Genomic DNA, 51,136 nt, shown 5'->3' with positions numbered 1-51,136 from the left:
CTCTGTGACGTCATATTTGAGGAGTGTCTGACTTTTTGTGACGCCATGTGACGAAGGGGGGGGGATCAAAAATCGTCCAAAATCGCGTGACGTCATTTATGGACGGCCCCTTAGAGCTGCTATACGTTTCTACGTGATGATGATGATGATAAGTTCACTTCGTTGGGACATACTTGAATTGAAACAGTGCAGTGTGGAGCTGCTTCCATCGACGCCATTGATCGGATCCGAGAGGCCTACGTCGGGGCCTACGTCGAGGCCCACGTGGGGGCCTACATAGAAGCCTACGTCGAGGCCTACTTCGTGGCCTACGTCGGGGCCTACGTCGAGGCTACTTCGAGGCCTACGTCGGGGCCCACGTGGGTGCCTACGTGGGGGCCTACGTCGGGGCCTACGTCGAGGCCTACATAGAGGCCTACGTCGGGGCCCACGTGGGGGCCTACATAGAGGCCTACGTCGGGGCCTACGTCGAGGCCTACGTGGAGGCCTACATAGAGGCCTACGTCGGGGCCCACGTGGAGGCCTACATAGAGGCCTACGTCGGGGCCCACGTCGAGGCCCACGTGGGGGCCTACATAGAGGCCTACGTCGGGGCCTACGTCGAGGCCCACGTGGAGGCCTACATAGAGGCCTACGTGGAGGCCTACATAGAGGCCTACGTCGGGGCCCACGTCGAGGCCCACGTGGGGGCCTACATAGAAGCCTACGTCGGGGCCTACGTCGAGGCCTACTTCGAGGCCTACGTCGGGGCCTACGTCGAGGCCTACTTCGAGGCCTACGTCGGGGCCCACGTGGGGGCCTACGTGGGGGCCTACGTCGAGGCCTACGTGGAGGGTGCTCGTCAATGGAAGCAGAACAATGAAGCTGATGGGCCAAACATCTCGCCTCTCCACGTCCACATCACGCAACTATTCGGCCTCGGCGCCTCCAGGCCGCACGCCCGCTGCTGCTCTGCTGTAGTACACACAGCTGCGGCTGCTTCGTGTATGACTCCTGCAACTGCAGTTGGGTCGGCTGCAGCTGCTACAGCAGCTACAACAACAACAGCAGCTGCAACAACAACAGCAGCTGCAACAACAATAGCAGCTGCAACAACAACAGCAGCTGCAACAACAACAGCAGCTGCAACAGCAGCTGCAACAACAACATCAGCTGCAACAACAACAGCAGCTGCAACAACAACAGCAGCTGCAACAACAACAGCAGCTGCAACAACAACAGCAGCTACAACAACAACAGCAGCTGCAGCAACAACAACAGCAGCTGCAGCAACAACAACAGCAGCTGCAGCAACAACAACAGCAGCTGCAGCAACAGCAGCTGCAACAACAACAACAGCAGCTGCAACAACAACAACAGCAGCTGCAACAACAACAACAGCAGCTGCAACAACAACAGCAGCTGCAACAACAACAACAGCAGCTGCAACAACAACAACAGCAGCTGCAACAACAACAGCAGCTGCAACAACAACAGCAGCTGCAACAACAACAGCAGCTGCAACAACAACAGCAGCAGCAACAACAGCAGCTGCAACAACAGCAGCTGCAACAACAACAGCAGCTGCAACAACAACAGCAGCTGCAACAACAACAGCAGCTGCAACAACAACAGCAGCTGCAACAACAACAGCAGCTGCAACAACAACAGCAGCTGCAACAACAACAGCAGCTGCAACAACAACAGCAGCTGCAACAACAACAGCAGCTGCAACAACAACAGCAGCTGCAACAACAACAGCAGCTGCAACAACAACAGCAGCAAGATGGCGGCGGCGTGTGCGGCCGTGTGTGCGTTGTGCTGCATGGGTGTGGGCTGTGCGTGAGAGTGGGTGAGGGTGAGCTGCGTGTGAGTGAGCTGTGTGTGTGTTTAAATTTAGTGTTTTAAAGATGTCAATTCACCTGCTGTGTATCTTACTACTGTCCCTCCCGGCCATATCTAGTGCCACACTCAACTCTACAAACGGCTACCCGCGTTACTTCGCGTCAATACTTATTGCTAAATTTGCCACTACACCTGCTAATGAAACAACTTATAGACACTTCTACACTCCATCATTGTATCCTTTTAAACCCTATCTTTGTCCCATTACTTCACCAGCACTCCTTCCAAACTTCATTCTGCTCTTAAAAATAACACCATCTGTGAGCTGCTGCTATTCGTCCAAGGTTCGTCGCTCTTCATCCTTTCACAGAAAATACCTGTGCAAACTATTAATTCTACTTTTCTTATTTCTGGGTGGTATTGAGCTTCATCCTGGCCCAAATGTAAAGAACTCATATAATTCTGTAGATTTTTCTGGCAGAAAAGGTGTTGGTGTTCTACATGTCAACATCAGAGGGCTTTTGATTAAATTAAGTCAACTAAAACTAGAAGTAGCAAATCTTGACCCGGACATATTTTGCCTAACAGAAACATTTCTCACTCCTGCCGTCAATGACTTGCAGATTACGATTGACAACTACAACCTTTTTCGGCTTGACCGAGGATCTAAAGGAGGTGGAATTGCCATCTATGTTCGTAATACTATTGCATGTTCACCAGCTCACTCCTTGTTTAAAAAATGTTGCTTTGAAGGTCTGGCTCTCAGAATAACTCTCCCTAATAATCAACACATATTGGTAGTGTGCTGCTATAGACCGCCTAGTGGTAAGGATGTTGAAGCTGCATCTGCACTGAGAGAGCTTCTTGGGGGCCTCCCTAAAGGTGAAATAGTTTTAGTGGGTGATCTAAATTGGAATTGGCTAAACCCGCCGGCCGTGGCCACAAATTTTGCAGATGAATTTAACCTGTTTCAATTAATAAATGTCCCCACAAGACCCAACCTAAAAAATCCGGGACAGTCATCTCTGCTTGACGTCCTATTGACAAATGCCCCTCACAATTTCGCACTGACTGGTGTTCTAGGTAATAACCTTAGTGATCACTCCTTCATTTTTGGGGTGAGATCATCAGCCAGACACAAAGCCCCCCCTAAATTGGTTGAGAAGCACTCCATGAGACACTTCAGCATACAGGCATTTACTAATGATGTGCTTCACTCGGATATTGACAAGGTCTGTGATATTCCAAACCTGACTACGGCTTGGGAGACCTTCAGGTACACGTTTCTACAAATTCTTAACAAACATGCTCCGTTGGTTAAATTTAAAACTAAAGGCAATCGTCCACCATGGTTTGATCCTTTGATTACAAAACTCATGAAAACTAGAGACAAGGCTTGGGCATGTGCTCAGAAAAGTAATTTGGTTAATGACTGGCTAGAATACAGGATTTTAAGGAATAGATGCGTCAAAAAAATACGGCATGCAAAAAATGACTACTTCTCTTCTACTCTCCTTGAATCTCATGGAAATGCCAGGATTTTCTGGAAAACAATCAAATGTATCGAAAAAGCATCCAAAACAGATCATCTGCCCGTTCAGCTTAACCGAAATGGGGAATATTTTTCAGATCCCCAAAAAATAGTTGACAATTTTAACCTTCATTTTTCTGAAGCTGGTACCCTATTTGATAATCTATTGGGAGTCACCCCTGCTCATGCAAATTCCTACACCCCTATCCAAACATTAAGCGAATTTAGTTTTCAGCCAATCCACGAAAGTAATGTTCTGAAACAACTGTCCTTCCTCAAAGGGTCCTCCTCTACCGGAGCAGATAGTATTCCCGTCTTTGCTCTACTAAGTGTTGGTCACCTAATATACAAACCTATAGCCCATATTTTCAACCTGTCCATCAAAGAAGCATCAGTTCCTCTAGAATGGAAACATTCCTATGTTCGTCCACTTCACAAAGGGGGCCCTAAAGATGATCCAAATAACTACCGACCTATCTCAATTTTGTCCCCGTTGATGAAAATTTTTGAAAAATTATTGAACTACCAAATTATCAGTTTCCTGTCCGCCAACAATCTATTACATCTAAAACAATCTGGGTTCCGAAAAAAATACAGCACCACATCTGCTGCATTAGACTCTATGAATCACATTTACAGTAGCCTTGATAATAAGCAGTACTGCGCCTGTCTTTTTCTTGACTTGTCCAAAGCTTTTGATACAGTAGACCACAACATCCTGCTTAGTAAAATAAGTTGCCTCGGTTTTTCCGAAAACACAGTAAAATGGTTAAAAAATTACCTCTTTTCTCGCACCCAAACTGTATTCACAGATGGTTGGAGGTCAAACAGTGTTAAGATAACAAAAGGGGTTCCACAGGGTTCCATTCTCGGCCCCCTCTTGTTCTCTCTTTATGTAAATGACTTGGGCACTGAACTGGATTATTCCAGGGTAAATCTTTTTGCAGATGACACGGTACTAATTACTGCTGGCCGCTCTCCGGATGACGTGATTGCTAAGCTCCAGAGTGATTTCAACAAACTACAACATCAGCTAGTTGCTCTTAAACTAGTCCTAAATCCTGCCAAAACCAAGGTGCTATGCTTCTCACCAGGACTAAAGCGGGAAGTTATTTTCCCCAAATTACATTCCTTAAATAATGATCAAATAGAGCAAGTTAAGATCTATAAGTATCTTGGGATCATCCTGGATTCAAAACTGAATTTTGAAGATCACATTGATTATATTGGGAAAAAGACAAAAATTAAAATTGGTTTTCTATATCGACACAAGCACTGCTTCCCCCCTATGTTCCGTTTGAAATTGATTAAAGCTACCATACTGCCTCTACTTGATTACTGTGACATTGTTTATAAATCAGCCCCAAGTACTGTACTGAAGAAGCTTGACTCAATGTATCACTCGGCCTTAAGATTTGCATTGAACTGCCCATATAGGACTCACCACTGTGACCTCTACATTGGGTCAAACTTAACATCTCTGAATGTTCGACGGCTTGTGCACCAGATCTTATTTATTCATGATGTACTTGCAAAAGAATCTGCAGATTACCTGCTGGATCTCATCTCTGTTTCAAAGAACAAATTTGACCTAAGGTCTACACTCATTTACCAGCTTAATATTCCCTATTGCCGTACATATACTGGAGGAAGGGCCTTTGCTATTGATGCCCCCAGGGTCTGGAATGCTGTTGCCAATAAATTGAAACTTGAGTCACTACCTATGAGATCTTCACTCAAAACTGCTCTAGAGGAGTTGTACACCCCTAGCTGCCAGTGCTATTCAGTGACCTAAAATAAAATGTTTCGCTCCGGATGATCGCTACAAAGTATGACCTGTGTTTTGATTTAGTGTGCTGATCTTAAAGGTGGAGTGACTCATGCAGCCAGCTATGGCTGCAGGGTTTTGGTAGTACATGTTGTTTATGCCATTTATTGTGAAAATTCTGTCACAGTTCCTATGATTGCTTTTTCATTGCTTTCATGGCTTTATTTTGGTGATTTCGAAAAGTTTATTGATTTAGCCATGTTTGTTTGTTGTAGTACAGAGTTAGACTGATGACCTTAATTTAAGCTGTCTTGTGGTTGTTGTTGTTGTTGTTTGACTTGCATCCCACTGGGATTTTTGCACACAGCGTTGGTGTACGGTGTTTTTTCTGCAATATTTTGCTGTCTTTTCTTGGATTTTCTGTTTGCACTTAGTCACATATTCACTTTAAGATGTTTTTTTGTTCATGTTTTTGTTTTTTGTTTGTTGCGGTTGCACCCGATTCAAGAGCTGAATGGCTCACAGGGCTATACCTAATAAATGAACTTGAACTTGAACTTGATAGCCAGGTCGCTTCTGAGAAAAATCTCCGCAGCTCAATGGTAAGATTAAAAAAAGATTTAAAAAATTAGTTTTATTCTTTCGGTAAAGTCACGTATAAAGATAAAATAATAAATAAAATAATAGCATAATACGACGTTTCGATTGCAACACAAGCAATAATCATCAGGTATAAAATAAATAGCAACAAAAATCTAACCAGAAAACTATAGATAGTTTTAGTTTATAATTTAGTGAGTGACGTAATTGCGTCAGACACGCATCGGGCGATGACGTCATGTCACCCTTACGGAGTGACGTCATCGGTCGCCTTTCGCCCGGCCTCGGAAGAGACGCGAGCGTAGAAATCGGAATCGAAACTTCTAATTAATTGAATCGATTTCCAATCCCATAGCCCGCAGTGCGTTAAAACGAATCGATTATTCCCCGCTCGTACACGACCATCGAGTCCAAGCATCGATTCGATTCCCCAAGCGGCTCAACGCGGCGTGGTGGTGCGTGGAGACGTGAAACGAGCCGAGGTCTTTAACGTGCGAGGGTCACGTGGAGGTGAGTGTGGGTCACGTGGGGGGTGAGTGGGTCACGTGGGGGGTGACTGTTGGTAACAGCACTTGCCTCAAGTCTGTTAGGGCTATATGGGGGATCTTTTTGTGGTTGTGTAGTTGTGGGTGTGTAGTTGTGGGTGTGTGTGATTGTGTAGTTGTGGGTGTGTGTTGGGGTGTGTAGTTGTGGGTGTGTGTGGTTGTGTGTGATTGTGTAGTTGTGGGTGTGTGTTGGGGTGTGTAGTTGTGGGTGTGTGTTGGGGTGTGTAGTTGTGGGTGTGTGTGGTTGTGTGTGATTGTGTAGTTGTGGGTGTGTGTTGGGGTGTGTAGTTGTGGGTGTGTGGGGGAGTGTAGTTGTGCGTGTGTGTGGGGGTGTGTATGCGGGTGTGTGGTTGTGGGTGTGTGTGATTGTGTAGTTGTGGGTGTGTGGGGGTGTGTAGTTGTGGGTAGTTGTGGGTGTGTGTTGGGGTGTGTAGTTGTGGGTGTGTGTGATTGTGTAGTTGTGGGTGTGTGTTGGGGAGTGTAGTTGTGGGTATGTGTGATTGTGTAGTTGTGGGTGTGTGTGGGGGCGTGTATGCGGGTGTGTGGGTGTGTGTGATTGTGTAGTTGTGGGTGTGTGTACCATCAGTAGGCCTGGGCTCTGGGTTGTTCTTCGTGTTTTCGGAGTCCCTGACCCTCTGCTCACGATCATTAAGGACCTTCATGATGGTGAGCAGGCCCGGGTAAAACTACGTGGCCGGGAGTCAGAGCCTTTCCCTGTACACCTTGGGGTGCGACAGGGATGTCCTCTGGCTCCCACATTATTTAACATCTATTTTGGCCACGTAGTTCGTGAAGCCTTCAATAGCTGTACCGGGGGAATTTCCATTTGGTACAGATATAATGGGAGGCTGATCGATGCCCGGGTGCGATCAAGGGATGGCTCCCTATTGGTCAACCACGTTATGTATGCCGATAATCTGGTAATTGCTGCTCATTCAGAGGAGGAGTTGGAGACGCCGCTGCTGAGACTGGAGCGTGCCACTAAGAGGTGGGGCCTTACCATCAGCCCCACCAAAACTAAGCACCTGCCTGGGTATTTTGTACCATCGGACACTCCACCCCCACAACTCCCAATCGGTGATGGGGCAGTAGTGGAGAGAGTGGAGAGTTTACCATACCTGGGCAGTGTGCTCATGACCGGCTCCGGTTTGACAGCAGAGGTCTCACTCCGAATCAGTCGAGCGGCAATATCTTTTCATCGGTTGCGTAACGCTGTGTGGAAGCTACCTGGTCTGTCGCTCCGCACGAAGCTTCAGGTCTTCTCGGCCACGGTCATTCCCTCCCTTCTCTATGCTTGCGAAACGTGGACCCCCCTAATGGAGCATCTTCGCCGGTTGGAAACATTTAGGCTGGCCTGTCTACAATCCATCCTGGGTTTAACCAGGCTGGATTGTGTGAGGAGCTCACAAATCCTTGAAAGATCTGGGAAAAGTCCCATCGGTGAGCTCCTCCGGCAGGCAAGGCTGCGGTGGCTGGGTCATGTAGCCCGCATGCCCAGCCACCGCATGCCTAAACAGCTTCTGTTCGGCCGGATCGAGGGGGCCAAACGGGCGCGGCACGGACTAGAGAAGAGATGGATTGATGTGGTACAGGAGGACGTGGAGCTGAGTGGACTTGCCGATGACTCGTACCAGCGGTGTCAAGATCGGCCTCTGTGGAGGAGGCTCGTGAAGGGACGCTGCCACTGGGCAGTTGGAGGCAGTCGCCCAACAACAACGGAGGGCGAAGGAGCGACGCTCACAACAACGAGCGGAGCGCCGGGTGGCTAAAGCACAGCAAGTAGGGGGCACAGGTGGTGCATCAGCCAGTCATCTCGGTCATCTCAGTCAGTCGACCTGTGGCACCTGGGTCTGCCCCGTGACCTGCCAGCGGGCGTTCGACACTTCACGTGGCCTCAAGGTGCACATGGCCTGGCACAAGCGTCGTGGTGACGTCACCGCCACTTAGTGGCGAATGGCGGTTGTTGTTGTTGTGTAGTTGTGGGTGTGTGTGTAGTTGTGGGGGTGTGTGTGTAGTTGTGTGTGTAGTTGTGTGTGGGGGTGTGTAGTTGTGGGGATGTATAGTTGTGGGTGTGTGCGTGTGTAGTTGTGGGTGTGTGTGGGAGTGTGTGTGTAGTTGTGTGTGGGTGTGTGTAGTTGTGTGGGGGTGTGTGTGTAGTTGTGTGTGTGTAGTTGTGGGGGTGTGTAGTTGTGTGTGTGTAGTTGTGGGTGTGTGTGTCGTTGTAGTGGTTCGCGTTACGCTGCACTACGAACCCGGCGAGCCGAGTTCCATTCTCGCTCACGGTGAACACCAGTGACGATTATCTGTACCGGTCCTGGGTCTCCCCTAGGTCGACTCAGCCTCAAATATGTACCTGGTGCGGTGTGTAAACATCTCCACTGGGGAGACAAAGGCGTCCGGGCGTGGTGCTGGCCACCCACCCCCTCGTGTGCCGTACCGGCCTTAATAGGTGCTCGCTAACAGCACTTTCTCCAAATATATATTATAATTACGGCCTTGATGTGTGGTGTTGGTTGTTGTAGGGTGTGGTGTGTGGTGTTGGTTGTTGTAGGCCTGTAGGGTGTGGTGTGTGGTGTTGGTTGTTGTAGTGTGTGGTGTTGGTTGTTGTAGGGTTTGCTGTGAATTGTGTTGTGGATCGTGGGTTCGGTGCCGCAGCCATGAAGCCCCCAAGCCGGCAGCGTTCGGCCCCTTCGCGATTCATCATCGACAGCGGGGCGCGAGGGCGCAGCGGCGGCGGCGTCTCCCGTCCCCGAGCGTGGCTCCGCCGGGAGAAGCGCGACATCCTGCGGGCTCTACGCCAGCGCCGCGGCGGGGCCCCCGCCAGCCCCGGGAGCCTCGCAGCCGCGATCGGCTGCTCCCTGCCCGGCCGCACCCACGCCCAGCTGGAGGCCTTCCTACTCAAGCGCGGACCGGGGTCGCGGTGGTGGCAGTGGTGTGGAGGGGGCGGTGATGACCACGACGAGGAGGAGGAGGTGGATGAGGAGAGAAGATCGCCACTGGATGTGAGTGAGGGGAGAGCAGATCGACACGGTGGCGAGGTGTGAAGTGGCTCGCCCCGGTATGCTGGAGGTCGTGGGTTCAGGATCAGAGAATCAGAATTCGGTAACACCTTGGATTGCGAGCATAATTCGTTCCGGAAACGTGTTTGTAATCCAAAGCACTCGTATATCAGTTGTGATCACGTGACGCTCGGCAGACAAAGCGTATACTACACGTACTACTCGTATTGCAAGACCTTGCTCGTTTATCAAATTAATATTTGTTTTTCATTTTTGCTCGTCTTGCAAAACACTCGCAGACCAAGTTACTCGCAATCCAAGGTTTTACTGTATTTATTAAAACTGGAGGAGGAATCCGGTCAGCTACGGAGCTCTCTTTTCACAGATGTCCAGTCGGGGGCACGGGGTAAGAATGTCACAACGACAAACACAACACAAAACACGATAGGAGTGCAAAGTTCAAGAAAGGTCAACAAATCGCCCAAACACGATCCCACAAGGCACCCCACTCTAACGTTGAGCGTCCACCCTGCCCAGTCGCATCCATTCGGATAGCCCCCCTTTTAGCCCACAATCGTAGCGAGTTTCCCACCTATGACGCCGTGGTGGCGAGGAGATGTCATCTCCCTCGCCTGGTATACAGGAGGTCGTGGGTTCGATCCCGACTCTGATGCCTGCTGCTGTATATTTGGAGTTTGCGTGTCTCTTTCTCTTCCTGTGGTCGAGTGGATATTTCACCGGGACCTCTGGATTTTCCCTCCACATGTCGAATCAACAACACGCGTTTTGAGTATTTGGCCGATATAAACTTCCACACCATGATAAGCCGTTTAGTTGAGCTATCATTTGTGGCCAGGTCACTTCTGAAAAAAGAACTCGATAGCTTAGTGAGCATTACCTGTAAAAATAAAAATGAAAGAGTTTATCAGTAGCAGCATCATCCTCGTCATCATCATTAACAGCAGCATCAACATAATATTTATACTGGAGGAATCCGATGAGCGATAAAGTTGAAGATGGCACGAATACTGAAATGTATTAAATTATTTCAGTCGTCATTGTCATCGGTCGAGCGTTTAGCTTCCGGTTGCCACAGGGTGCGGTCTCCGTGTCCCGTTGCAGCGGTGGATCGAGGTGGCTGAGCGGGCCTCGGGCACCGTGATGAACACCACTTCGACCGCGTTCACGCAGGTGAGGAACCCTCCACTGTGAGACACGTGGGGGGACGTGTGGGGAGACGCGGGAGGACGTGGTGAGACGCAGGAGGGGGGAGTGGTTTGTGGGGAGATGCCGGGAGACACGGAGGGGACACAGAAGATATGGGGAGACATGGGAGACACGCGGGGAGACACGGGGGGACACGGGGAGACACGCGGGGAGACACGCGGGGAGACACGGGGAGACACGGGGAGACACGGGGGGACACGGGGAGACACGGGGAGACACGGGGAGACACGGGGAGACATGGGGGGACGCGGGTAGACGCGGGTGGTTAGCAAACAGCGCCACGAACCTGACGACCCAAGTTCAATTGCCTCTCACGGCCAACATCGGTGACAGCGAACATCAGAACCCTGGTGCTGGGTCTTCCCCAAGGTCGATTAAGCCTTGAATGAGTACCTGTGAAGAGGCGTCGGAGACTGGTTAAGGGCTTCTTTATTCTTTAAACCACAGCCACACTCGTTCCTAATACCAACCCCTCACAGCCCAATCGAGATTTGAAGTTTCCGTGACTGCAGGGATCCATACTCTTTGGTTCTTTCGGTAAAGTCACGTGGGTATAAAATAAATTAAATCACGTTTCGGGTGCAACACAAGCGTCCGTCATCAGGTGGGACAACCACAGCAGGAAACAACTGCTGAAGTGGGCAAGAAGGCTGCTGTATTTTATACCTACGTGACTTTACCGAAAGAACCAAAGAGTATGTCTCACAGCCATTTGAAACCCTCCATTTCCGCCCTCGTTCCCTACACACATCTCCGTCTCGCACGCCGAGTCCGTGTGACGTCAGCACCCTTTAACCCTTGACCCTCGTCCAGTGTATTCCCGTGCGTGCGATTGGTGTGCGCTACGCCGAGTGCGGAGAGTTCATGTCTGCGTGGTGCGTGATGATGGCTCGCAGATCCCCTACACCTGCATGAATTGTACGTTGAACGTCTTTGGCACCGTACGTAGCCAAGGTGCGGTCACGTGGGTAAATGGGCCAACCGATTTGGTTTCCCGGCAGACCGGGATGTTTCAAAGCAGGCAACATTTTGATGATGATGTACAACGTTTCACTGCATACTACAGGCAGCGTCATCAGGTGTGTCGACAGAAGCTTCAGCTCTCCTTCGTGAGCTGAACTGAGAAATGAATATCGCTGATTTCAAATCCCTGTCAACCCATACGGTTTACCCGTATTCTTGAACAGGGAAATCGAGTTTTTGGGTCCACTCAGCGTACAGCCGTTTCAATACGGGCAACCAAAAATTGTCTATTTGTTTGTGTTTCTCCCTTGCGATGGGACTTTGTAAGATGAACGTTGAGATTTATAAGGAGCACGGGGTGACCAATAAGGTCTGAATTGGTCTGTAATAAGGTAGGGCACTGATTAGAGGTTGACAGGTATGGGTACTCCAAATTACCTGTTCCACCAGTAGCAGCAGTGTTTCAGTAAAATATTTGTGCCCTCAGGGGGAATTAATATCGTGCCACTGTGGCTAGGAGATGTTAACTACCTCGTCTGGTATGCAGGAGGTCGTGGGTTCGATCCCGACCCTGACGCCTGCTGTATATGTGTAGTTTGTGTGTCTCTCTCTCTCACCATCATCATCAAGGTGGCTAGGGAGATATTCTTGGTTCTTTTGGTAAAGTCACGTAGAAGGGAAATTATAAAATAACAAAAATAAAAAAATGATTCTTTAATATTTTTATTGTTTTATATATTTTTTATTTAATTATTTCCCTTCTACGTGACTTTACCAAAAGAACCAAGAATATGAATCCCTGCAGTTGGTGAGTTCTGGAGTTTTTTAAACGACACAACTCCAGATGCATATTGAGGCGCGCCCTTACCAAGGACCTTTCACGTCTCTCTCTCTGTGCGTGTGTTCTCCAGGTTTTCACGATCGGCGATCTTGAAACTCACCAACTGGGGTCTCCCTCCCTCAACCCCCGCTCCCCCGGGGTCTCCCCGACCCCCGCTACGGCCGAGCCGCTGCTGCACCCCCCCGACCGCTCCCCGCGGGGAGCGCAGCAGGAGGAGCAGGAGAGGGGTGAGACCCTGAGCCTGGGCTGTGTCTACAAGTACCTGGCGTCGGCCTTCAAGGCGGGACCACCGCCCCCCATCAACGCCAAAGGTGGGTGCAGAGAGATAAAAACTAAAACTTTAAAAATAAAAATTAAACAATAAAATTCTCACGACGTTTCGATTGCAACACGAGCAATCATCATCAGGTGTGAAAACCACAGCAATAAATTTTTTCTTCTCACCGCCACTTTTTTCAAAACATTTCTTGCTGTGGTTTTCACACCTGATGATGATTATTTGTGTTGCAATCGAAACGTCGTGAGAATTTTATAATTTTATTTTATTATTTCCCTTCTACGTGACTTTACCGAAAGAAGCAAGAATATGAATACCTGCAATCACGAAAGCTTTAAATCGAAAATTAAAACTTTAAACTTTTTATTTTTACCATGTCAGGGCCCACACTGAGCGATATGTACTCCAGCTCCTTTTCAGAAGCGACAGTCCGGCTGTCACAAATGATCGCTCAACCAAGTGCCTTCTCACGTGAAAATGTTTCGTGGCAGCGAAGTCCTCTGAACGCGAGATGCCGATTCTAAATGCGGAGGGAAAACCCGGAGGACCCGGAGAAAAATCCACACGACACGCAAGCTCCAAATATACAGCAGCAGGCATCGTCAGGGTCGGGATCGAACCCACGACCTCCTGTATACCAGGCGAGGTAGTTAACATCTCCTAGCCACCGTGATGATGATGAGAGAGACGCAAACTCCAAATATACAGCAGCAGGCGTCAGGGTCGGGATCGAACCCACGACCTCCTGTACACCAGGCGAGGCAGCGCCGGTTAATTACGTGACCGCTGCTGCCTTCCCCTCTTGTCTGTGGTTTCTCTTCGCACCTAAAATCGTCTACGAGAGCGATGTGCACATTAGTGGCGAATGGCAGCTGTTGTGGTTGTTGCTGTATGTATGTACGTATGTGCTATACGTGCCGGCTACGTGGAATGATGTGGTACGAGTGGATATGGAGCTGAGTGGACTTGCCAATGACTGGTACCAGCGGTGTCAAGATCGGCCTCTGTGGAGGCACATGAACGATGCTGCTGGGGCAGTTAGAGGCAGTCGCCCTCCAGCAACGTAGCGAGTTGGCACAGTGGGGGGTGGGGGGGGCACAGGTGGTGCATTCGCCAGGCATCTCAGTCGGTCAACCCATGGCACCTCTGCGTCTGTACTGTGACCTCCTGCCAGCGAGTGTTCGACACTTCACGTGGCCGTAAAGTGTACAGAGCCTGGCACGAGCGCTGTGGCGGCGACGTCACCGCCACTTATTGGTGGCGAACGGCGGGTCTTGTTGTTGTTGCGGTGGTGCGTGTGTGGCAGAGAGTGCACTGGTGCTTCAGCTGCTGGACGACCTGGAGGAGGAGGTGCGGCGCCTGAGCTCCACGCCGCTGCGCCGGTTCCTCCGGCGTGCTCAGCACCACCTCACGGGGCCTGCGGAGTCGGATGTGGAGACACGAGGAGGAGATGCGGAGAAACGGGGAGGAGATGCGGAGACACGGGGAGGAGATGCGGAGACACGGGGAGGAGATGCGGAGACACGGGGAGATGCGGAAACACGGGGAGATGCGGAAACACGGGGAGGAGATGCAGGGATAGGGGTAGACGCTGGTACGAGAGACACAGAGACACGGGACACCATGAAGATCACGGACAAGAAAACCTCCCTTGGCAGTGGCGTGCCCAGTGTGGGTGGTGTGCCCAGTGTGGGTGGTGTGGCCACTAGGGGCGGCGCGACGGTTCTTGTTGATCCGCGGCTCTCGTCGCCGCCCGCGTTGCCCCTCAACCCGTTCTGTGTCCCTGCTCGGCTTCTCGTGCTGACTGCCAATCCATCGCCCTGACCTCCAATCCACCGCCCTGACCTCCAATCCACCGCCCTGACCTCCAATCCACCGCCGTGACCTCCAATCCACCGTGACCTCCAATCCATCGCCGTGACCTCCAATCCATCGCCGTGACCTCCAATCCACCGCCCTGACCTCCAATCCACCGCCCTGACCTCCAATCCACTGCCCTGACCTCCAATCCACCGCCGTGACCTCCAATCCATCGCCGTGACCTCCAATCCACCGCCGTGACCTCCAATCCACCGCCCTGACCTCCAATCCACCGCCCTCACCCCCAATTCACCGCCGAGTGAGATGCAAAATCGTTGCTGGCCAGAGTTGGGCCACACGAGGACAAATGGACAGAAGCGAGTTCCAAACCCGAACTGTGTGGTGGAGAGCGGGGGGGGAGGGAAGGAGGAGGGAGGAAAGGAGGATGAGGGAGGGAAGGAGGAGGGAGGGAGGGAGGAAAGAGGAAAGGATGAGGGAGGGAATATGAGTAGGAGGATGGAGGTGGAGTAGGGGGAGGGTGATTGTTCTGGGTCTCTGAGTGAGGGCTGTCCAGCGTGGACAAAGAGCAGGAGTCTGAAATCGCCGGGGTAATCATCGCAGCGAAGCGCGGCGACTTTATTTCGCTCACAAGCGTTCACGCGAGCGGACTGTGCATGGCACTTTTTATATTTATCAATAAAAGCCTTTCTCTTTGGTTGTTGTTGACAAAGATGTTGTCTGTTGTGCGGAAGTGAACAAAAGGAAAACGTCACAGCATTCAGATTTGGAGTCTGTCGAAATCGTCCGACACCGCCCGCCCACGATTTACCAACATATTTGCCTCTCCCAACAAAAGTAGATTAATGTTCATCCCATCGACCGCACGAGCCTCACTGGCCGTGCATATTACCAGCAGCATAGCCATGGGTTCGTTCGATACATGCAAAACTATTTACCAACTTTTTTTTTTTTACCGAGTAAAGGCCCACCGAGCTATGTAACACTCTTTTTAAAAAAAAATTATAGCTTAGTTAGGTGGAGGGGGGGAAAAAACCACGCAACCACGGGGAGAGAGCAAGACACCGCAAACTCCAAATATACATCAGGCGCCAGTCGGGATCAAACCCACGACCTGTATACCGAGCGAGGTAGTTAACATCTCCTCGCCACCGTGGCGCCCAAGGCCTCAGTCACTTTGCATAGGTAGTTTACGTACGGCGCGAAAGAAGTTCAACATGCAAGTACGATTGCGTCGCTCCCATCGCAAAACTCCCGGTTCATCCCCGCTGCAGCAGCCTTTGGCTAAGCATCGAACAAAGACGGGTCCTGAGTAGCAACACCTTGCGCCTCGGCTGAGCCGCATCGCGAGTCGTGGCGTTAGAAGCAACTGAGGGGAGCGGCAGTGGCTCAAGCCGGAGCCCGAATGTCGACTTGAGAGTAACAGCCCAAGAAAATCCAAAGGTGCCTTGTCCCCTGGGCTCTACGAATCCCGAGGATTTATGCAAATCCATGGGCATCGTAAAAACTACGACACGCCAGTCAACTAGTCAACTACAAACTTTGTTTTATTTGACCAGTTTAAGGCACACTGAGCGACGTAGCACTGTTTCAGAAGCGACCTGGCCACAAATGACAGCTCGACTAAGTGGCTCACCGTCGCGTGGAAATTCATAGCAGCCACAAATACTCTGAACGCCCGACGTCGATTCTAAATGTGGAGGGAAAAACCGCAGGGCCCGGAGAAAATTCCACGCGACCACGGGGAGAGAGAGAGAGAGACACGCGAATTTCGAATAGGCAGCATGCGTCAGGGTCGGGATCCAACCCACTATCCTCCTGTATACCAGGCGAGGTAATTAACATCTTCTAGCCACCGTGTCGCCACCGTTTGCTCGTGGCGTGTGGACGGCACGTAAGGGTTCGAGAGTTCAAGCGTCGTTCAAGAGTTCAGGCATCGGGGCTCAGGGGCCCTGCCGTGCCGCGCTAGATGGGCTTGCCGCTCGTCTCCCGGACCCCCTCGTCATCCTCTTCGTCCTCGCTGTCGCCGTGGAAGGAGCGGTTGGGGTGCCCGGCTTCGAGCAGCGTGTAGCTCTGAGGACGAAAACACACGGAAACCGCGCCGCCGTGTAGCCTTAAACAGACTGTTGGGGCAGACAAATGCCGTACGCACTGTTGAAGACGTCGGTGAAAAAGAGCTTTCTAGCTCATCGGATTCTGAATAAAGATTCTGATTCAAAGGCAAAGACCTCCCCCCCCACCCCCGTGTAGCCTTAACAGACTGTTGGGGCAAGTGCTGTTCACGATCGGCGCCTATGAAGGCCGGCACGGCACAAGAGGAGGTGGGTGGCCAGCACCACGCCCGGCCGCCTTTGTCTCCCCAGTGCTGAGTTGATCAAGGGGAGACCCAGAACCGGCTCAAATGTTTGCAACTGTTGTTGGCCGTGAGCAGAAATCGAACTCGAGTGACATCAGTGCGCCAACGAGCACCACGCGACGACTAAGCGACGACTCCCCACTCGCTCACCCACTCAACCACTGCAGGTCACCACCTCGCTTCTCTCTCTCTCTCTGCTTCTTCCCTTGCACCACACCAACTACTGGGTTGGGGCTGAGTCGACCTAGGGGAGGCCCAGGACCGGTTCAGATAATCGTCACCGGTGGGAATTTAGAGCAGCCAACCACCGGGTGGAGGAGACACTGCACCCCCCCCACCCCCCCCCCACTCTATAACTTGCACGTGGACGTGGGGCCCGGCAGGTCGTGCAGCGTCTCCATGAGTGGATGCCTCGGCGTATTGTAGTGTATAGTGTAGTGTATAGTGTAGTGTATCTTAGTGTATAGTGTAGTGTATAGTGTAGTGTATCTTAGTGTATAGTGTAGTGTATAGTGTATCGTAGTGTATAGTAGTGTATAGTGTAGTGTATAGTGTAGTGTATAGTAGTGTAGTGTATAGTGTAGTGTATAGTGTAGTGTATCGTAGTGTATAGTAGTGTAGTGTATAGTGTAGTTTAGAGTCTAGTGTTTGGTGTAGTGTATAGTAGTGTATTGTATAGTGTAGTTTAGAGTAGTGTATAGTGACGCGTATATTGTTGTGTATAGTGTATAATGTAGTGTATAGTGTAATGTAGAGTGTAGTGTATAGCGTAGTGTGTAGCATATTGGACAGTGTATTATGTATTGTAGCAGTGATGTGCGGTGAGATCAATGGCTGGGGAGGCACTGGCAAGTGTCAGAGCCAGATTCACACACTGAGAGGGGCGTGGCCTCACTGAGGGGGGCGTGGCCTCACTGAGGGGGGCGTGTTAGACACGTCCCCCTCAGGGAGGCAGGTGTGATAGCTGCCTCCCCTGGTGCTTTTTCATTGCAGTTTCATGACGAGACCAGCGAGCCTACATATCTTTATACACATACGTGAAATAAGTTACCTGGAGTATGGAAGGCGAGGACATGAAATGAAGGGGTCTACAAACATTACATTGGTGACATACTGAGATAGTAACAGGCACGCGCTTATTGCCCGTGCTCCATCCAGTTACTGAGGGGTTGCGCAATCAGAGGGGAGGCTGAGCTCGTTGCTGCCTCACCTCTCGTCTCTTCCTGTATTTGCAGGGGAGCTCCGCAAATTTGGCGATTTTGAATTAAAAAATGATTGGAATCGTACAGAAATGACATTTATAACGCAGATCAGTGGAAAAATCTTAATATTTTGTTTATTTGATAAAACATTTTTTAGTAACAGCTATTTCACTGGTCAACACACTTTTTCTGGCATGAGGTATTCCAACGGTTTTAAGGTAATTTTGGGGTGCTGATTCCAAATTTGGAATTTTTGTCTATCACATCAAGTTTTTGAGATGTCAAATATTGCATTTTCAATAAAAACTGCAGAAGAAAAATATTAAATAAATGTGGATATCTACATAAAATGATATTATAAACGCACTATCCTAAAAATACAGCACCATATTTTAACACTAAAGCAGTCACTGACTCGCAACAACTTGCAATCATAAGTGACAGAGTTAATTTCGGGTAAAATCAATGAAAATGGGGTATACCGATAGCATAAAAATGAGATGTGATAGAGCAAATCTGGTTTGGAATCAGCACCCTGAAATTAGTCTAAAACAGCTGCAAAAGTCCAGGCCAGAAAAAAAAGTTTTTTGTTGACCAGTGTTTTCATTGGAGTATGGCAGGTGGTGGTGGCTAGAGTCCTCTCTGCCTCCCCTGCCTCCCCTGACCGCACGTCCCTGTATTGTAGAGCACCTTGCGTGTGGCCGTGGGGCCCGGCAGGTCGTGCAGCGTCTCCATGAGCGGCTGCCTCAGCGTCTCGGGCAGCAGGAGGCAGAGGCACCCGGCGGAGACCCCGGCCAGACCCAGCACCATGAAGGGAAGAGAGGGCATCACCCAGCTCTGTGCACGCAAAGAATAAGTATAACCCGTAAAAACAAAGTTTTTCACTATAAATCCTTTATATGCGTGGTGGCTAGAGTCCTCTCGTCCTCTGGCTTGAGATGGCTGCCACCTATGGGTCAGATGATTGCATTGCACCATTAAGCAATTGGTAATTAAATATAATATTTTTGTCCTAAAAAGTGTAAAATTTTGGAAAAAAAGTCTGTGTGGAAAATGTCAGCTCGATTGGATCACGGGAAGTGGGTTAAAAAACGACCGAAAGATTTGCACGGTCCTAAGCAAGCAATTGAACTTAATATAAAGGATTTAAAAATATAAAAGGGGGTGCCCCACCGGCCCCCACCGCGTAGCCTTTCACAGACCGCTTTTGTCCCCCCAAGCAGTGACGTTTGAGACATTGTGCCGGGTGCTTAACTTAGGGCCGAGTCGACCTAGGGGTAGGTCCAAAACTGGTTCAGATATTTGCCGCTGTTCATTGGCTGGGTCCATAGCTGCAGTAGGCGCTAATCACCGTGCCACCGCTCCCTACACACGCGTACACACAGAGCCTTACACACACACACGTACATTCACACGCACACGTGCATTCACACACACGCACACGTACATTCACACACACGTGCATTCACACAACAAACGCCATTCGCCACTAAGAGGCGGTGACATCACCATGACGCTTGTGCCAGGCTATGTGCACGTTGAGGCCATGTGAAGTGTCGAACGCCCGCTGGCAGGAGGTCACGGGGCAGACCCAGGTGCCACGGGTCGATTAACTGAGATGACCGAGATGACTGGCTGATGCACCACCTGTGCCCCCTACTGTGCCATCTTGCTGTGCTTTAGCCACACGGCGCTCCGCTCGTTGTTATGAACGTTGCTCCTCCGCCCTCTGTTGTTGTTGGATGGTGTGACTGCCTCCAACTGCCCAGTAGGGTCCTTCACGAGCCTCCTCCACAGAGGCCAATCTTGACACCGCTGGTACCAGCCATCGGCAAGTCCACTCAGCTCTACGTCCTCCTGTACCACGTCACTCCATCTCTTCTCTAGCCTGTGCCGCGCCCGTTCAGCCCCCTCGATCCGGCCGAACAAAAGCTGTTTAGGCATGCGGTGGCTGGGCATGCGGGCTACATGACCCAGCCAACGCAGACTTGCCTGCCGGAGGAGCTCACCGATGGGACCTTGCACAGATCTTTCAAGGATTTGTGAGCTCCTCACACAATCCAGCCTAGTTAAACCCAGAATGGATCGTCGGCAGGCCAGCCTAAATGTTTCTAACCGGTGAAGATGTTCCATTAGGGGGGTCCACGTTTCACAAGCGTAGAGAAGGGAGGGAATGACTGTGGCCGAGAAGACTTGAAGCTTCGTGCAGAGCGACAGACCAGGTAGCTTCCACACAGGGTTACGCAACGGATGAAAAGATAATGCCGCTCGACTGATTCGGAGTGAGACCTCTGCTGTCAAACCGGTCATGAGCACACTGCCCAGGTACAGTGAGGGAAAAAAACATTTGATCCCCTGCTGATTTTGTACGTTTGCCCACTGACAAAGAAATGATCAGTCTATAATTTTAATGGTAGGTTTATTTGAACAGTGAGAGACAGAATAACAACAACAAAATTCAGAAAAACGCATATCAAAAATGTTATAAATTAATTTGCATTTTAATGAGGGAAATAAGTATTTGACCCCCTCTCAATCAGAAAAATGTCTGGCTCCCAGGTGTCTTTTAAACAGGTAACGAGCTGAGATTAGGAGCACACTCCTAAAGGGAGTGCTCTTAATCTCAGCTCGTTACCTGTATAAAAGACACCTGTTCACAGAAGCAATCAATCAGATTCCAAACTCTCCACCATGGCCAAGACCAAAGAGCTCTCCAAGGATGTCAGGGACAAGATTGTAGACCTACAAAAGGCTGGAATGGGCTACAAGACCATCGCCAAGCAGCTTGGTGAGAAGGTGATAACAGTTGGTGCGATTATTCGCAAATGGAAGAAACACAAAAGATCTATCAATCTCCCTTGGCCTGGGGCTCCATGCAAGATCTCACCTCGTGGAGTTGCAATGATCATGAAAACGGTGAGGAATCAGCCCAGAGCTACACGGGAGGATCTTGTCAATGATCTCAAGGCAGCTGGGACCATAGTCACCAAGAAAACAGTTGGTAACACACTACGCCGTGAAGGACTGAAATTCTGCAGCGCCCGCAAGGTCCCCCTGCTCAAGAAAGCACATATACATGCCCGTCTGAAGTTTGCCAATGAACATCTGAATGATTCAGAGGACAACTGGGTGAAAGTGTTTTGGTCAGATGAGACCAAAATGGAGCTCTTTGGCATCAACTCAACTCGCCGTGTTTGGAGGAGGAGGAATGCTGCCTAAGAACACCATCCCCACCGTCAAACATGGAGGTGGAAACATTATGCTTTGGGGGTGTTTTTCTGCTAAGGGGACAGGACAACTTCACTGCATCAAAGAGACGATGGACGGGGCCATGTCCCGTCAAATCTTGGGTGAGAACCTTCTTCCCTCAGCCAGGGCATTGAAAATGGGTCGTGGATGGGTATTCAAGCATGACAATGACCCAAAACACATGGCCAAGGCAACAAAGGAGTGGCTCAAGAAGAAGCACATTAAGGTCCTGGAGTGGCCTAGCCAGTCTCCAGCCCTTAATCCCATAGAAAATCTGTGGAGGGAGCTGAAGGTTCGAGTTGCCAAACGTCAGCCTCGAAACCGTAATGACTTGGAGAAGATCTGCAAAGAGGAGTGGGACAAAATCCCTCCTGAGATGTATGCAAACCTGGTGGCCAACTACAAGAAACGTCTGACCTCTGTGATTGCCAACAAGGGTTTTGCCACCAAGTACTAGGTCATGTTTTGCAGAGGGGTCAAATACTTATTTCTCTCATTAAAATGCAAATCAATTTATAACATTTTTGACATAAGTTTTTCTGGATTTTGTTGTTGTTATTCTGTCTCACTGTTCAAATAAACCTACCATTAAAATTATAGACTGATCATTTCTTTGTCAGTGGGCAAACGTACAAAATCATCAAGGGATCAAATACTTTTTTCCCTCACTGTATAGAGGAATGTCCACCCTTCATGGTGGCAGGAGCCAGAGCTGGTCCACCGGACCTCCTGAATACCACAGAGATCCAGGCAGTACCGGTCCGACAGAGGAGTGGCAGCCTCTCCTCCGCAGTGAGCGTTTGAACATTCCACATGGCCACCCGTGGTGGTTTTTTGTTGTTTCTGGAGGAGCCCCGAGGGTAAGGATTCAGTCTCCTGGCTTTGCCAAATGGGGTTTGGCCAGGAGACATCATAGACACATGTCCCCCCGGGGCCTCCAGCACAAGCTTAGTAGAAAAAAATAATTGTGGTTTTGTGGTAATTAATTGAAGGTGGAGGTGTTACCAGCCCCTTGCACCCGTCCAGAGCCTCCATTTGGCCGCTGTGGTGGTTACAAACGCCATGAGGGCAATGACCAATCTAATTGGCCCTCCCCCCACGGCACTTCCCACCACAGCGTTGCCATCCGGCACCAACGAGGAGGTAGGGGGTTGTTTTTGCCAGACAACATTCACACACAAATATGCATTCGCACACATCCACATATGTGCATTCACACACACCCACACATGTGCATTCACACACGCACACACACGTGCGCGTGCTCGCATACAATGTGCGTCACAAATACAAATATCTCCCGTATCGCCTAACCCAGGGGTCGGCAACCAAAATAACAAGAAGAGCCATTTCTTTCCAATTCGGTACAAAATTCAGTATTTCAAGAGCCGCAATGCATCTGAGTACATACTGTACATACGTACATATCGTCAAGAAGCAGCCCGTAAAGAGCCGCATGCGGCTCCGGAGCCGTAGGTTGCCGACCCCTGGCCTAACCAGACTGCTGGGGCAAGTGCTGTTAGCGAGTAGCACCTACGAAGGCCGGCACGGCACACGAGGGCGTGGGTTGCCAGCACAGCCATGCACGGCAACCTTTGTCTCCCCAGTGAAGATGTTTTATACACATCGCACCAGGTACTTAATTTACGGCTGAGTCGACCTAGGGAAGGCCCAGGACCAGTTCAGATAATCGTCACTGGTGTTGGCCGTGAGCGGGAATCGAACTCGGGCCGTGCAGGGCGCTAACCACTGTGCCACTGCGCACCTATACACACATACACACTCAATCACACACACACGTACAACAATAACGTCACCAGGGTATGACTCTGCATCACCTCGTGTGAACTCATGACCCCGAGTGACCCTGCCATTACTTTTTGTTTACTATTTACTATTTCTTATTTTGCCGAGGCAAGGCCCACGTGACCTCGTGTGACCCCGCGTGACCCCACGTGACCCCACGTGACCCCGCCTCACCAGACTGGGGATAAATGGAGCGAGGATCCCGCCCAGACGGGAGGACGTGGAGCTCAAGCCCAGGGCGACATTCCTGGGGGGGGGCGGGGGAGCGAGAAGGATCGTTATAACAAGCTTGTTATCACGCAGCTGCTTATGAACTCGCTATAACACAGCTCGTTACAATGCAGGTGTTATAATGCAGCTTGTCAGTGCTAAATAAATTAGTTTTTCAATCTAACAATGGAAGGAGGAGCGTTCCAGACGGCCACAAAAGCGCATCCGATTGCCTCCCAGCCGTGTAATTGCTCACCAGTTGTCTGAAAAACATTTTTTAATTAAAAACCCCGAGTGCAACTCTCCTGGATACATTTGTCAAATTATTAAATCGTTATTACGGCACCACGGTAGGGAAATGTTAGCTCCCTCGCCTGGTATACGGGAGGTCGTGGGTTCGATCCCAACCATGACACCTGTTATATTTTGGGTTTGCATGTCTCTCTCCCCGTGGAGTTTTCTCCGGGTCCTCCGGTTTTTCCCTCCACATTTAGAATCGTCATCACGCGTTTAAAGTGTTTGGCTGCTATAAATTTCCACACGATGATGATGATGAGCCACTTCGTTGAGCTATCACTTGCGTTGGCAAGGTTGCTTCTGAAACAGCTACGTAGCTCGGTGGGGCCTTACCTGATAAAAAAAAAACATATTTTAGTTTTTATGATGGTTAACCTGATGGAGGTGGGGTAGAGTTCGGAGGTGTAGATGTAGACGATGCTGAAGGCAGCGCTGATGCACAGCTTCCCTGCTAGGGCCAGGTACTGGCGCGCCACTGCGCACCACAAAAAGACAAAAATCCCACGTATCGCCTGAACAGACCGTATGAACAATTGCTGTTAGCGGACACCTATGAATGCCGGCACGGCACACGAGGGGGAGGGTGGCCAGCACCACGCCCGGCCGCTTTTGTGTAATCCAAAGCACTCGCATATCAATTTCCCCATAAGAAATAATGGAAACTCAGATGATTCGTTCCACAACCCAAAAATACTGTATTCATATAAAAATGATTAATACAAAATACCTTTTTATATTTTTATTATTTACATTTAATATAAAGTAATAAAATGTATTCATTACATTTAATCGTGGCTGGTGTGAGGGAGACGAGAGAGAGGAGAGGAGCGGGCCATTGTTGCAGTACAGTTACTAAAGAACAGTCACTACACTTGGACACAAAATAAAAAATGCTTTACGCCCACACACGTGATCACAACACTATAGTGAACAGTCTACGCTCGCACGGATGTTGACTCGACCGAGCATGGGAGACGATTACCCACAATCCCGCAGCGAGAGAAAGAGAAGAACCATCGGCTCAGTTGTGATCACGTGACGCTCGGCAGACAAAGCGTATACTGTACGTACTGCTCGTATTGCAAGACCTCGCTCGTTTATCAAATTAATATTTATCAAAAAAAATTGCTCGTCTTGCAAAACACTCGCAGACCAAGTTACTCGCAATCTAAGGTTTTACTGTACTCAATTTGAGGCCGAGTCGATCTAGGGGAGAACCAGGACTGGTTCAGATAATCATCACCGGTGTCAGCCGTGAACGTGAATCGAACTCGGGATATTACCGGCTTCGTAGTGCAGCCCGCACCACCACACACACGAGACCAACTCACCCTCGCGCTCACCAGCCTGCGTCACCAGCGCCGCAACGACGATGCACGCGATACCCCCGCAACTCAGGAATCCCGAGAGACCGCGTCTGCGCCCGCACCTGAGGGGGGGGAGGGGGGGGGAGACACAAAATGAGCGGCAAGCTCGGCCACTCCGAACCACGCAGGCTCAGCCACTCCCAACCACACAGGCTCAGCCAATCCCAGCCCTGCAGGCTCAGCCAATCCCAGCCTTGTGGGTTCACAAACAAAATTATTTTGTATTTAACTAGGAAAGGCCCACTTTACTACGTAGCTCTTTTTCAGAAGCGACCTGGTCACAAGTGATTGCTCAACGAAGTGGCTTATCATCATGTGGAAATGTATTGCAGCCAAATATTCTAAAGATGTGATTTTAAACGTGGAGCGAAACACCGGAGGACCCGGAGAAAAATCCACATGACCACAGGAAGAATATGCAAACACCAAAATTACAGCAGGTGTCAGGGTCAGGATCATACCCACGAACTCCTATATACCAGGCGAGGTAGTTAATGTCTCACCACCGTGGTGCCCGAGATTAGAATGGCCAAGTCAGAGACACTGAGAAGCCTGGGTTCCAATGTGGTGCACACTAACAGCACGTGTCTAAACAGCCCAAGTGGACCAATTGGGGGATCTATTTTCCATTGCGTATGTGTACCAATGTGGTGCGGTGCTTCGCGCGCTGTTCTGCGAACCGAGTTAAATTTCCGCTCATGGCCAGGAACAGTTACAGCGAATATCTAAACCAGTCGTGGGCCTCCTCTAGGACGACTCAGCCTTAAATGTGTGTCTGGTGCAGTTTGTGTAAAGATCACCATCATTGGGGAGGCAAAGGCGGCAGGGACGTGGTGCTGGCTACCCACCCCCTCGTGTGCAGCTCTGGCCTTCGTAGGTCCTCGCTAACAGCACTTGCTCCAACAGTCTGTTCAGGCTATACAGGAGATATTTGTCTTGTGTGTGTATGTGCGTGGTTATAGTGGTGGATATGTATATGTAGAGGAGTATTGTGAGCAACCACGAGGGGGCGAACAGAGGGAACTGCGAGCGAGTTGACAGTTAGGGATCACGTCATGGTGGAAGAGGTACCTACGGGAACAAAGGCGGATCCGAGCTAGGGGGAGATGCCGCCAAAGGGGAACTTAAGTGGGACCCCCTGGGGAGCCAGGGCAAGAATCGGCTGCAAGGTGTCTCTCCCTCCTCGTCGCCGGGCAGTGTTAGATAAACCCCCGCTCCGGGCAGACGAGTTGGAGAGCCCTAAAGGATAGCCGAAGGCAGGACCAGGTACTGTTCAGAGTCCGGGGTAAAGGAACCCGATAGAGAGCACCTACCTCTGGTGTGAGTTAGAGTGTTGACTTCAACAGTGTTTAATAAACGGCAACAGCCCTTACAGCATTCCTCGTCCCCGTGTGATTCTGCGGCACAACATATCTGTACTTGTGTGTGTGTGCGTATAGCGGTGCGTGTGTATATGTACGTGTGTGTGTGGGGAGTGGCAGTGCAGCAATTAGCGCGCCGTGCTAAGAATCCGGCAAACCACCGCTTACGGCCAACACAAGTGACAATTATCTGAATTGGTCCTGGCCTCCCCTAAATCGACTCCGCCTCAAATGAATACCTGGTCCGGTGTGTGAACATCGCCGCTGGGGAGACAAAGGCGGCCAGGTGCTCGCTAACAACACTTGCTCCAACAGCCTCTTAAGGCGAAACAGAGGATCCTCCGTCTGTACAGTCATACCTCGGCATACGACCGCTTTGGAATACGTCGAATTTGGTATACGTCGTGTTTTGACGTGAAAAAAATGTCTTGGGATACGACGCGCTTGCTTGGGATACGACGCGCTTGCTAGAACTTGTATGGGTCGGAATGAGTCACCGCGTGCCCGCGTATACCCCACCCGCAATAAAGCTCTAACGAGCCATAACAGTATTGTGTGGAATGACCAGACAATGTCACACTTCAGGAACATTCTTAGAAGAAGGCAAAAACAAACTTCAATGGACAGGTTTTTAGTAAAACTCAAACCCGGTGAGCCTCAACCAGGTCCAAGTCAAGAAAAAAGACAGAAAAGAGAAAGAGAAAAAACCCCAGAATTTCAGCTTCCTAAAGTTTTAATGGAAGGGGACTCTCCTTCAAAAAAAATAACATCTCGTCCCCTTCCTCACCACCATCCTCGTAGGCTATCAACTCCTCTCAGCAAGGCAAAGTGATGTTACTTTTTATTTAAATTTATTGTAATGTACTTATGCATTTATTTTAATTTATTTATGCATTTATTTTAATTTATTTAAGTATTTATTTTAATTTCTACATTTATTTTAATTTATGTATGTGTAGGGGATCTGCGAGCCACCCTCACGGACACGCACCACGCAAACACGACGTCACCCGGACCAAGGCGTGCCAGACGAGAATGTGTATTGGAGATGGGTTAAAGGGCGGAATGCGCTGGACAGGGGTCAAAGGGCAGTGACGTCACCCGGACCAAAGCGTGCCAGACGGGAATGTGTATTGGGGATGGGTTAAAGGGCGGAATGCGCTGGACAGGGGTCAGGGGTCAAAGGGCAGTGACGTCACCCGGACCAAGGCGTGCCAGACGGGAATGTGTATTGGGGATGGGTTAAAGGGCGCTGTGGGACCGGGGTTGGTTGTGGAACGAGTGTAGCTGTGCATTAGTGAACTAAAGAAGTGCTTCAAAATATTCTCTTCATATGCATTTTAGTAATAAGTAGTGTCTAAATTGTTTTATACAACCCCATTAACGTATAATATGCCATATAAAATATAATTTCTTACACTCTGGAACGGATTATTTCCTTTCCCTTTATTTCTTACGGGAAAAAATTGTTTGGTACACGTCATTTTCGGTATAAGTCCTACCACCTTCTGAAACGAATTAACGACGTATACCGAGGTACCACTGTACCTTTATAGACGTGCGTAGATGGGTGTCGTGTGTACTATGAGCCGTGTGTACTATGTGCTTGTGTGTACTATGTGTACTGTGTACTGTGTGTACTGTGTGCCGTGTACTGTGTGTACTGTGTGCCGTGTGTACTGTGTGCTGTGTGTACTGTGTGCCGTGTACTGTGTGTACTGTGTGTACTGTGTGCCGTGTGTACTGTGTGTACTATGCACCGTGTGTATTGTGTGTACTGCGTGCACTGTGTGTACTGTGTGTACTGTGTGCCGTGTGTACGGTGTGCCGTGTGCCATGTGTACTGTGTACTGTGTGTACTGTGTGTACTGTGTACTGTGTGTACTGTGTGTACTGTGCGCGGTGTGTACTGTGTGCACGATGCACTAGGTGGGTACCAGGAGGCGTTGATGAGAAACAGGGACAGGGGGTACGAGGGCAGCTCCGCCAGCCCGGAGAGCGCCAGCCCCATGTGGACGTCACGGCTGAGGTCTCCCACGCCCAGCGTGAGGCCGTAGTACACGAGGCTGCACACAAACCTGCACACACAGCACACACAGCACACACAGCACACACAGCACACACATCACACACAGCGCACACAGCACACACAGTACACACGACACATAGTACACACAGCCCGTAGTACACGAGGCTGCACACAAACCTGCACACACAGCACACACATCACACACAATACACACAGCACACACAGCACACACAGCACACACAGCACATCGTACACACGGCACATACTACACACAGCCCGTAGTACACACAGCCTGGAGTACACGAGGCTGCACACAAACCTGCACACACCGCACACACGACACATCGTACACACGGCACATACTACACACGACACATCGTACACGCAGCCTGGAGTACACGAGGTTGCACAAGAAACCTGCACACACAGTACACACAGTACACACGACACAGTGCACATGGCACACAGTACACACAGCTTAACACGTAGGCTTTCGTGGCCAATATCCATAATACAGGTTTTTTTTGGGTTAGATCGCGTAAATACAACTAGCTTCATCAGGCGACAGCCATATTTGTGGATAAATCCCCCTGTTTCATTCCTTCTGCAGACGTAGATGCCACTGGTTCTTCACATTCTGCAGATGTAGATACCACTGGTTCTTCACGTTCTGTAGATGTAGATGCCACTGGTTCTTCACATTCTGCAGACGTAGATGCCACTGGTTCTTCACATTCTGCAGATGTAGATGCCACCGGTTCTTCACGTTCTGCAGATGTAGATACCACTGGTTCTTCACGTTCTGCAGATGTAGATGCCACCAGTTATTCACATTCTGCAGATGTAGATACCACTGGTTCTTCACGTTCTGCAGATTTAGATGCCACTGGTTATTCACATTCTGCAGATGTAGATGCCATTGGTTCTTCACGTTCTGCAGATGTAGATGCCACTGGTTCTTCACGTTCTGTAGATGCCACTGGTTCTTCACGTTCTGCAGATGTAGATGCCACTGGTTCTTCACGTTCTGTAGATGCCACTGGTTCTTCACGTTCTGCAGATATAGATGCCACTGGTTCTTCACGTTCTGCAGATGTAGATGCCACTGGTTCTTCACGTTCTGCAGATGTAGATGCCACTGGATCTTCACGTTCTGCAGATATAGATGCCATTGGTTCTTCACGTTCTGGAGATGTAGATGCCACTGGATGTTCACGTTCTGCAGATGTAGACGCCACTGGTTCTTCATGTTCTGCAGATATAGATGCCACTGGTTGTTCACATTCTGCAGATGTAGATGCCACTGATTCTTCACGTTCTGCAGATGTAGATGCCACCACCGCCATCTATTGCGCGGCGGTCGAACTTACGACTCTCGGTCCGAACGGGCAACTGGACATACGGACGGGGTTTGTTCGTATCTCTGAAAGTTCGTAAGTCGAATGTTCATAAGCAGAGGAGTACATACATACGTCACGTGTGTGCGAGCGAAGCTCTCCGGCCGCGTGTCGCTCTCTCTCTCTCACCACGTGTACATCATGACGAGCGTGCGCGTGCGCAGAACCGGGTGAGTCCCCACATCCATCAGCGATCCCCCCGCCGCGCCCCCCCCCCCTCGCCGCCCCCACCTCCCCCGAGCCTCGCAGCGGGCGCAGCTGCACTTGGGGCGGGGGGAGGGAGCCGGTCGCCGTGGCTCCGACGTTGCCCCTGGCGATGAGGGACAGCGTCTTCTCTGCCTCCACGATACGACCACGGGAATGCAGCCACCGCGGGGACTCGGGCAGCAGCCACCTGGGGGGGGGGCGAGCGCACACACAGACACGCATACACACACAGACACGCGCACACACACATAGACATACACGCACACACACACAGAGACACGCGCACACACAGACACACGCACACACACATAGACATACACGCACACACACACAGACACGCGCACACACAGACACACGCACACACACACACAGACACACGCACGCACACGCACGCACACGGACGCACGCACACACGCACACACAGACATACACACACGTACATGCATACACGCGCACACACACAAACACGCGCGCACACACATACACGCACGCACACACAGACACGCGCACACACACACAGACACACACGCACACACACACACATAGACATACACACACGTACACGCATACATGCGCACACACACAAACACGTGCACACACACAAAAACGCGCACACACACATACACGCGCACACACACGGACACGCGCACACGCATACACACGCGCACACACATGCACACCCGTGTTATAGAATTGTTATAGGATTGTGTAATAGGGAATGTGTTATAGGATTGTGTTATAGAATTGTGTTAAAGGATTGTGTTTTCGGGGCGGCGTGTAGTGGGGGTGGTTACAGCGAGGCGAGGAGCAGCAGCACCCCGGGGACGTTGGCCGTCAGCGTGAGCCAGCGCCAGGGCCTCACGGCCACCCCCAGCGCCGCAAACACCACCAGGCCCAGCGCAAAGAACGCGCTGTACAGGGACCCTGAGCACGCACGCACACAAACACAAAGATCCCCCGTGTAACCTTCAACAGACCGTTGGGGCGAGTGCTGTTAGTAGCGAGCAGCAGCGCCTACGAAGGCCGGCACTGTGGCACACGAGGGGGTGAGTTGCCAGCACCACGCCCGGCCGCCTTTGTCTCCCCAGTGGCGATGTTTACTACACATCACACCGGCTACTCATTTGAGGCCGAGTCGACCTAGGGGAGAGCCAGGACCGGTTCAGATATTCGTCACTGGGTGTTGGTGGCCGTGAGCGGGAATCGAACTCGGGTCGCCCGGTTAGTGACGTAGCGCTAACCGCTGCGCCACCGCTCCCCGTACGCACACACAAGACAAAGACCACCCGTATAACCTTTAAGAGACTGATGGGGCAAGTTCTGTTCGTGAGCACCTCTGAAGGTCGGACAAACTCCAAAATGGTGAAGTTTACTACACACAGGGACCAGGTACTCATTTATATGTGTGTATGTTCAACTTCTTTTGCACCGTACGTTGCCAACCATGCAAATAGTAACGTAGTGTATCGTAGCGTTGTGTATGGTAGTGTAGTGATGTATATTGAATCACTATGGCGTTAGCGCCAGAGAGAAGAGTGTAACTGTGCGTCTCAGAGCCTCTCTCTGTCACGTATGACATACGGGACAGTCTCGGTGAACCCAAGAGGGCACGTGACCAGCAGAGGATAAGGACGGGGGCCAGAAGGGGGATACGTTAAGTAAGGTTGCAGAACCTTCTGGGAAGATCCCGAAGGGGGCGTGGCCGGGGGCGGAGCGAGGCCACGCTCAGGAGGATAAAAGGCAGTCCCGGGAGCGTTGTGGGCTGTCTTCTGGAATCAACCCGCCGTGCTACGCTCTTCAGTTTATGTTCTTCGGGCTTCGGTCGTCACATTCGACATCGTGGGTCGTAATTTACTGACCTGCCGCGTTTATATAGTGGCCTTGTTGGGGTCTAGCTCCGTGGTAGTTACGACATAGTTAGTTATCCCGGGTGTTTATGTAGTTTATGTAGTTACCCTGTTGGGGTGTATAATAAACGTGTTGCCTCCACGTTACCAGTGTCTGCCTCCGTGGGACCCACCACAGTAGTGTATTGTAGTACAAAGTAGTGTCGTGTATAGTAATGTAGTGTATAGTGTGGCGTATAGCAGTGTAGTGTACTATAGTAGTGTATAGTGTAGTGTACTATAGTAGTGGTGTATGTATGCCTCCCAAAAACCAACCCCTCGTCCACGTCGTGGGAGGTGGTAACAGGTAAAGTACAGGATTGCCAGACAGGGCGAAGTATGGTGGGTGGTTCGACCACCGGGGCCGCTTCGGTAACCAACAAGGCCTGTCTGGACTCACCTTGAAACGCGCAGCCTAACGGGGCTCTGGTTAGCCACTTAGGCTAAGGGAGTAAACCCCGACAAAATCCCGGGTGGATACCAAGTGGCCAACGGCCCACCTCGGTGGGGCGTTGGCCACTTGACGGTGGAGCCACATGGCGGAGGAGCCACTGGATGTCTGGTGCTTCAGGACAAGCCTTGCAGTCGTCTTGGTTTTCTGCCTCGCCATTGGACCCAGGCTTGGTTCCTGGTTAAGCCCCGTGCGGTAGCTGGTGTGCAACAGACACTGCACGTAAATTAATTCACGCACTGGCACCCTCCAGGGAAACTGTGCCATCGCACCACCACACTACGCACCCAAAGCCCTTGGGCGATTGGCAAGTGGTGAGCTGGGCAGGCCTATGCAGCTAGAATCTCCTAGTCACAACACAGCACAAAGGCGGCAGCTATTAGAATGTCGCCATGCACTCGGATTAGGCAGGATTGCATCCCGGCAGCTGTAGCTGTGACTGAACAGCCCACGAGGATCCACTCTGCTCACCCCAAATGGGGAGGGGGTGAGAAAAGGTGCCCTAAACGTAGCCTGCTGAGCAACATCCTGTCTGGCTTACCGCGACCAGAGGGAGCATCAATAATTGCGGTCGAAACAACAAGAAAAATAACCTGAACATTGGATCCTGGAATGTCAGGACCCTCACAGACAACCCAAACTCGCAACGTCCAGAGCGCCAAACAGCTCTTGTGGCACGCGAGCCGAGACGATTTAATATCCAAATTGCCGCCCTCAGCGAAACCCGTCTGGCGGATGAAGGCCAACTGACTGAGCTAAGTGGAGGCTACACCTTCTTGTGGAAGGGTAAACCAGCGCATGAATGACACCTGCATGGCGTAGGATTTGCAATAGACATCGTGCTCATCGACAGCTGAAGTGAGCTTCCAATTGGTATCAATGAGCGTTTTATGACTCTACGCCTGAAACTCGCAAAAGACCAACATGCAACCATCATTGTCACCGTCTTCAAAAAAGGTGATAAGTTAGACTTTGACAACTACAGAGGAATCTCTCTTCGTGCCACTGCTGGAAAAATACTGGCAAGAATCCGACTAAACAGACTTCTACCACTTGCTGAAAAACTCCTTGCTGAGTCGCAGACTGGCTTTCGACTTGGCAGGGGAACCTCGGACATGATCTTCTCAGCCCGTCAACTCCAAGAGAAGTGCCAGGAGCGGAGACTACCATTGTACATGGCCTTCTTTGATTTGACTAAAGCTTTTGACACTGTTAATCGTGATGCACTATCGAGAATCCTTCTGAGACATGGCTGCCCAACAAAATGTGTTAACCTCCTCCGTCTGTTGCGTGACGGTACGAAGGCTGTCATCCTCTCTGATGGTGAAACCTCAGAGCCAATCGAAGTTAAGGTGTGAAGCAAGGCTGCGTTATTGCACCAACTCTTTTCTCCATATTCCTGACGGGAATGCTTCATCTGACAGAGAACAGATAATACTGGTAGGAACCTCCTGGTTACACCAGCCCACAGGGGATTATTGTGTCCGTCGTGCAGGGAGGGGCTGGGTGGGGAGGGAGGGGCTGGGTGGGGAGGGGAGGGTGGGGAGGGGCTGGGTGGGGAGGGGCTGGTCACCCCGTGGTGCCCTTATAAAACTCAACGTTTAACCTACTCACGCCGGCTTGTGCCCACCCTCACAGTCGGGCATATTTGCGGAATACACCACGCCGCCGTTAACCCTGGCCATTGACCGAGCAGAATGTGTTATAGGAAGGAAGAGCGCTCAAGACAGCCCCAGAAGCACATCTGAAAGCGCCGTGCGATGCGGTCACCGTCTTTATTCGACGGTCAACCAAAAGCCGCTGTTGCTGCTGCTGCGAGGATGACCGGAGTTCGCATGGTGATGGGTGTGTCCTCCTTGACAAGATCAGCGAGGTATCGTGGTTCATTCGTGGCGAGCACTTTGCGTGCGTGTGATGAGCGCGACCTCAACACGTTTTCGTTCGGCAACCGGAAGCCAATGTAAACTCGGCAAAAGTAAACCAAAAAGTTACCAAAGTAACCAAAAAGTTACTCAAAAGTGACTAAAAAAGTTTACTAAGTAACGAAAAAAGTAACCCAAAAATTACCAAAAAAGTAACCGAAGTAACCAATTTTTTTAACCAAAGTAACAAAAAAGCAACTAAAGTAACCAAAAAGTAACCAAAAAATTACCAAAAAGGTTACCTCTAAAGTTACCAAAGTAACCAAAAAAGTTACAAAAAAAGTAACCAAACTAACCTCGAAAGTTACCAAAGTAAACAAAAAAGTAACCAATTGCGAATCGTAATATTTGGCCATGGAAGCCTCCGTGTACAAATGAACGTTCACTCACCACCGCGCGGCACACGGCCGGATCTCATAGTCTCCTGTCACGGCAGCGCACCACAGAAAAGTTTTGCACACGATGCGGTCCCCTTGGCGAACGTTTTCGCGGGCTCGTTTTACAGCCGCGACGCCATTACAAATTTGTGTGTCGTGGGGGGGGGGTGGCGAGCGCGCGTTGGCTCGACTTACCGGTGCTACCCCAGTAGGCGGAGCCCACGTACTCCTGGAGGAGGACGAAGGAGACGAGGGCGGTGCCGCCGTTGGCGACGCCGACGACGAGTCGCGACGCGCAGAACCAGCGCCATGTGGGGGACAGCGCCGACGCGAGGCCGCCCAAGACATCCACCAGCAGCCCTGCGCCCACGACGCCCCCACAAAGACGAAGATCCCCTTAGCAGACTGTTGGGGGCAAGTGCTGTAAGCGAGTAGCAACTACGAAGGCCGGCATGGCAAATACAAATATACCCCGTGTAGCTTTAACAGACTGTTGGGGGCAAGTGCTGTAAGCGAGTAGCAACTACGAAGGCCGGCATGGCAAATACAAAGACAAAGCTACCCCGTGTAGCTTTAACAGACTGTTGGGGGCAATTGCTGTAAGCGAGTAGCAACTACGAAGGCCGGCATGGCAAATACAAAGATACCCCGTGTAGCCTTAACAGACGGTTGGGGTCAAGTGCTGTTTAGCAAGCAGAACCTAGGAGGGCTGGCACGGCAAAAAAAACCACAAACATCCTCCGTGTAGCCTTAACAGACTGTTTGGGTCAAGTGCTGTGAGAGAGTAGCAACTACGAAGGCTGGCAGGACAAAAAAAGATGAAGATACCCCGTGTAGCCTTAAAGGGTTAAAGGCTATCCGGGGGTACGTTTATCTCGTGGTGGCGAGATGTTAACTCTATTACCCGGTATACGGGAGGTCATGGGTTCGATCTCAACCCTGACTCCTGCATATTTGTAGATTTAATTTCTCTCTCCCCGTGATCGCGTGGATTTTTGTCCGGCTCCTCCAGTTTTTCCCCTCCATGTTTAGAAACATACATTAATCGAGTCTATGGCTGCTCCATTGGAACCTCATTTGCCAGTAAAAAATATAATTGTTTTTTTACCCTTCTATCTGGCAACAAAACTGACACCTTTTTTTACAAGGAGTCATATTTGCATAGATTATCAGAGTTATGTTTTTTGTTTGCATTATGGCTGCAGGTATTGTGGTCTATGCAAACATGAAAAAGGTGTCAGTTTTGTTGCCAGATAGAAGGGTAAAAAACCAATTATCTTTGGCTGCTATAAATATACACACGACAATAACCAACTTTGTTGAGCCGCCATTTGTGGCCAGGTCGCTTCTGAAAGAGATCCTGGTAGCTCAGTGGGCCTTACCTGCTAAAATGAAAAGAGTTCAGTTCATAGTTTACAGAGCGACACGCAAACTCCAAATAAACACGCATCGTCAGGCGAGGTAGCTAACATCTCATCCACCGTGACAAAGACAAAGATCCCCCGCATAGCCTTAACAGACTGTGGGGGGGGGGAGCTGTTAGCGAGCAGCACACGACGTCTCTGTGCGTATTCTGTACCGATGAGGTAGACGCGCCTCCTGCCGTACAGGTCGGAGCACTGGCCAAAGACGAGGGAGCCGAGCAACACCCCGCAGAAGTAGAGCGAGGACGCCAGCCCCACCAGGAGGGCAGCGTCATCTCCCAGAGCCCACTGCACACAAACACATACGCACGCACGCACGTACACATACACACACCACCTCTATAAACACACACACACGTACATATACACACCACCTCTATAAACACACACACACGTAAATATACACACCACCTCTATAAACACACACACACGTACATACACACACCACCTCTATATAAACACACACACACACATATTCACACCACCTCTATAAACAACAAAGATCCCCCATATAGCCTTAACAGACTTTAGGGGCAAGTGCTGTTATCGAGCACCTATGAAGGCCGGAACGGTACACGAGGGGGTGGGTGGCCAGCACCACGCCCGACCGCCTTTGTCTCCCTAGTGACGATGTTTACACACCGCACCAGGTACTCATTTGAAGCCGAGTCGACCTAGGGGAGGCCCAGAACCGGTTCAGATAATCGTCACTGGTGTTGGCCGTGAGCGGGAATCGAACCCGTGTCGCCGGGTTCATAGCGCAGCCCACTAACCACTACACTATCGCTCCCCACACCTCTATAAACACACACACACACACGCACATATACACACCACCTCTATAAACACCAACCAACCAACCGCCATTCGCCACTAAGTGGCGGCGACCTCACCACAACGCTTGTGCCAGGCCATGTGCACCTTGAGGCCACGTGAAGTGTCGAACGCCCGCTGGCAGGAGGTCACGGGGCAGACCCAGGTGCCACAGGTCGATTTACTGAGATGACTGGCTGATGCACCACCTGTGCCTCCTACTGTGTGGTTGGCCAGCACCACGCACGGCCGCCTTTACGTCTCTAGCGGCGATGTTTACACATAGCACCGGGTACTCATTTGAGGCCGAGTCGACCTAGGGGAAGCCCAGGACCGATACGGATAATCGTCAATGGTGTTGGCTGTGAGCGCGAATCGAACTTGGGTTCATAGGGCAGCACGCTAACCGCTTCACTTCCGCTCCCCACACACACACGATGCAATAAGATAAAAAACATCTCTCATGCAATCTCCGTGGATTGTTAAGAATAAAGACAATTGTTTTGTTTCCTTTATATATTGTAAAACAAAAGATGGTTTAGTTTCACAGTGGTACCTCGGTATACGTCGTTAATTCGTTCCAGAAGGTAGGACTTATACCGAAAATGACGTATACAAACAAATTTTTCCCATAAGAAATAAACGGAAAGGAAATAATCCGTTCCAGAGTATAAGAAATGATATTTTGTATGACATATTATACATTAATGGTGTTGTTTAAAATAATTTAGACACTAATTATTATTAAAATGCATACATACATAAAATAAATGCATAAATTAAAATAAATTGAAATAAAAAGTAACATCACTTTACCTTGCTGAGAGGAGTTGATAGCCTACGAGGATGGTGGTGAGGGAGGGGAGGAGTGGTGAACGGGGTCTACACGGGTACGCGGTGACTCATCCCGACCCATACAAGTTCTAGCAAGCACGTCGTATCCCAAGCAAGACGTCGTATCCCAAGATGTGTTTTTCTCGTCAAAACACGACGTATACCAAATTCGACGTATTCCAAAGCGGTCGTATACCGAGGTATAACTGTATTTGTATATATTTGTGAAGCGATGCGTTTACCTTAACTAAACTGTTTTTGTAACCCTCTGACCCCCATGCCCCTGCTGGACATCTGCAGTCTAAATAAAGATTCTGATTCTTAACTCGCAACACTGCGCTGCCGCCACCACCGCCGCACAGGATTCACTCGCTCTGCGCGAGAGATGACGACTCAAGAGGCGCCAGGAGGAGGAACCACGGACGACCGGTGCAGCATCTACACATGTTGAACTTCTTTCACATCATACGTAGCCAACCGTGCGTGCTAATCCCGGGGTATGTTGGAGAGCAAATCCACAACATTTACAGATCCACAACAGGCGTGTCCCTGAGGCGTGCCGCTGAGGCGTGTCCCTGAGGCTTGCCGCTGAGACGTGCCGCATTACCTCTGTGACTACAGAAGAGCCGTTGGCGGCTGGTAAGGGAGGCGAGGTCCTGCGGGAGGTCTCCGGGGAGACGGCGCGTGGGTGCGTGGGGCCAGCGGACGGGATTTGTCCAATGAGGATAATCAGCACAGCCTGGAACGCCAAGTACACCTGCGGAGGGACACGGAGATTCCCAACACCGCGTTACCTCGCCCGCTGGTCTCGTCGAAGGGCGTTGAACCATCGCCACGCGAACTCCGGTCATCACTCGCAGCGACGGCGGTTCTTTTGACTGGCCGTGAAACAAAGACACATTCGTCGCACGCTTTCAGAAGCGCATCGGCGGCCGTCTGGAACACTCTTCCTGCCAATACTAGGGGCCGTTCATAAATGACGTCACGCGATTTTGGACGATTTCCCCCCCCCCCTCGTCACACGGCAAAAAGTCAGACCCCCCCCTCTCAAATATGACGTCACAAAGCTCTGCCCCCCCGAAAAATGTAAACATTCTTCAAATCGCTCTAAACTATTGTCATTTTAGTGCGTATTTAATGTGCCGCTGCACTCTGATGTTGTAGGAGAAAACATTTATTAAAAAGTCTATTTAATTAAGTAGAACATTCCTCAACCCCCCCCCCCCCTCGTTACACATCGTCACAAATGTCTGACCCCCCCCCCCCAGGTGCGTGACGTCATTTATGAACGGCCCCTTAGGAAGCCGCTGGGAGGTATGCTTCAAATCTAGAATTAAGGGAGGTATGCACTTTTAAATCTAAATTCACAAATTCATTTCTTTAGAACTGCTTAGAGTGTTTAGTTTCTTGTTCATCTCCCACACCTCCGATTATCACGATTGGCTACGTACGGTGCGAAAGACGTTCAACATACATACGTATTTACAATAGCTTGGGACAATGGTTCTCGTGTTATTGCTCTGTGGCCATAGAGCTCTCATTCTGTATGTATGTATGTTGAAATTATTTCGCACTGTACATCGCAAAACCGTGCTTATTGGAAGTGCCAATGCTATCAACAATTTTTTTTCAGAAGCGACCTGGCCACAAACGATAGCTCAACGAAGTAGTTTCTCACGTGGAGATTTATCGCAGCCAAACACTCTAAACGCACGCTTCTAAATGTGGAGGGAATATCCGGCAGACCCGCAGAAAAATCCACGCGACCAGAGGGGGAGAAGAGACACACACAGGGTTGGGATCGAACCCATGACCTCCTGCGTACCAGGCAACGGAGTTAACATCTCGCCACGAAGTAACCGGTCCCGACAACTTCGCTCGTTCATTTCTTCCACCCTGTGTGGAGGACTCGGGACGTCCAGACACTGGCTGTTTTTTTATCTCATCAACACCGTGTTCAACCGTCACGCTGCAGGTCACAGCAACTCACCGACTCGCTCATCCCAGTCCTCGGCTCACCATGGGTGGAGTGAATCGGTGATTGAAGCTCACAGGAAAGCTAATCACGGTAGTAGCAGTAGTAGCGATAGAAGAGTGACAAGGTGATTGACCGCCGGTGAGTGAGCGAGAGACTGGAGGGTGAATCGGTGACTGCTGGGCTCACCACTTAAATCAATTGCTGCTTTATGCTGAATTCCATCCGGCACAGCGAGTTAGAAACTGGGTGCCGAAGTGGCGAGATGTTAACTACCTCACCTGCTATACAGGAGGTCGTGGGTTCGATCTAGACCCTGACGCCTGCTGCTGTATATTTGGAGTTTGCTGCGTCTTTCTCCTCATTGGTCGCGTGGATTTTTCTGCGGGTCCTCCGGTTTTTCCCCTCCACATTTAGAATCAACGTCACCACGTGTTTAGAGTGTTTGGCTGCTGCTATAAATTTCCACGTGATGATGACAAGTCACTCTCTGTTGAGCTATCGTTTGTGATGGCCGGGTCCGCTTCTGAAAAAGAACTACAAAAGAGCTCAGCCGGACCTTACCTGGTAAAAGAAAAAATAAATCGTTTGTTTCTTTGATGATTAACCTGATGGAGGTGGGGTAGAGTTTGGAGGTGTAAAATATAAAGGTGTATCAAGATGATCACGACGGATAATGACAGTGAGGGTGATGATAACGATACTAACGATGATGATGATAACGATGATGACGATGACGACGACAACGATGACGACGATGACAATGATGACGATGATAACGATGATGACGATGCCGATGATGACGATAACGATGACGACGATGATGACGATTACGATGATAACGATGACGATGATGACGATGATGACGATGACGACGGCAATGACAACGATGATGATGACGACGATGATGACGATGATAACGATGATGCCGATGATGACGATAACGATGATGACGATGCCGTTGATGACAATAATGGCGATGACAACGATAATGATAACGATGACGACGGCGATGATTGTGGGAGCCACGCCGCTGTCGTCCTGGCACCTGCACGAGCAGCAGCAGGCCACAGCGACGGCGCTGGTAGGGACCGCAGGCGCCAACGACCACGAAAGCTTCCTCCAGATCCATCGGCCCATCACCACCGCAGTGGGGCCTATGCACACACGCAGAGCCGACTCGCGCGTCGAGTAAAGAATAGGGACTGTGGGCTTGAATAAAGGGTGGCTGTGGTCGAATAAAGCATGAATACTGTGTTTGAATAAAGGATAATGACTGTGGGGTTGAATAAAGGATGGTGTATGTGTGTTCCATCACCACGGCGCCTACGCACAAGCGCGGCACAGCCGACTCATAAGTTGAATAAAGGATCGAGACTGTGGGGCTGAATAAAGGTTGTTTATTGTGGTCCAATAAAAGATGGTGACTGTGGTTGAATCAAGGATGAATAATCATACCGTGTCAACCCACACGGTTTACCCCGTATTCTTGTTTCAGAGAAATAGAGTTTTCAGGTCCATACGGCGTACAGCCGTTTCAATGATGAGCAAAAAAAAAGTCTATTTGTTAATTTTTCTCCCTTGCGATGGGACTTTGTAAGATGAATGTTGAGATGTATAAGGGCACGGGGTGACCAATAAGGTCTGAATTGGTATGTAATAAGGTAGGGCACTGATTAGTTGTTGACAGGTATGGTTTCCCCAAATTACCTGTTCCACCAGTAGCAGAGGTGTTTCAGTAAAATATTTGTGCCCTCAGGGGGAATTAATATCGTGCCACTGTGGCTAGAATGTTAACTACCTCGTCTGGTATGCAGGAGGTCATGGCTTCAACCCCGACCCTGACGCCTACTGTATATTGGGAGTTTGCGTGTCTCTCTCTCGCCATCATCATCACGGTGACAAGGAGATGTTAACTACCTCGCCTGGTATACAGGAGGTCGTGGCTTCGATCCCGACCCTGACGCCTGCTGCTGTATATTTGTGTGTCACTCTCTTCCCGTGGTCGCGTGGATTTTTCTCCGGATCCTCCGGTTATTCCCTCCACATTTAGGATCAGCGTCAGGCGTTTAGAGTTATTTGGCTGCCGTAAATCTCCAAGTGATAAGCCACTTCAGTGAGCTTGCAATCATTTGTGATAGCCAGGTCGCTTCTGAAAAAGAGCTCAGTGGGGGGGGCCTTACCTGGTAACATTTAAAAAAAGATTAAGTTTACATTCCCAGACATCTGTGAAAAAATTAGCTGTATAACTCATCAGATTCCTCCGGCATAAACAAATATTCCCATTCTGAAAATATTTTAAAAACTTTTCAATCAATGCTGGCGCAAATGTCAGATGTCTGCAAGGACCCTCTCTCTGTAAGATATCAAATGATGGCCACTTGTTCTATATCCATACATCTCACCACTGTCCATTTGCTTCATTGCTGCACTCAGGTTTGTCAAGCGTGTGTACTGTGTGTGTACTGTGTGTGTGTACTGTGTGTGTACTGTGTGTGTGTACTATGTGTGTACTGTGTGTGTACTGTGTGTGTGTGTACTGTGTGTGTACTGTGTGCACTGTGTGTACTGTGTGTGTACTGTGTGCACTGTGTGTACTGTGTGTGTACTGTGTGTGTGCAAGTGTGTGTGTGTGTGTACTGTGTGTGTGCAAGTGTGTGTGTGTACTGTGTGTCTGTGTGTGTGTACTGTGTGTATGGAGTGGTGGTGCAGCGGTTAGCGCTACGAACCCGGCGACCCCGAGTTCGACTCCCGCTCACGGCTAACAACACCAAGTGACGATTATCTGAACCGGTCCTTGGGCCTCCCCTAGGTCGACTCAGCCTCAAATAAGTACCCGGTGCGTAAACATCACTGCTGGGGAGACAAAGGCGGTCGTGCGTGGTGCTGGCCACCCACCCCCACGTGTGCCGCTGCTACTCGCTGAAAGCACTTGCCCCTACAATGTTAAGGCTACACGGGGGATCTTTGTCCTGTAGAAGTACTGTAGAAATACTGTAGAAGTACTGTGTACGACATGCAGTCCGTATAGATACTGCAAGAGGCGTGTAAACTGCAATGCAGTCAAGACTTTGCGTGTGTATCCTTCATACCCACTGCGTGTAATATCATGGCAAGTACCGTAATGTAGCGGGGTTATACACCAATGCAGTCTGTATATATATATAGACTGTATGTATAGACTATATATATACTGTGTATAGACTGTACTAGAGGTGCGTGCCCACTGCACACAGTCCAACATCGACTGCACGTGTGCCGCTGTGAAACTCCGCACAGACCAATACAGTCTACATATATAGACTGTGTATAGACTGTATGTATATAGACTGCACGCACAACACAAAAACTCCATACAAAGTTACGCGCACGGCGTTTGAAACTCGCGTCAAGTCTCTGTGTGTACGCGGCGTGCACGCGTGTGGTGTGGCGTGGTGGTGTGTTGGCGTGTTGGTGTGGTGGCGTGGTGGTGGTGGCGTGGTGCGGTGTGGTGGTTTGGTGGTGGTGTGTGCACTGCTCACATACCGTACAGACCGCAGCGCACGTGTCGTTAGGCGTACCCTCTCTGCAGACTCTCTGTAGACTGTGTGTAGACTCTCTGTAGAATGTTTGTGGACTGTGTGTGGTATCTCTGTAGACTGTGTGTACCCTCTCTGTGGACTGTCGCGTTCTCTGCTTCGTCGACTGTCAGTTTTCCCGCGCCAGCAAACGAGCGCCACGTCCGCACAGCCACACGCCCGCGCGCGCGTCCCGATTGGCGGAGCGCGGTCACGTGGCCTCCCACCCCCCCTACCCCAACGCCCCCCACCTCAACCCCCCCAACGCTCCCCACCCCCTTACCCCTTACCCCCAAGCCCCCCAACCCCCCACCCCAACGCCCCTAACCCCCCACCTCAACCCCCCAACGCCCCTCACCTCAACTCCCCCCACCCCCTCACCCACTCACCCCCCAACCCACCACCCCAACGCCCCCCACCCTCCAACCTCCCCAACCACCCCCAACCCCAACACCCCCCCCCCCCAAACAACCCAAACGCCCCCCAACCACCCGCCAACCCCTCAACTCCCCACCCCCCGCAACCTCAACCCCCCACCCCCCTACAGGTGACAACTTTACAGGTGGAACATTTCGCATCGTCCCCCTCCGTCCCACCGCATTCGTCGTTTCAGCAGTGCGCTGCCTTGGTTCAACACAGCCACCGTCCCTTATTCGACCTAAACCAAAGTCGCCATCCTTTAATCAACCGCAGCCATCCTTTCTTCAACCACGCAAACACCACCATCCTTTACCATCCTTTATTCAACAACCCAGTCTCCATCCTTTATGCAACCGGTCATATTTTAGCCAACCAAACTCCCTATCCTTTATTCAACCACGCAAACACCACCATCCTTTAATCAACCACACGGTCACTAATACTTTGTTCAACCACATAGTATCCATCCTTTATTCAACCCGTCACTATCCTTTTCTACCACATAGTAATCATCCTACATGCAATTGGTCATCCATTATTCAAACCAGTCAGCATCATTATTCGGTAGTGAACTATTTGTCTTTAGTAAACGTGACACATTTTTTTTACTGTTTGGCCGTGTCGGCTAGGGTTGGAGGGTTACGACACATTTGTAAATAGCGCGACCTAACCCAAAAAACACTTTATTACACTGGTCAACTATTTATTTTCTGGCCTGGACTTTTGCAGCTATTTTAGACTAATTTAAGGGTGCTGATTCCAAATCTGATCTCAGATTTGCTCTATCACATCTCATTTTATGCTATCGGCATACCCCATTTTCATTGATTTTACCCGAAATTAACTCTGTCACTTATGATTGCAAGTTGTTGCGAGTCAGTGACTGCTTTAGTGTTAAAATATGGTGCTGTATTTTTAGGATAGTGTGTTTATAATATAATTTTATGTAGATATCCACATTTATGTTTTCTTCTGCAGGGCGTGATCTAACAACGGCTACAGCATCCGAAAGAAGGAAATGCAGTAATGGCCCAGATATCTTCTGCTACATCTGTGGCAGCTTCACTTTGCAGGATCAAAGGCGCAACATCAATACCTTTGTCAAGAAGGTTTATCTTGCCTACTTTAAAGTACGACTTGGAGACCAAGACAAAAATTGGGCTCCTCACAAAGTGTGTAAAACCTGTGTTGAAACTTTGCGATCATGGTCTAAAGGAAAGAATGCTAAGCTGAAGTTTGGTGTGCCAATGGTTTGAAGAGAACCTACAAACCATTTGGATAACTGCTACTTCTGCCTTGTCAATGTAAAAGGTTTCAATAAGAAAAACAAACAACACTTACAATACCCAGATATCCCATCTGCCAGACGACCAGTTGAGCACTGAGGAAATACCTGTGCCTGTATTTACTGAGCTACCAGAGATTGATGTTGAATCCCTCAGTTTACCTGCTTCTACAGATGATGATGATGCTCAGATCGAATATACGCTATCTGATGCAGATTGTGATAAAATTTCTCTGTTTAGTCAGCCTGAATTGAATGATCTTGTAAGAGATTTGTATTTGCCAAAGCAGTCTGCTGAATTGTTGGCTTCCAGGCTGCAAGAGAAAGGGACTACTCAGACCTGGCACTAGTGTCTCCTTTTATCGTAACAGAGAAGCAGCACTGCGAAAGTACTTCCATTCAGATGATCAACTTGTTTATTGTAATGATGTTGAAGGGCTTCTTCTCAATATGGGACTGCCCGCATATGATTCAAGTGAATGGAGACTTTTTATTGACAGTAGTTAAAGGAGTTTGAAATGTGTGTTACTTTACAACAGAAATATATATGGTCCAATCCCAATAAGACACTCTGTAAAAATGAATGAAGAGTATGCCAACATCAAGATTGTTCTGGATAGATTGGAATACCATGTTCATGGATGGCTAATTTGTGTTGATTTAAAAATGGTTAATTTTCTGCTGGGTCAGTGTTGTATATGTATGAAAATTTTGATGTGTTGTATGCGTGCGTGGGTGAAATTATTATGTTGTATATGTGGGTTATGAATATTCAGTGAAAATAATAGTAATCAAATGAAATTTGGCCAAATGTGTAATTATCCGGAAATATGTTAATTTTATGTAATTATGCACATTTAATTATGCCAATTCGAGAGGTAATTGTAGTAATTATGCGAGTGGGTGTAATTATGATGATGCAAGTCGTTATGATAACCAGACCCCGCCTCGGTGACGAGGGTGGGTTATCGATCGGAATAAGGCAATTAATTGTATGCAGTTATGCAGGTGTGGTGTAAGTATGCAAGATTAACTTAGATTAACTCGGCATCGTTGTCTAGGTTCGTCTCATTCTCGCTTATCTTTAGGTCCCCGGTTCACCCCGTTATCGCTTTAACATTTACTGAGTATGTGTTAGTGTGTTTATTAAGGTCACCAAGTTCAGATCTCAACGCAGAAGCAGATCTTATGCATAGACTTCAGGAAAGAATCACACAACCACTTCTGTATTAATCAATTTATTACTAATTCAACCTCAACTATGATATAGTATGCGAACTCTCAATCCCGGAACGTCAACACGGCATCAATACAGTATCATCAATGATTGTCTGATTTCACTTGACAACGGCACATGGATCCCGCGTAACGCGATGGTTGTTAGTGAGAGAGAGTCGTTAAAACATGCAAATACTATGCTAAGAAAACCTTAACGTTAATGAATGATTACTCAATATTATTCACGCAGTACCGTACTCCTTATTGATAGGATGCGAGTACGTGCGGCGATTATGACTGAAAGATACTTGAAAGATTATACGGCGATAAAAAAAAACAATCAAAAACAGTTATTATTCTTAAAGGCACCAATCTCAACAGATACATCGGCAGGTTATCTGACAACAGAATGGCTCGGAGTAAGGGCCTGCGACGGTGCTCCTTTTCCGAAGATCGTTATCTTATCAAGTTTACTAATTGGGGACCAGATCACCTGTTAAGGATCTGGTGGGCCACCACTCCCCACGTGAGCGTGGCTCGGCGGAAGGAGGTGCCAAGAATCAATTCGTATTGATGGATCTGTTGGGAATTTATGCGATTAAGAGTACAGCCCACTAAATATTAAAGATAAAATTACGAATACTCTTATAAACGACGGATGGCCATCACTCGGTCGTTGGGATGCCTTCACAGCCACGGGCAGCTTATGGGTTCGAGTGGGTTTGAGTGGTAAGAGTTGTCTTCAATAGTCAGTGTTCGGAGTCGGTTCTTTATGTCAAGCAGACGCCTGGTGGTCGTGTGGTGAGGGGGCGGTGCGCGTCATACGTATTAGTCGCTCCTCTGTCGCCGTGGGGAATTGGTTTGATGCCTGTTGATACGCTGTCGTAGTTCGGAACCCGGTCGGTAGGTGGCGCCCACAGCTCGCTCGCAGCGCGCAGTGCTGGGTCGTCGCCTCGTCGCCAAACCGCGATTGTCAGCTGCAGCAGGGACCTCCGACTCGGCAGAGGTTGAGCTGTCAAGCGGGTCTTGCCCGCGTATTAGTCGCTCCTCTGTCGCCGTGGGGAATTGGTTGGATGCCTGTTGATACGCTGTCGTAGTTCGGAACCCGGTCGGTAGGTGGCGCCCACAGCTCGCTCGCAGCGCGCAGTGCTGGGTCGTCGCCTCGTCGCCAAACCGCGATTGTCAGCTGCAGCAGGGACCTCCGACTCGGCAGAGGTTGAGCTGTCAAGCGGGTCTTGCCCGCCTGCAGAGGAGACGGGGAGCCGCTTGAGTCGAGCCCCGAGAGCCGGCTGAACTCGGCTGAGTCCCAGAAGCTGAAGAGTCGAGCCGACCCGTTGGTCGCAGCTCGCCCTTGAGTCGACCCGCTCGGTCAACTCCTGAGCCGACCCACTGGTCGAGCTCGGCTGGTGAGTTGACCCTTCTGGTCGAACTCGTGATGAGTTGACACTCCTGGTCGAACTGATTTCCAATGCTCAGGGTCCTTTCTTTTATGCCGAAAAATCCCTTTGGGTCCTGCCCACAAGGCGGGGTTTCTTTCGATTTTTGCTGTGTCAGGATCTGTCCGTAGGTAAGTGTGTCCATGTGTGTGTCCGTACGTCCGTGTCCTTGTGTGCATCACCCACGGTATATTCCGTTGTCATACTCCCTCCATAAAATCCATGAGCAAACAATCAGATGTTACAAATTGCCTCGAAATCGTCTCTCTGTCTAGGTGCAATATTATCTCTTGTCTGGCCTTCTTCATGAACCAAAACACAGACGTTACAAATCGTCTCACAGGCGCCTCTGTCCGTGTTGCACGACCTGGAGGGAGGGGCACACTCCCTCCGACCCTCGCTGACGCACGAAGAAATGATTAAAAGTTTTAACATTTGTCCCTTACCATTTCACAGTTATGATTCTGTATGTAGCCTAAGGTCTGTCATTTCCCATCGTGGTGCTTGACTCAAGTGGAGGTGTTTCCCCGAGCGTATACACTCCTATCCCGCGCTGCGGGGATACAAAGACGGCCGGGATCTCCCTTTCTCTCCGACCCTGGGTTTAACATCGCTCTTTTATTATGTATTTTATATTCGACCTGGTGGTGATTCATCCCGTTATGCTTCTGGTCGAGTTGTATCAATAACTTTAGCCTACCCTGTTGTTAAATTCCGACTTCAACGTGACTTTAATAGCAATACAAAATAATTGAGCTTTTTTACTTAACTAGGCGAACACGAACTCCCGGCGGCCCCCGCAGCCTCGCTGTTCAGCTGAGCCTGCAACCTTGAGAGTAACACAACACCCTATTCTCGTCTCACTGTGGTCATCCAACCTTCTTCTCTGGGAGGGTGATTAATTCCAGGACAAGGCCCCCTCACGTTCAGACGTGCAGTGGTTGTTAATCAGCCCCCTCTCCTGTGTACACAACCTTGAGCTGAGTTTATCTTGGCTCCCTCAGCTGCAGAGAACAAGGCGTATTTCTCCTCTCTGTGTGCACGTGTTCCAATTAGCTCGAAATCCCTAACACACAATCAGTGATGACCCCCCCGGCCTTCTGTGGCCGTGATCCAGACAAAGGCGCCTCTGCTTCCTTCCATTGCATTCGAGTTGACACTGCCCCATTATTCGCCCATGTGCTGAGGTCATAGATGGTTGGGCTTTTTGCCTTAGCTATGTCTGGCTGACTCTCCCACTGTCTCCGCCGCCTGCACGGGTGACAGGTGCCGTTTATCAGGCCTTATCTTTCCTTGAAGCAAGGTTGCAAATTCTGCCATCCTAGCCCTCCTCCCGTTCATTACTTGACAACACCTGGTGTTTTGCAGTTTGCTGCGCTTTGGTGTGTTTTCATTCATTATATATCAATGATGGAAGAAGGCTTAGGACACAACATTCCGCCCTTTTAAAAATGGCCAGTGGTCAAATGGCCACGGGTTATTTTTAAAAAAATGTATACCCTTCTTCCATCATGAACCATCAATTGTCCTCAAGTTTTGCTGCTATTTCCTTACAACGCGCGCGTACGTGTCACAACTTAACATGGTTATATGTGACAAAAAAAAATATTCTAAAGGAAGGTAAAACGATAAGGGAGGGAGAAATTATTCTATTGACTACGTGTTATAGGAGATATCGTTAAAAAGATAGTTTCTACGGTTATTCTTGGGTGGCATCATCAGGCCTTGGCTCTATCTAGCTTGGCAAAGTACGTTAGCAGGAGCGTGAGCAGGAGGGCTGCCATTTCCTGGAAAACATGTTACATATTATCGTAGTGTGATATGCCCATTAGTTTAGTTCCCCAGAGATTGGTGTTTTATTCTGAGTTAATTTTTTTATGTCCTAAGGTTAAGCGTTATGTTCTTAAGCTTTCTGGAATTCGTAGTCTTTAGTTTTTATTTATTATTTTGGTCGTGTAGGTAGGAAACATATAATAATAAAAATTATTGTTTGTTGGTTAATTATCTTTGTTAAGTTTCTACTTTTCGGTAAGGAAAACGTTAAGAAAACGCGAAGTTTCAACCGTTATTTATTCTGCCCTTATCTGTATCTCCAGATGTCTTGGGAGGCTAGTCCATACATCTTTTGTCCATTCGGATGTCCATGACCTCTTTGTGACCGAACTCTCAACATTTTAACCGCCCTCCATGTTTCATGGATTCCTGGTGTTCTTGTGAGGAGAAGTGAGTTGTTTTCATTAATTAATAAAAAAAGGTATATATATAGATTAAAAAATATTATTTTTTTGAATTGTTCTTGATTAAAAAAAGATAGACACAACAATCCGGCCGTTTGAAAATTATCAGGGGTCGATTTGGCCACTGGCGAATTTCCAAACCAAGTAAATGCCCCTTTTTTTGTGTTATGAATCTATAAGCCACCCTCACTCTCGGCGGTTATTTCTTACGACGCGCGCATATGTATCACAATCGTAACATAATTACATTTGAAATAAGCAAAAGAAATAAAACACAACGTTAAACATCGGTATCACCAGTTACATGGTTCTCATCCCTCATAACTCCGACGGATATTAATTTTTTTTTGTTTTTGCTAAATCCTGGGAAACGCTAGGTAGCGGTTTCGAACGCATTTTTGCGTTAATTCCCTCCTGTTACATCCTTGCAATCTTTTTACCAAGTTCTGAGTGTCTGGTTTACCACTTATCACTTTGATCATTCGATCACGGTTTTCCGGTTCGTTTTTGTAATTTCCCCTCTCACTCTCTCGCGTCGTGGGAGTGTGTGGTGTAAAATTGTGCTGCACATAATCAGAATTCGCGCACACAACCAACTTTTGTACTCCGTCATCACTGGCATTCGCTCTCTCTGCGATTACATGCACATTTGCCGAGTCAGTGTGTCGGTTTAATTCTGTCCCTCGTAATGTTGCCCTCTTTGTTTTTACGAGTGTGTTGGATTCCAACACCATTCCCGATACGTCATGGACATTCGTCTCCATTTTAGCACTCCGATCCACATAAATTTTGGTTTCCCTTGGATATTTTCCATTCAAAGGCTGATGCCTGCGCTCCTCAGGGCGTGTCCCTGCTGTCGGTTTTTGTACTGTCCGATCACGCTTCAATGCAACCCTGTCCTTGTATTCGATCCGCGCGTCATTTACGGGAGTACTGTCCACGTCTTTGCCCGCCCTGTCACTTGTAGCCTGCCTGTATTCCTCATTGAGTTTCGGGTTTAATACCTCGGCGGGTGGGGCGCGTGTTGGCCGCTCGCTCGCGCTCACTGTGGGTTGTTCATCATGTCTTTGGACCGCATTCTGTGTTATTCCTCTATTCCCTCCTGGTATAGCCGGTGGAGGAATTGGTCGGAATTGGATCGATTGTGTTTGACCTCCCATCCTGCGATTCCTCTGAATGTTCGCATCCATACCTCCGCGGTCTGTGTAACACCTTCCCGCTAGGTGGTTATCTTGCCATCTCTCTGCGTAATTTGAACCTGGCGTGTGTCGTGGGATGGGGTGTTGATATGGTTCTGCTCTGAACCTCTCCCTCCTACGATTCTCCTGCATGTTCGCATCCATACCTCCGCAGTCTGTGTACCTTCCCGCTGGATGGTTATCTCGCCATCTTAGTGTGCAACTTTGGCCTTGCGTGTGTCGTGGCAT

At 49.6% G+C, this 51,136-nt stretch overlaps 2 protein-coding genes across 2 annotated transcripts; one reads left to right on the top strand and one right to left on the bottom strand.

Annotated features, from left to right (window-relative positions):
* The first annotated feature begins 6,267 nt into the window (after nt 1-6,267).
* Nucleotides 6,268-14,777, top strand: SNAPC2 (small nuclear RNA activating complex polypeptide 2). Its single transcript, XM_078882509.1, has 5 exons — nt 6,268-6,275; nt 8,924-9,270; nt 10,390-10,458; nt 12,369-12,609; nt 13,882-14,777. Exons 2-5 carry the CDS (start codon nt 8,926-8,928, stop codon nt 14,397-14,399), a joined length of 1,173 nt encoding a protein of 390 aa, XP_078738635.1. The 5' UTR covers nt 6,268-6,275; nt 8,924-8,925; the 3' UTR covers nt 14,400-14,777.
* A 91-nt stretch (nt 14,778-14,868) lies between these two features.
* LOC144951993 (solute carrier family 22 member 15-like) lies at nt 14,869-43,287 on the bottom strand. The gene is given in 14 exon segments (XM_078882372.1): nt 14,869-16,466; nt 18,642-18,788; nt 23,181-23,253; nt 23,889-23,988; nt 24,845-24,942; nt 28,179-28,319; nt 29,797-29,882; nt 29,884-30,061; nt 30,669-30,798; nt 34,706-34,870; nt 36,090-36,222; nt 38,189-38,338; nt 40,605-40,713; nt 43,082-43,287. Coding segments are annotated over 13 exon segments (1,593 nt in total). The 5' UTR covers nt 40,689-40,713; nt 43,082-43,287; the 3' UTR covers nt 14,869-16,358.
* Nucleotides 43,288-51,136: the final 7,849 nt, after the last annotated feature.

Source organism: Lampetra fluviatilis, chromosome 65 (assembly GCF_964198595.1).
Source record: "Lampetra fluviatilis chromosome 65, kcLamFluv1.1, whole genome shotgun sequence".
Classification (NCBI taxonomy): domain Eukaryota; kingdom Metazoa; phylum Chordata; class Hyperoartia; order Petromyzontiformes; family Petromyzontidae; genus Lampetra; species Lampetra fluviatilis.
This window is presented reverse-complemented; position numbering and strand designations above follow the sequence as displayed.

Bases quoted from the DNA above. Each gene is read 5' to 3' on its own strand.
- SNAPC2 (XM_078882509.1), top strand. From the start codon at position 8,926: ATGAAGCCCCCAAGCCGGCAGCGTTCGGCCCCTTCGCGATTCATCATC. The intron at 10,459-12,368 runs GTGAGGAACCCT...TGTGTTCTCCAG, and splicing joins CTTCGACCGCGTTCACGCAG to GTTTTCACGATCGGCGATCT. The intron at 12,610-13,881 runs GTGGGTGCAGAG...CGTGTGTGGCAG, and splicing joins GCCCCCCATCAACGCCAAAG to AGAGTGCACTGGTGCTTCAG.